The following is a 57,394-nucleotide window of genomic DNA, read 5'->3' as shown; positions in this document are numbered from 1 at the left end:
GCTACCCCAGCTAGCGCAGTTTCCGATATAACTTCACTCCCCATTTACTCCTCCACCTAGCTTCGCGCGAGCGTCAAGAGCCAAAGTTCTGATACCTTCCACTTGTTGTGCGCGAAAAACGTGGTCTTCACGGCTAATTTAATCTTGTTTGTATGCTTCGCAAGAAGCCAAGACCAAGCACTCATTAACACATCCTTATCACCAAACGTCGTAAGAGAAAAAGATCACATCAATTTCTGTCTATAAATAAACAGAGCAACCAAAACAACACCAAAAAAATAAAATACAATCCTATCGAACTAACACCGCCGCCCACGAATTTTGAGTCCTGGCGTTCGTTTTCAAGTTGTCCTCTACTGTCCCACAGTACAAAAGGATTCGGATAGAGTTTTCAACAGCAATAGAAAAGAAGTAGGGGATCACGAGCACCCAGCTGAGATTAACAAATCAGCTGGCTATCAACTCACAGATTAAGTGTCAGCCGACAACGCTGCTTAATCTCTCCAAACAAAACTATAACCAATACTGCTAGAAATACGCTCTTTTCTTGTGAATGCCAAATATCCCCTATACTGGCTCATCCCCCAGAAATCTAAAATCGTGTTAGAGCACAAACCAATTCAGAATACGGAAACTTTAAATTTGGGTCTGACCTTGATACCGCACGGTCAGCCTTGATAAATGACAGGAGCGCCAAAAAAAGACTGCAAGCTTCGGGCGGTACGACCCGCACCACTCCAGACTCTGCGGGTTTGGATTACCAGGGTCGCGCGGATTGACCGCTCCAAGACCTGAATCAAATCGCAGAGTCCGTGCACTGAATAGGCCGGTCGACCGGCTTGCAGCGCGCGGTCGATCGGCAACACTCGCCAGAAAAACCATTCCTGCTTCCAAAAGCGGCTATTCTAACCAATTCTTCGCCAAATCTTACCAGGATAAACGTGCTGAAATTGTGTGTAAACTGCCACATGAGAATGGCTATATGGGAACGTTCTCTAACACGTTGGCTAGGCAACAAAATGTACTAAAGTGACATTTAAAACAAACTGAGAGCTATATAAGTACTATATACGGGAATATAATATCAATGGTATTCAGGGCTGATTACCGCGCCCCCCCTCCCCCAGCGCCCCCCTTCTTGTTTGTGCCTCGAGACACCAAACAATGCGCCAAGAAAGATAAAACAACCACCAAAATCAAGCAAGCACAAAACAACCACACCGCAGTTTTACGGTGGTTCGGACAAAGCAAGATGCCCTCTACATCCAGCGGGGCGCAAGGAGGGGGGAGTTTTCACTGATTAGAAATCAAGAGGAACAACTAGGGTTACATAATCTCTCATAAACCCTCAACAATCAACTCTCGAATCCTCTCGCAATTGCTGCCTAGATATAGAAGCGCCAAAGAAAACTCCTACTCCAATGCTGCTCAACATTCGTCGCTGCTCTTAACCCGTAAACCCTAAAAAACCCAAAGGGTATTTATAACAAATCCAAAACGAATGCGGTCGAAAACGCTGAAAGCCCAGCGGCCCCAAAACAGCGTGCGGTCCGACCAGCGCACGTCGACCGACCCCCTGTCGACAGAACCAGGCTCTCAGTAGAAAAGCCGCAAATCCAAAAGAGAGACCGTCGGTCGATCCGTACCGGGTCGACGACTCTCCTTCCAGACGCACCAGGAAGCCTTTGTGCACCGGAATGCGGTCGACGCGGCCGCCGGTCGACGCGCAGCCCCTGATAATCCTGAATCCATGAGTTTATCTCTTCAAATCTCCACCTCGCGAAGATTCTTCAAAACTGAGGAGCCGACACCCGATGTGACGATGCAAACCAATACGCTCAACTGTTTGCACACCGAGTATGCCATGGCATACGGACCTCATGACAACGGACAGTCCCGAATCACAACACTCGAGATCCAAACGGGAGTGCCCGAACACGTCAACACACCCAAACCAACTGTGTCTACTCACCAAAACCAACTGAGCCTACACCGAGACTACACCAAATGCCTACTTGCTGAGAACCCAAATGGGAGTGCGAACACGTCTCCCCAAATATCGAATGTCGCTCACGCAAATGAATCGCTGCATCATAAAGACTGCCTACGTATCCTCTTGCCGGCAAGGAATGCAAGCCTTCAACGTAGTTAATCACGACATATGGCCTCCCAAAGGCCCTCAATCCATTTTGGCGGCTGATAGCATCATCAAACGAGCGGGCGCAAACTGAAACGATCCGCAACACCTGGCCACCGTGAGAATGTTAACAATGACCGTATCGCAAAACATATCGCATCAGGCTGCATCGCAAATTAAACGTACGTCATCATCTGGCACGCATAACATAAATGAGCTCCCAGACGCTGTGCCACCTCAGCCTGGAACTCCGCAACCAATAGCGAATGACCTGGAAGTATGTGAGGAAATGCCTCACGGGCCAATGGTGGAGTAGCATTCAACCTCCACCGGCTGGGGATAAGTCCCATCTGACCTGATCAAATACTCTTCACCTGCTGAAAGTCCAAAAGTGACAAACTGCTCAGAGCCAAAGCTCAGAAGCTCCAACTGATAGCCAAAAGAACCTCCTGGTAATCTCAACTGCGCAATCGGATCGAACCTAGCAATCAACCGATGTGACCAAAGTGGCTGGGTAGCCCAAATATACGACGCCGAAGCAAAATCTAAAACAGGCTTCCACCATATCTAGCTAACCAACTCTATACGCAGGCAGTCGGCAACCTCATAAGATGAGCCCAAACCTGTGCGAAGCCTGAATACAAGAATGCCACTGCTCTAGCTACCAACAATACCGATCCCTCCTCCAGAAAAGAACGGCGCGCACTTAAATCCGCCATCTCATCAACGTCGCCCCACTGTCTTCCGCTTCCCTTCTGAAGTGTCTCCGCAACGCGCGTGAGCTCGGCACCCAATGGGCAAGAAAGGACTTGCACTAGAATAAGTACGACTGTCCTTTCTGCCCATGACTACCTCCTCCATTAAACGTTGCCGCGACTACTAGGTCTTATATCGCGAACGGGACTTGGTTACAAGCCGGCAAATTATGCCTAGTACAATCCCCAACATAGGAAGACAAAATAAGCTATTACCCCGTCCCGATGATGCCTCCTCGGAAAGCCCCCCAAATGCTGACTGAACAGCCATCCAAAGACCTCTCGATCGATGGATAGAAGTGCTGAACTCCCGCCACCTCGGTCTCTGCTGCATACCAATGTGCCTACAGGACTTCAATCTGCAGGTCCATCTAGCACTATCCCTCAACAATCTGTGGCACGGTAATAACCAACAATATATGCCCAGCACCAAACAATGCCAATAAACACGTCTAGCCATAAGAAGTAGTCAGGCGCCTATCACTACCGTGGCCTCCCAAGTAGATAATACAAGTTACTCGGCCTGAAACTCTCTTCATCACAACTTATGGAACCCCGATGTGACCTTCAACAGCGAAGAATCCGCCAAAATTTCACCCTATAGCCCCCCTGAAAATGCCTCCAAATATCCCCGCAAGTGAAATGATTGTCTTCGTTGCCTCAAGTTAGGAAGCGAACCTCACATACCAGCGCAACTCTCCGGATCATCCCGTCACTATGGCCGAATCCGAACGGTACAATACCGAGCCAATAGGGCATATGTGATATTACCCATGAACAGCTCCCCTCTTTCGCCAACTCACTGACAGCTGGAAGAACCAATCCCTTCTAGGGCGATATGTGGTAAGTAGAGCACCAGAATCCAACAATCCACTCGGTGGAGTCGCCGGCAACATCACTGACGGAAGAGCTTGGGCCCGAATAGCCCGAGACAGTCTGAATTTCTGAATATCGCCACCTAGTCTTGGGCATATTCACCTCTGAAGGCTTGAATAGCTTTCCCTTTATTCCTTCACGCTTTGGCAATTTTGGTCATTCCAGCTTTCGCCAAATGTCCACTCTCTCTCTACAAAAGAGCACACTGTTCCTACGACTGCAAGATGCCGTCCACTCTAGACTTGAGATGCGACCTATATTCTCCACGGTATTGGACTTCTAGCTCTTGCCAACCCAATGCCCAGCAACCGCTCGATGGAAGTCTCCTTGTCCTTGCTTTCGAAGTTGATAATCACGTCAGGGGACTGGCGGTGAACGCTCCACAATAGGAAAACGTGATGCCTTTCCATTAAATAAGAGTGAGGACGAATGTCTCATATTCCTCGTCGGGGCCTGAAGACATGGGGAGGAACTCCAATAACAACAATGACTTTGTCCTCGTCTTCAAACGCTTGACATTAGCATTCGCAGCAAATCTGCAAGTAGTTCGTGTTAGTTGGTTCATGTGATCACTAAAATGGATGTCCGCCTTCTTCAAATTGGAACGATAAAGGCCGCTCCTCTTCAAATGCAAAAAACGATTTTCGACGCTGCTTTGTCAAATATATTCCTCTAGGACCTCCTCAAATCTTCTTTGGCGAAGTTTTCATCTCATCCACATCATATTTAAGGTCTGGTAGGCAAGACCTAATCACACCACACCGGCCGTTCTATTCATTTTATTCGCAAACCTTTTCATCAATGGTCGGCCGGTTTCCGCGTCCAAGCTCCATGTATCTTCCAAATTTTGCGCATTTTAGCCGGGCATCCATGACTTCGCATCGCACAAAGTGCCACAAATTGATTTTGTGCTGTTGAAGCTTTCCACATCTATTTTCAATAGAATGTAATATTCAAACTTTTTGGACCGGCCTTCCAAGCCAGAAGAAACATACCCCACTTTTATCTTTTCAAGCGGCATATATCTCAAAGGCACACACCAACCAATGCGGAAAACAAAACGAGAAATAGATCGGCAAATTGAAAAAAGAGCGAGATTTTACTGAATAAGATCCCAACCTTTATCACCAAACGAAGCCATAGATGAAGGCTTCAAAATGGCGATCTAAGCTTCCTCCAAAATAGCCGCAAGCGAGCCCGGAGCTCTGATACGCAATTGTTGTGGCGGCTCGAGAAACCATAGACAATCGCCAAGAAAGATAAACACCGCAACGCAAATCAACAAAAGCAAAATAAAAAAACAAACACCAAAACACATCAGTTTTACGTGGTTCGGCAAGATGCCTACGTCCACAGGGAGCAAGGAGGGGGGAGTTTTCACTATTAGAAATCAAGAGGAAGCAAAACTAGGGTTACAAATCTCTGCATAAACGGCCTGCAACAGATCAACTCTAACATCTCTGCTCTAATTGCTCCAAGAATAGAAGCCGGCAAAGAAACTCTCTGCAATCTGCTCAAATTCGTCCTTTAGCTCTTACCCTAAAAAAACCCCAAAGGGTATTTATACAAATCAAAACGAATCGGGTCGAAAACGCTGAAAGCGGCAGCCCAAAACAACGCTATACAGCGCTCGGTCGACGGCGGACCGGTCGACCCGCGATGCAATTCGGTCACCGGCCCGGTGCGCACCGAGCCAGCTGCTCAGTAGAAAACCCAACTCCAAGAACGCGTCGGTCGACAGCAGCTCGGTTCAGACCGACTCTCCTCCAGACCGCATCAGAGAAGCATTGTGCACTGAATCGTGTCGACCGGCGCGGTCGAGCTCGCGCACCACCTGAACAATGCGCTGAATTCCTGAGTTTATCTCTTGCACGACCCGGCCTCCCCCCCCCCCCCCCACCCATCTATTAGCAATTCATAATTATGTTTCATGTGAGCACGGTAACGTAATTCTTGACGGTGAGAGCCGTGTTACGAATGAGCTGCTCTTGAGTTGGAACAAAGTTGTGTGGTTTTAATTGCTTCTCGTGCCTTAGCCAATGGAGTTGGAATCTGGCTGGCCGAACAAAGTCTCATTTTAAACATCAAAGAGGGAATAAATGAGGCAAGCAACCACAAGCGCATTGGAACAAAGAAATTATTTCAATATAATTCATCGCAACAACCATGCCACAACGACAACTATTATTATAGCGGTCGAACGTAAAAGTTAGCATTATGTACGTAGGAGTTGGTTAATGGTTAGTTATAACCTGCTTTGCCTAAGGTCGCTCATTTTCTCTCAATTTCATATTTACTATTACTTTAAATTGATTAAAGTAAATGGGGTTTGGAACTTTTAGAATAGGAAATGAATACCACTTTAAGAAAAGGTCAACATGTTTTGCTTATTTTTATGCTAGGTAAATAATATGTACTCTAAGAAGGGGCTGCTTTATGCATCTTAAGGTGCCAAAACCAAATTCCACGTATCGATTGTAGCATTGAATTTTTTTTTTCTTCTAACGTATCCATAAGGTTACGACCTTGGGATATGTCAAAACATTAGGAAAGCTTCATACTTTAAGTGCTGGCTCATTGTTATAGGAGAACGCGGATCTAGTTATCAGAATTTGCTTTCATATTATACTAGTGAAAGAAGCTCGCCTCCAATTTATATTCAATAAGGCCCGCGTTTGGTAAAGGGTTGATGAAGAGGGGTTAAAAAGAGAGAAGGATTAATGTACTAGCCCAATTTGATATCCGAAGGACTAAATTATTAACTCGTTAAATAAGCTTTATTTTAGCCGCTTATGATCAGTTTTAGTGTTGGGAATAACAATGATTTTGACTCTTTTCTTTATAATTAGAAAGGGTTAACGTCTATTCCATTAAATAGGAGTATTAGTAAACCCTCCCATTTTGAGGGGTTAACGTCATTTTAACGCCCTCTAGAGGGGTTAAGCTTAACTCTTCTATATTTTTATATGGTTTGGCAAATGTATGGAGGGTTAACTAGCTCACTTTAACGCCTTATATAGATTTGTTGTGTTTTGGCAGGTTAAGAAAGGGGTTAAGTCTCCTTAACCACTGCACTTAACCGCTTTGCCCAAACGGATAGCTAAAAAGGAAATATTTTGTTGGGTTGAGATGAAGAACCTAGGCTAATTTAGCTATGGCGGCCCAATTAACTGAAATGGTTAGTCCTAAATTCGAGTAACGAAGTCGCAAAACAAAAAAAATTTTAGCTTGGCTCTAGTTTTTCCATGTAAGACTAAATTTTGCATGCCCTGTTCTGCTCTTTATGAACTCACGGGCTTAACGAATGAATGCAAGACACGTCGGTTGGCCGAACATACTTGACCAGTTGCACGCTATTTAAAGGCAAACATACCGGAATAATTCTTTTTCTAATTGGGAATATGTTCATTTGTTTCCCTGTATTTATAGGCATTAAGATTTAGTTAATTATGCATTGGGAATGATTTAATGCCAATGAGAGAAAGCCAATTTAGTGCTGGGGCGAAGTCAGTACATAAAAAAATAAAAAAAATAAATTTAAATAGATTTTTCTCTGGTTGTTGAGTTAGCGTCAAGCCTATGGTCCCTAGCTACTTCCTACCGCGCTATAAGTCATAAAAAACTCCCACACTTGCACCGGAACCGGCCCCACCGTGCAATAATTTGGTATAACGGCAACAGCTCAACTTCCGCACCCATGCCCTACTCCTTTATTTCTTATTATCCCCGCTAGTTCAATTCCCAACTAATAAATTAAAAGCTAAGGTATTAAGATCACTAATTATTGAAGGGGGGGCAAAATCAAATAGAAGGATCTCAGTGGGTAATTATAATGGGAAAAAATAGAATATTGACATCTGTCTGACTATCATTTTTAAGTGATCATTATTCACAATTAGTATTTTATATCGTTTAGCCTCTACTTTTTATTGATTATCGTGTTTATTTTATGAATATTGATTGCACTAATTTAAAAAAACGGCGATATTAGCCTCAACATTTGTTTAATGATTTTTCCCGCCGATGTTTGTTGTGTGGCACATCTTCGAACTATTTCTTCCTTAAATTGTCCAACCCGGAAAGTTTTCGGCGAGGCCTAACGGTCGCACAACGTGGACTAGAGTTCACCATTAGGCTAACAGTTTCAAAACCCCAAATGTTGCACCTAACTAACAAACATAGATATCATAGTCATCTCTCTGCTATGCGTTTGCTGGCAGAGGCTACTACGTTGTTCCCAAAGCCAAAGCTGCCATTATACTTCGTTTCCACGTGGGTAGAAAGCTAGTTTTTGGCCGGCAACATTTTTCCTAAGTTTAAAAGAAGAGAGAGAGAGAGAGAGATAAACAAAAAAGAGAGAAGAAGAGAGAGAGAGTAGAGAGAGAGAGAGGAGGAGGAGAAAAATGGATGGAAACGTTAAGGGGGAACAATTTGAGAGCTAGGAATGAGTATCGATCTTTTTAAGGAAGGCATTCCTTTGATGAAGATAAAGCATACCTTTAATTTTAAAATTGATTGTGTAGCACGTAAGGTTGACAAGCTCTATTGTTTTTTGAAAGATACTAAAGATACATACTAAAGATACGCAGCATCACCGCCCAAGTAATCTAAAGTCATTCTAATTGGGATATTTGGTTGTTAATCTAACTTCGCAAATAGTTGCAAATAGGTCTTGAAAATCTTATGGGGGTAAGTTTCTACGTTTCATGCCGTACGATTAGAATTTGCACTTCAAATTTGGCAAAGCTTTCAGCTTTACGACTCTTTCTAATGCATGTATTGCATTTTCGACATTTTTAATACATTCGTATAAATCAATGTCTTATATTTCTCTCTAGTTTTTTTTCGAAGCTTAAGATTCTCAAGTTGTTAATATAGCTAGGAAAACAAGCTTCTCGGGGAAACGCTTTCCTCGTTGCACTTCTCTGTAATACTAACTTATGCCAGCCCAATCTTCATTATGCGTACGCTACAATAATTTGAATGTGTTGTCATATTTAGCAGTAACATAAGTCAGAGAACTTGAAGCAGACATGTCAACGCATGTCAGCTGTCGTTTATTAACCACAGCAATATTTAATATGTCTAATTAGGATTATCCATTTACGGGGTGTTTCGCTTAACGCTAGGCCTTCATCTGTAAATCCAAAATTAACCGCAAAAAAAAAAAAAAAAGCCCGACTTAATCGACCCGTACCACCCATTCACGCCCGCCGAAGGACCGCAGCCTTTGAGTGCCATCCCGCACCAAATTCAGGCACGACGAATGCATGTGGCCTAATCTACCCACTAGAGAAGCCAGGCACCGGACGCGGCCAATCGTTCGGTGCTCTTTGGCTGACGCCAACGCGGCCAGCCAAAGCAATGCTCTCTGCTCTCTCTCTCTGCTCTCTCTTGAAAAAATCTTGTCCACACCCCTATCTACGCGCAACACGTGGCGAACCCCTCTCGCCAAAGCTGGGCTGGGACGCGACCGCTCTTTTTGGCCATTTCTTTCTTTATTTGCTCACAGCCTCCTCATCTTCAAAAGTTCCCACACACAATAAAAATTCAAAGCACGCCAAAAGAAAAATAATAAATAATAATAATAAATAAAGAATAAAATGAAAATAACAACCAAAATCCCCCCCCCTCCCCCCCCTTCGACCTCTATATATATCACCAAAAGCTCGAGCGGCCAACTACTTTCCAAATACAACACAAACACACTTCGATGCTGCCTGATTCAGAGTTCAATGACGGCTACAAAGCTGACGCAGTGGGCCGAGTCCTCGCCGCGGCTCCAGCCGCCCAGCCGTCCTCGCCTGCGCGCACCGATCTGCTCCTCCGGCGAATCGCTTCGCTCGTGAAGTCCTCCGAGGCTCTCCAGCTCCGGCCTCGGCTGCGGCGGCGAGCGAGAGGGTCCACTCCCTGTCATCCCGTATCCCCCTTCGTGATGCTCGTAGCCTCGGCTCCGGCGTCTGGCCGACGATGCTACAGTGACCTCTATCCTGAGTGCGCCTCGCCCGGGGCTCCGTCCACACGACGAAGGTCAAAGGAGGGCGGGGCCGGCTCCTAGCCCCGAATCGGCGGCGCCGGCCCTCGTTCAGGGACCGTGAACCGATCGTCTCCGCCTCGCCGAACCTCGATGACACTCGCTGCGTCGCCCACTTGCGACGTCCAGCGCATGGAACATCCTCATCGGGGGCCCCGGCCCGCGAGACGGGCCGGGCGAAGGTCCGCCGATTTGGGGTGCGGCGAGGTTTCGTCGTTCTTGGGGGGCGGGGGGGGGGAGGAGAGCGGAGGGGAAGTTCATGGGGACGCCCGATGTTCATGGCGCCGGAGGTGGGCGAGAGGGGAGGAGGAGGGGACCGCGGCGGACATCTGGCGTCGGCTGCACGCGTCGTCAAGATGGCGACGGGGAGGCCGAGCCGTGGCACGGAGCGCGACCGACGCGGGTCGCCGCTGCTCCAACCAGGTTGGGTTTAACGGGTGGTTTGCCTGAGGTGCCGAGCGTGCGCTGGCTCGGACGCAAGGGATAAGACTTCCTGGGGAGGTGCCTGGCGAGGGACGCCAGGGGAGCAGGTTGGTACCGCTGACCGAACTGCTGAGGCCATCCTTCGTATCGGAAGCTGCGTGTCCAACCATGGGATCCCGGGTGTAACAACAATAATAAGCGGACTTCACGAAAAGCACGCCTGGATGCGGCAGTTTTTGGGATTCGTTCCCAGAGGAGGAGGGAGTTGAGGAGGAGGAATGACGAGACCGATTTCAGCGCGCGCGGCATCGAATGCGAATCAACGATCTGTCAGGCGGCGGCAGCGGCGGCGCTTCCTAACTGGACTTGGGGACGAAGATTGGCTGACGTTCTGGGTCGAATGAGAACGACGACAGAGTTAACACTCCAGTAACTCCCGCTGGCAGCCGGGGCGGCGAGCCACCGTGGCAGCCAGCAGTCCAATTAGCGCCAGCATTGGCGAAGAGGAGTTTCGTGATAGTGGCTAATCACAGCGGTTTACGGGCGAAATTATAAGGCGTGTTAACCGTGATCATTGTGATGTAATTTCTGCTAATAGTTGGCCGAATAATGTAACTCGAGCTTCGGGGGTTCCTTAGAAATTGGATTGCTTTACTGTTACCTCCTGTTGTGCGCTTTGGCTTTTTGTCCTTTTGCTCTCGGTCTGCGCTGTCTCCCAAGCGCTTTAAATGGTTGGATAAGGCTGGTGAATTGCTTTTGTGAGTTTTTAATTTTTGGAGTGCCGTCCATCGCGCAGAATTCACCTGGCCAGTGGAATAAAGTCAGCCAAGGCTAGGGGATCTAATGGTCACAGTGAACATTTTTTTTTTTTTTTTGCGGGGGGGGGGGGGGGGGGGGGGGTGAGGGGGTGTCCTTAATTCTAGAGGAGAATGTTGGTTGCTTGAAGGTCTGTCATAATTTTTTCCTTTTAGATTGGTTTTACCTACCTTTCTCAACTAGGGTAAGGATTTTGACGAGGCTTGGTGTCGCTCGAAGAGGCACCAAGCTTTACTTCTGGTGGCATCAAGAACAGAACAAATATCTACATTTGATGCTGCTCTAGGATAAACGCGGCAACTTCGACGCTAGTCGAGTATACAAGTGAATATGGTTCAATGGACAGTCCATCTGCTTTCGGCGTGCGCGTTGAGAATAAAATGAATTAGTTAGGTTGAGTGCGGGTTGAGGGGAAAGAAATTCTTCATAGTTTAAGTTCATGAAATGTTGGTTCACAAACAGACCATTTTGTTAGGCGCTCAAATTGCTAGGGGGGTCAACGCATTTGAAAGCGTCCGTTCGCACAGCGTTTAGTTAGCATTCCGGGATTGCTAGCGTTCCAGTTGTTTGGTAGGAGCTGAGAGCAGAGGTACAAACTGATACAAATTAATCGTTTAGTTTGTATCCGATTTCATACTGTTCTCCGAAAACTATGGAATTTGATGTTTGATGCCTAGGGTGCTAAAAATCTTTTCATGTTTAATCCATGAATTGGTTGTGTTACGGCGCCATTAATTATTCTTTAACCTGGCACTTGAAAGATATCTGGTATCCTTTTAATTTAAATATGGATACAGACGTACTAATCATAAATTATGCTAGATATCCAAAAATAAATGGCCATATCTCAGGATTTAACACACAGATTTTGACTAAACTAGCTACATTGCTAATAGTTAGGTGGTGCTTGATCAAACTTGCTACTTGCTGATACTTAGACTTTGAATTCTTGATGTTTTCCCCACCAGAAATAGGAAACGGTTGTTCAGACATCATTTAGGCATCCTTCAAGGTTTGCTGGCAAAGCATTGTGTGCAGCTTAAAAATGCTCCATATCTACTCCAATTATAGGTATATATGTACTCTCTAGTCAGCTTCTACCTGATTCTATCACAGATTTGATTCTATATGCAATAAATCTAATATGATAGAGTTAGAAAATGATATTTCAGAACATATCACATTAAGTATCAATAGGTCACGTGTCTGAATCTATGTATCTGATACATTTAGCTCTGTCACCAGGACCCCTCAAAAACCCTCAATCTGATCCGATCACACCATCGATAAGTTTTCATCGTCTAGGGAGTGGCTAATTGAAACTCCTCTCAGGAAATCTCGGAGCAAGTTGGTAAATAGTCGGGTTTTTTCGGAGTAAATCTGTAAATATGATAAATTTGAGATGTATATAGGCGTGTGGGTCTATGTATCTGATCCAAACATCCTCAATGATAATAGGCATTATATTCAAAGTATCGTTTGAGAGTATTGACAGGTTTCAATCTTGCATAATGAAGAATTGGTAATTTGAGGCATTAAAAGATATTGGCCTTTTATCAGTGAATCTCGGGGTAAATCTTTGAATCTGTTTCTGATTCAGAAATCTTTGAAAATAATATAGTTAAATATTCCAAACGTTCTTTGAAGGTACGTATCGAATCCTCACTCATGTGAGGCATCAAGGTATTCACAGGTTCCTATCTTGCACAAATACGAATTGGTAGCTTGAGGGCAATGAAAATATTTGCCTCGTATCGGCGATATTTAGCGTCCGGTACAAGATACATGGCTAACGGCTAAAAAATTTTGTCAGGTTGAATATCTTTTAGCATTTGGATTCTATAGCTGGCACTGAAATAAGCATCTTAACTAGCTAACAATCAACATGTCATGTGTCTCAGTTCATTATCATAGATTTCCCTGTCATCGTCCCTGGAATTATACCACTCCTTTCTTGCATTCTTTCGCTTTCCTTTGGACAACCTACTGCGATTCCCCCCTTGATATTCTAGAAAGAATCTGAGTTTGTTTGGAATCTAAGTTTGTTTGTGGTTTTATCTCTTGATATATTGGAGATGTTGCTATATATGTGAAGTACAGATGGTTTCTTCTTATAGAAAATAGCACATTGGCTTTCTCAAAATATCTTAGGGATGGTCTTTAATTATTTATACGCTATTATTGTGAAACTAGCCTAAGTTATGGAGAGAAATCGTGTCACAGAGTCTTGTACTGAAAAATATCGTTTATAAAATTTCAGATATTGCAATAGATGTTGCTACACGGAATGCTAACTTCCATCAGAAAATTTTTGCCCTCCGTAGTCAGGCATCATTAATCAATAAAATGAGGTCCAGCTAGTTCGCGTTTCATTCCCTACTTAAATCAAGGATTTGTTCGCTCGCTGCTGCGTTCTGTTCTATTTGATCTCATATAATGTTAATTTTAGAGGAAAGCTTACAGATCTGCACTTCCTACAATTTTGCTATATTTACCATATATATTTATCTAAAGATAGTACTGATATGCGCTTCTTGCTCTAGTCATTTGCTAAACTAAGCCCAGGACTTAAAACAGGTTTTGTTCCGCCAAACAAGTTTAAGTTGAGTTGTCAAACGTACGTGTTGTAAAATTTTTATTTATTTATTTTGAATTTGATCACTTAAAGGTTTTTGATCCTTTAGAAGCTTAGGCGTCGGTTTTGACAAGTCTGATGTAATTTTTACTCAAGTCTTATTTGATTTTCTTTTTTTTTTCTTTTTAATTTGAACTTTTAGGTAGAACTATGCATAATGTTCGAAAGTACTTATTAACTACTTATTAGTCAGCTGGCAATTGAAATGACACACTGAAGCTACAAAAACAACACAAATTAATTGGCCAAAATAACTCAATTTCCCATGGCTAGAAATTATTTGCACATTAAATTGCATACTGCTGTCGGTGTCTCTTAACAAACATCACATCACCTACCAACATCTCTGCTCATCACAGGCAGTATATGGTACTTGGGCATGTTTTCCACAGAGACGCGCTACGGGCACACTCTAACCACAGAGAGGCGCTACGGGCACACTCTAAGGCACACCACCAACCACACTCCCTCTCTCTCTGCAGTGCAGGGGGCTCCACATGTGCACTGTAGAGAGAGAGGGAGTGTGGTTAGTGGTGTGCCTTAGAGTGTGCCTCTATCATTTCTTTTTTCGATATTGTTGTCATCGGTTCAAAACTTCAAATTGTGTCATTCCTTCTCTCAAATCCCCGCCTTCCTTCCTTCCCAAGGGAAATTCTTGTAGCGAGCAACACTGTTTGTAAAATTTCAGATATTGCAAACATTTGCTACTAGTTAGCCAGGCATTACTCAGTGTTATGAGATTAAGTTTGTATGTCATTCCCTAAATCTAGGTTAGCTTGTTCCATGACTCACGGGGCAGTATCTTTATTTCTATAAAATCCACTAGAATTGAACCTGGGTTTTGCTCTGGTACCATTTTGCCTCTATCACCATATCAAAACTCTAGGAGAGCAATTGGATACCATAGTGTTTTTAGAGTTTCTATGGTGTTTTTGGTAAAAACAAAATCCTATCCGTTTGGAAAACATGATATTTTTTATTAGGTGAAAATATAAAAAATAAAAAGCACAATATAATAATCATATAATTAAAGAATAAAGTTATACAATTAAAAAATAAAGAGAAGATGAGGTTTTTTAATATATTTACTTCCCGTGTCACATCATCTAGAAATATTTCAATTTTTAATTGGGAGAGATGACTTAGTGGACTAAAGCGGCAAATTGTTACATAATATAGTGTATTAATAATATAAAGTCTAATATAGTGTATTAATAATATATGTAATATAATATATTTGTTACATAATATAACATATAATTTCATTTATTACATTATAACATTAGTTTCCAAATAAATATCAACACTATGTTTAAAACCATTAATTAATAATACATATAATACTATGATTCATATTAAATAATTATATTTTAAATATTATTATATAAATTATATTAATAGTAAATAATAAATAATAATTATTATTATTATATATTCCATTACATTATATTAAAAATATAATATATAATATAATTTAATATAATATAAATATAATATAGTAATATGTCATATCATGTTACTTAATAATTACATTAAAATATTTGTTTCCTAATATATCAATACTATGTTTAATACCATTAATAAATAATACATATAATATTATAATTATTATATTACAATATTTATAGTTTAAATTCTATTATACATATTATACAAATATATTAAATTGATATTAAATAATAATAAAAGAAAATATATCTATAAAATAATGGATAATAATTTATTATTATTAAATAAACATGCAGTAATAATATAATATTTAATTACATAATAAAAATTATTCTATTATATTATTTAATTAATAGGTCATATCATTAGTGTTTAAAAATATATTATATAATATATTAAAAATTGTAACACGTTATGCAATAATATTTAATAATAAAACAACAACTCCTCTAGAAAAAGATTAAATACTAATATATTCATAATATACTATACAATAAATAATGATATATTACATTATAAAATAATAACAAAATAAGTATATATATTATAAAGTATATAAATTATAACAAATACTGATATGATAATAATATGATAATATAATAATGTGATATTATGGTATAAAAATAAAATGTTATTTGCATATATACCCCTTAAATTATGGGTATTTATAAAAATACCCTCGAAATCTCAATATTTACAAAACTACCTCTTAAATCATCAATTTTGGAAAAATTACCCTCAAAGCAATTAATCATCAACTTTGATAAGCTTATTTATAATCAAAATGTAAAATTTCTTAACAAAATTGTTAAATTTTTAGCACCAAATTGATGATTTGTTGATTTCAGGGATTTTTTTTCATAAAATTGATGATTTGAGGAGTAGTTTTGCAAATACTAAATTTTAGGGGTATTTTTGTAAATACCCATGATTTAAGGGGCTTATATGGAAATAGCTTAAAAATTATATTATTACTAATAAGGTTTAATATAATAATAATAATAAGACGTTTATATAAACAATAATTAAATATTAACATTTGAAAATAATATTTCAGTATATAGTATAATATACATATTACAAATATGTACAATATCTAATATTATAATCTATTAATTCTATATAATATTATAATATGTTAATTATATATATAATATTATAATATATCAATTAAAATAGATTATATTATGTTTAATGCTAGTGTTTCAAAAGATCAAACTATTGTTGACAAAAAACGTTGACAAAAAACACCCATGATGTTTTGAAAACGCTTTCGTAGAGAAGCGTTGTACATAAAGTTATAGTTAGGCTTGATGGTTGTACTTTTTGTACTGTAATAAAATTTTAAAAAAAATTCAACGTCTGTTCTAGCAAGTGTTATGTAATTTTCAGTGTAAGTATTATATGTTTTTGAATATAGTTTCCCGCGAGACTTGATATTTCAACTATGCTTTCCAGATTTTCACATGATAGAAGCAAGAAACTGGAGTATGAGTAACTTGTTAAGTACTAATTAGTTAGTTTAGCTATCAAGTTGAAGCTACAGGATCAACATAAATTGGGCAAAAATTCATCAAATTTATTGTGACTGCAACCCCTTTACACTTTACAACGCACGGGTACTGCTGTCAGTACCTCTCAACATCCCTCGCTAGCCAATATCCCTGCTCATCATCAAGTTTGTGAGGTACTTCAGAGTGCTGTCAGCGGTCGTTATCAGTTTAAGGTGTACCATTCCTTTTCTTTATTCTTTACGTCTTTCACAAGAGAAGAGAGTAAAATACTCAAAACATAGGACAAATTTTGAAAATCGACTTATTTACAAAAATAATTATAAAAATCGATTTCTTTTCAACATATTTATCAAAATCGATTTGTTTCAGTCAGGCTGAAATTGGGTTGATTTTGACCAAAAAACTTACGAAACTTCAAATCTCTGTAAGTGAAAGACTCTCTAATGAAATTTGATTAACAGTGCCAACTCTTTCACGAGACTTCAAGTCCCGTGAAATTTGTTTAAAACTTCATGAAAAAATAGGTCGCTTTTGTTTAAAATTTGTTTAAAACTAGAAATTCAGCGGGGACTTTAAGTCCCGTGAAGCTAAAACACTCCTTACAAGTTCACGGGACTTTCAAGTCCCGTGAACTTACACAGATTAATTACTTGGCTGCTAAACTTCACGGGACATGAAGTCCCGTGAATTTTATGACATTTTTTGGTCAAAATCGACTCAGTTTCATCCATTTGGCTGAAACTGAGTCGATTTTGACAAATATGTTGAAAATGGGTCGATTTTTACAATTATTTTTGTAAATGGGTCGATATTCAAAATTTGTCCTTACTAAGTCTTGATATTCAAGTTTTGCATAAATTTCACAAAACCTCTCTTTTAAGTATAGCCCTTAAATTTGGGGTGTTTCAGAAAAAAAAACCCATATATAGGTTTTCAATATATTGGGCGAACTTGTAAAACTACCAAAATACCCTTCTCAGGTTTACACTCTAATTATAAAATCAAAATTAATTAATTAATTAGAGGCATTTTTAAGATGGTATTGTGAAAATTAAACTTTAAAAATTTTGTTAAAAAGGCTATGAAAGGGGCTCTTTCTATATGTGGGTCGTTTTGGTTTTATAGTCACATCTGGTTTTGATTTGCCTAATTACATCTACTGGTTTTAATTAATTAGTTAACAGGGTTATTTGACAAAACTAATTAAGAGGGGTTAAGGAACATTTCTAATGATCATTTAGAGAAAACACACACTGTACGTGGTGGACAAGCACAAGCGAAGAAAATGTTGAGAAGGAGAAAGAAAATGAAACAAAGAAATTGACAATGGTTTGATGTTTGACCTGTACCATATACAAGGGGCATTACTTCACCAAAGCAAAACCCTTACGCCTCGTTTGGTACGCGGGAATGGACAGACTTGGGAATGGAATGGAAGAAGGAATGGAATGGATTGCATGTGGAATTGTAACATAAATTACTTGTCTTTTCTTTTACTAATAATTTATTTCCGTTTCTCTCTGAATTGAAGCCAGGTTATGATCATAATGTGATAATTGTTTCATTTACTTAGTACTTGAATTGGTTAGATATGTTCCCAGGTTTGTATAAGAAAGACTTCACAGTTGTGCTTTAGGAGGTGTTTGGTTCAATTTCTAGAAATTATAGTAAATGTTTTCCACTTAAAATATGATTTCCTTGTATTTCTTAAAAAAATTATAGGAAAAGTTTTGAGAAATCAAAAAGTACCAATTTTCTTGTTTTTTGTACTTTGCTTGTTTGGTTCAAAACAAAAAAATTGCTCATAACTTTATAGAAAATAACAAGATTTGGTAGGTTTTTAATTAAATATGGTATGCGTCAGATTTCTGGTGATTTCCTCTCATTTTGAGAGAAAATTGTTTTTTGTAAAATTTGGTAGGTTTTGATATTTTATAGAAAATATTTCTGTAAATTTTTTGTTGAACCAAACACAATTTACAGAAATCTCTGAAAAACTTTTAATTACAAATTTGTCATTGTCAGATGTTTTGAGAAAAGTTTTCTCAAAAAGTGTGCAACCAAACAACCCCTTACGCCTCGTTTGGTACGCGGGAATGAGGAGGAATGGAATGCAATTCCCACTTCCCATTCCCTCATACCAAACACACCAATATTTTAGATGTTGGAATGACCATTCCCTAGGAATGATCATTCCCACTATTTGTGGGAATGAGCATTCCAAGTGAGAAGATAAGGAATGGTCATTCCCATTCAAGTGAGAATCAAAAACTAGTTAGGTATTTTTCAATTATATCCATATTAATAATAAAGAATGTTTGGGTGAGGCCTATGCAAGTGGGCAATTTTAGATTGACAATTTAGGCTAGTATATCATTTTGCTATTTCGAAACTTATTATTTTAGTTGGTATTGTTTTATGGATTTTTGCTATTATGAATTGAGTGATTTTGATACTTTATCAAATAAGTTAATTTATATATCTAGAACTGTGGATTGTGGATATCATTCTTTTTTTTTTGGACCTATGAAAGATACGATAATCTTTTTTTTTCTTTAATTTTTAAGACTAAGAAATAGCGAGTATTGTTTAAAAAATATAAACGAAACATACACCTGATGGATAACACGAGCATTAGTATATAACACATATCTAGATTAATATAACATATGCGTATATAAAATTATTTAGTTATTATCATTAATGTTTATTTTTTATCTTATTAAAAATCTATGTTATTGTAAGGGCATTATTAGAAAATGAGATTTCATTCTCACTTGTGTACTAATGATACCAAACATGGGAATGGGAATGAGATTTTCATTCTAGCTTCATTCTACGAATGCACCCAAACAAGAGAATGAGAATGACCATTCCATTCCCACATGCAATCCATTCCATTCCTTCTTCCATTCCATTCCCAAGTCTGTCCATTCCCGCGTACCAAACGAGGCGTTAGAGTATCACGTAGAAATTAGCAAATTCCATCCGCAGCTCTTGTTTAAAAATTAAAATAAAGCTGGCAGTGATATTTAATATATTTTCTTTTAGCCGAAATTAATGCACTTAGCCTGCAAACATTGTAGAAGGCAATAGCTCCATTTTATTTCCTAAAAAAAATGAAGAATTGTTTTTGGAGTGTTTGGTTGGCTAAAAAAGAAGGAAATCAAAGAAATGAAATTGAAATGATGTTAGTTGTCACCTTATTATTGGATGATGTTTGTGATTTTTTAAGAAAACTAGTTTTGGAGTGTTCGGTTGGCGGAAAAAAATAAGGAAATGGATTATAAGAAACCTATTTCCTGTAGTTTCTTGTTTTCTTTTGTTCGGTTCATTCTTAAAAATAAGAAATGAAATGAGATGAGATGAGTTGTCATTGTATTATTGGGTGATGTGAAGAAAGATTAAGAAAAGTGTTTTCATAACTTTTTGGGATGAAAATGAAGAAATAAAATGTTAATAAGATGGGGTGAATTGTTATAATATTTTATTGGATGATGTGAGTGATTTGAAATGATGAGAAGAGATGAGTTGAGTGATGTTTGGATGAAAATAATATTTTATTAGATGTGATGGATGAGTTGTTAGATGAAAATAATATTTTATTAGATGTGATGGATGAGTGGTTAGATGAAAATCATATTTTATTAGATGATGTGGATGAGTTGTTGGATGGAAATAATATTTTATTGGATGTTGTGGGTGAGTTTTAGGGATGGAAATGGAGGAAATTGTGAGTTTTGAGATTTTCACCATTTTCATTTCCATTTCTTGGTTTTTAGAAAACAAACGAACAGACTCTTACTGTATACTTTGGTTTTGCCACCAGCTACAGCTTGCACCGTGAAGAGATCACTTCCAAGTTCGAGCTACCATTGTATCTTCACTCTTTAAAAAAACCAATCATTGTACTTTATGGATAAACTTCCGATGACATCTACTTTGTTTCTTGTCACCCCAGAGCTATATCTGTTCTTCATGCCACAGTAAAAATTAAGGTAAATTACTATACCATGCACAACAAATCTTTGAGTTCACTTTAAGTAAGTAGGAGTAAATTTACTGTCCGCAATACAATATTTACTGTATTATGAACATTACCCTTTTAAGTGTAGAGCAGTAAATATGATTTCTGATTTTAAGTATATAATAATCAAATTAAATGTATTAAACTTTAGAGTGAGTCACATTCAAACTGTAATACTTAAAAAAATAGGGGGTCGTGCTTTACACAGAGTACACACTAGTTCCATGTGATTTTAAAAAAGTCTTCTATTTGTCACTTTTTGGAAGAGTTGGAGTCAGCTGTGCTGAAATGTAATCCATTGTTAAGGCAAAATTTATAAACCACTCTTCCGTTTGGAAATTTCTCAAATAGGCCTCTTAACTTTCAAAATGCCAGATAAACTACCAAACTAACGGTGTTTACGTCTGAGCTTTTATTTTAACTTAACTGGGTTTGTAACACCCCCTCAAGTGCGGATGTTTTTGAGATAACCTCTTAACTTCTAAAATGTAACAAAATTTCCTTTAAGATTTGTTAGAAAACTCCCAAATTAACACTCTTATTTTTTTTTTCCTTTTGAAAAATGTTTAAAGTTGAACGGGGCTTTCTAAAAACCCAAAAGTTAAAACAGGGGGTTCTGTGATATTTTGAAAGTTAAGGAGGTTTGTCTGAGAAATGATCAAACTTATGAGGGTTTTGTGACATTCACCATAAATGTTTTTGCATCATCAGTTCAGCATAATAGAAACAAACTAATAGATTTAAACAATTTTATATATATGTAGTAAAAGCCCCTTCTCAAGCTTTGATCTTCCGTATTCCTTTTAAATTATCATCATAAATCAGAGTGACCAGAAATACCTCTCATGCATTGGGCTTTCTTACTTATTGAGAAATCTTCCTCATAAATACGAATGAATCATTAGAAAACTTTTGCATGCATCATCAGTTCAGCATAATCTATCAAAATTTTCGCACATGGGCAAGATCTATCAAAATTTTCGCCAAGGGTGAAAATCCCAAATAAATTTAACCCAGGGGTTCTATTCGCAATAGAAAAAAAAACCACGGGGGTAGTAATTACTAAACAGCGCTACTATAGGGGGGACTATATAAAAAGCAATGCAAAGCGTTTTCAAGAAAAACAAGAAATTTGGTCCCCCGACTTCTCCACCGAAACCCTAACCCCCGCCATGGCCAAACCCCGAGCCATCCCCGACGAAACCCTAACCAAAGCGGTCAACGCCCTCCTCAAATGGCTCCGGTCCTCCAAGAAAACCAACAAAGACCCCTCCATTACTTCCTCATCCTAACCTGCAGAGTCCCCCGCACCGACTGCGGACCGCTCCCTCCCTTCAACCTCCGCCCTCCCACCCCTCACGGCCACCCTCGGTCGTTCGCGCACGGCCCCACTTCCCCCTCTCTCCCTCGAGCCACCGTTCCGAGCCCTGGACCTCCCATCTCAAGCCTTTGGTCCGGATATCCTCCGGCCCCGGCTCAAGAACTGCTCCCGCCACGAGGCGGTATCTTGTTCGTTCGACCGGAGGCTCGCGAAGAGATCCAGAAGACGGTGGATGAGATCGCGGAGGTCGATTTGACGGCGGAGACGTGCGCGGAGGGAGGCCGGGAGGAAGAGGTTAGGACGAACGGAGGTGAGGTTCGGGAGGACGTACGCGTTGGCGACAGCAGGTGAGGTGGGACGGGGGATGGGAGGGAGGAGATCGCGGCAGAATGGTGAGGCAGGCCGGTGGCAGGCCGGCGGCGGTGGAGGAACTAGAGTGCCGAAGAAGTGCGAGCCCGAACGTTAGGGCACGCGTTGCATTTTGGAAGGCGGGACGTCTGGGGCCTTGCCGACTATACGAGAAGGAGGGGAACATGAGACGAAAGGCGCGGAGGAATGGACGGATGACGGGAGGGAGACGGATTAGGCCAGCGAGGAGAGATCGGGGCTTGAGATTTTCTTCGGGCGGGGAGCGGCTCGTGACCAGGTTTTGATCCCTAAGCTCGAGATTGTTGCTTCAGTGATGTGTCTATGAGATAGTTGGTACATGTTGATGGTTGTGTGAACTATATCCATTGTGAGTGATGAATTGGTTTAAATGATGTTAATCCATTAATTTAAAGTTATCGATTTAGCGTGAACATTTGCTTGTCATTCTGATGAATTACTGTCCATGATTAGAAAGTATCTTATGATGGATAAATGGGAGAGGAGCGGGCGTCAGCAAATTCTGATTTCTATTTAGCTTTGAGTATTTCAGTATGAGATTATCTGTTTTGATGCAACCTACATTTGTTAGTTGAGTCTTATATTTAAGAAATAATGATGAACATTCGATTGTTGCGTGAGATCATCCCTGTGAATGATGAATTGGTCTACTATGTGATGATACAATAGTTGAAAGTTATTGAACTAGCATGATCATTTATGTGTCATTCATATGGATTGCTTTACAAGATAGGACAATTTGTGTGTGAAGCCTTATAAACCGTAGCGGAATACTTATGTTGTTTCTCTGCTTTAGGGGTTTTTGGTTAAGCGTTCTCCTATTTACCTTAATATTCCCTCCTCCTCTAAGTACATTGCATAAGTTTTTTTTAAAATTTAATTTGGAAGAGAAATTATGACAAGATAAGTTGATGAAGATGGGAAGTGATCCTTTGCAGGCAGAGTGAAACGTGAGAATTAATGGCATGATACTTAGACATTTTAAACAAATGTTTTCTTTGTGAGAAGTCTTATTCTGTTATTTGAAGAACTTTTTGAGTGATGCTTGTGCTGTAAGGCCTTGAGAAATTCTTTCAAGGGAACATGGATTCCTTAGGTGGAGAACATTTTTTCATTGCAAAATATTAGGGTCCATTTAGTTGCACACCGACTAAGTTGGGAGTCAATTTTGGGTTTATAAGAGATTTGGTTCCCTCCCTAGGATAGGTACGTGAGTTCCTAACAACCCCACCTTCTCAGTTTCAAGCAAGTGGTGGTGACGCTGACATTGCATTGTTGTTCAGGGTTAGTTTTGTGCAAAGTCAAAGGGGGTGAAATAAGGAATTTAGTGTTCAACCGAGATTAGACTATTGGAAAGTGCTAATGTGCGTGATTGGACTGGGAAATCAACGTGGTTTATAATATATTTGAGTTTTCTGTAACTAGCTTTTAGAGATGAGTTCTCCTCTCTTATGCAATTTCTATGTTGTCCGTAATTTGCAGAATGTAAGCATCAATATATTATGTCAGACGAGAAGCTACTGAGACTAGCTAGAACTTTGATTCCTTGCTTTGGTTTGGAATCCTGAATGGAGCTTCATCCCTCGTTTTTGATCCTGCAAGAGAAGAAGGAAACTGTTTTTTAAAATTATCTTTATGTTTGTTGTTTGAAGAGGATTTTCTGTGTTCAGATTTCCATATTGTGGTCAAGAGGGAGAGATGTGGGATTTGTTTGTAAAGAACAGAGACTATGCGGGGCAGTGCTCAGGATAATTCACTTCATGATTTCTTTTCCCTTTTGCCACAGCTAAATATCATGATCATTTTCTCATTGATGGTTATTCTTCTTCAGATGATCAAGTACTGGTTTTATTTTTGTTTTTGTTTTTGTTTCATCTGTTGTATCTCTGCTGTACATTGAGAGAGTGTGCAGGGTGTCTGGTCTCCAGCATTCTGAAGGAAATTTATGGATCTACCATTAAATTTCTGATGTAACCTTCATACATGCACGTAGATAAATTCTTCCATTGCCTAGCAATTTTGTGTGCAGATCTTTTGTGTACTTGTGTTTATTTACAATTTTCCTTCACGTCTCACTGTCTTGTTTACAGTTGCGTAACACAGTAAAGATCAGCTCATGCTGAGAAGAGGAAAGGAGCTGAAGAGCGTAAGCCTATTATTACACATTAAAAGCGTTTTTGCACGTTGGCAGCTTTCAGTATGTGAAAAATGTTAATTCAGAAGCCTTAATTCAAATCTAAGAATCTCACACAAGAGTCCTATAGAACTGAGATTTTTGACAATCCTAGAACTAAGAGTTCTTGGCAATTACTCTGCTGGTCTCATATTGGCAAAGGGGATTGTAGTGGGGATGTTTTTAATATGAAATTAGGATTCAGAACCTACTACGAGCAAAATGAGGAGAGCATCATCCTCTCCTAATCTTTATCTCTCATGAGTCATATTAAAAAGAAGAAAAAAACTACTTCATCTCTCATGCATTATCTGTTAAGAGTATATATATCTTATTTTTATCTCATACAGGTTAACTAAACTTTATCTCTCGAGCTCCAATTTTCAACCGAACTTGTCTTTTTGAATTTATTCCAAATGGAGCAGGAAATAGCTTCCTTTCTCTTTCCCCGACAATGCTTTTAGATAAAATTAGCCTATAAAAGGAAGTACCTAGGAGCAAAAGCAAACGCCAAAACATACGATCCCTTGCCTACTGAATCTGGCCTTTGGGCTTTAGAGCAAGTCCTATTATAAGTTGCGGAAATCTTATTGTAAGCCTGAAAGGTCTAGGCTTAAAATTAAAGGTTAGAAAACCTGCGAATGCCCAACTGTTGATATAATAACTAAGAAATGTGTAAAAACAGTCAATGACTTCTCATATGTTGGACGTTACAAATTTTTTAATCAAGAAACCGAACTTATTGGATCTCTGGATGAACCCTGTAATGATCCTGAAAAGGATTAACCGTCGAACTAAGTTAGAGACATTCTGCACTGAGATGAAGAAACTAGTAGAGAATGTAAACCTTTTAAATTTTATTACATGATCATAACATTACACATCCTAAATATTTGAATACAGGCGATAACTGATGCCCAATATAAATGCAACACACATCGCACCTTGAGATATACAACTCGGCCTGAACCTTTCATATAACACATACTTGACAGACTTCGCCAATATGTTTTGTTTTACACGAATTCTTCAGATAGAAGATAACCTTCTTGGAGACGCCAACCCTCAGGCTCTTTTAAATAAGCTTTATCATCAAGGTATCCCTCTAACCTATTCACAATCTCTCCCAACTTCTGATCATCTCGTTTCTTTAATGCAGGCAAATAGCTACGTGAAATTACATCAAGTATCTTAATGAACTGAGACTTGTATCGTCTGTATAGTGCAAATCCTGTCATCTGATAGTTACAGAAAAGGAATCAGTTCGTAGCAGATTGCAGCAGAAAATGGGTAAATTTCACAAAATCCCTGAACATGATAAATCAGAGAAAACCCCCATGCACTTTCAAGATTATACTAAACTGCCTGAGCTATTGGAAATTCTTATAAATAGCGTTTAACTGCTAGAGTAAAAATTCTAAACTACAATGGTTTTCCTTTTTCATTTTCTTAAAACTTTTTAACCACCCTTACGGGGAAGGGTAATATAGAAATTATATTTAGTAGTAAGGGGTAAACTTGTCCAATAGTTATCACGTGAGCATGTGACAACTTTTAGTTGATGCTGTCAATCATAGTGATAAGTAAGATAAGTTCCGCCCGCTTTCTCTGAGAGCATGTTTGGGAACTTTGGATTGTAATCTACTTTTGATTATAATCCAAAAATCAATTATAATCCAAGTAAATCATAATCTAGAATGTTTGGTAAATTTAAGGGATTATAATTATTTTCAATAGTAGAGTGTTTCGTAAATGGGTGAATTATAATCCACCATTGTTGTCAAAATGACCAAAAAGGACATGGGATTGGTCGTGAGTAATTAAATAAGGCCTCAAATTTTGTAAAATCATAAGGGATATTATAGTCTTTTGCTTGGTTCAGCCTCTTGTCTAAGTTGTATTGTAATCCACCACGAAATAAGCTTATTTTTGGGTGGATTATAAGACAAAAATAGGCCACTAGCCACATCTCAAAGTGGCTTATAAGCCACAAATGGACCATTTGCCCAGCATGCTCTAATTTTAGTTCAAAGGAGTATTGTAAAATTTACCCAAACATCTATACTACTTAGAAAAGTGAATATCCATGTCAAAACTTTTGATTTCCCTTTTTACCCTCTCAATTTTTTATCTCTCACAATTATACCATTATTGATAAAACTAATGATCCATAACCTCTCATTAACTATGCACCTCTTCATTTTCTCAAAATATTTGGTCATTCACTAGAATATATTAATAATTCATAATGATAACAAAATTCGTAAATATATAATAATTTATTATAAATAATTATTAATTATATAAAATAGTAAAAATCATTCATTTAATAAATTAGGTCACATAATTATAATTATTAATAATAGTATAAATAGGAGTTACTTCTTTATGTTGCAAAAAATATTACCTTGTTCAATAATTAATATCATCTTAGTAATAAAAAATTGGACAATATAAATTAAAAATATTGTTATTTTGGAAAATTAATTTATATAAAAATATTAAGATCCATGAAATTTATGAGACGTATACTTTTCTCTTCTTTTTCCTAAAATATTTGGTCACTTGCTAGAACATATTAATAATTTATGATGATAATAATAATAAAGTTAATAAATATATTATAATTCATTCTAAAGGAATTATTAATTGTAATGAAATAGTAAAATTATTTATTTAATAAAATATTGTACATATTATAGTTATTAATAATAGCATAAATAGGGGTTGATTCTTTATTTATAAGGAATATCACCCTTTTCGATATTATAATATCATCTTAGTAATAAAAATTGGACATTATGAATTAAAAATACTTTTATTTAGAAAAGTTACTTTATATAAAAATATTGGATTTTTGAAATCTATGAGTCATTCACTTTTTTGTTACTAAGATGATATTAATTATCGAGCAATGTAATATTCTTTACAATATAAAGTCATATAATATTAAAAACTACTGCCATTATTTAATAAGTATATTGTAATAAAATATGTCCATAACATAAATATTTAATAATATAAATGGTTTAATTATATCAATAGTGTTACTTAAACTAATGATTACATTATTATTTAATAATTATACTCCTAAATAAATTGTTTAATAATATAATAATAGGCTAATTTAAATAACCATTAAATGTATTTTAATAATAGTATAAGTATTAATTATAGTATAACTTAAAATTTTTTAATCATAGTGCAATTAAATAACTTTGTAAAATGTTTATATATAATTTATTAAATAATATAATATTAAATACAACAACATGTCCACGTGCAAAGCACGTGCATTATACTAGTTGATTTAAAAAGGAGAGAAAACACTAACCCTCAGGAAGGCATCCAAAGCGAAGGCAGTAGATCTATTAGCAGGAAGTGTGTTCAGGAACATTGCAAGCCACGCCCATCCATGTTCTAGGCCATGAGGATTTCTAATACCTTGCATATCAGTCTGCCAATCGAAAAAATGCAAAATTTAAATAAGTAAACAAGAAGTATATCATTATTAGTACTTAGGTAAAATCATCGTGAAGAAATTTCACACTATTTGAGATTTTCTTATCGATACAGTTTGCATTGAAAAAAAATCGTAAAGGTAAGAAGAAAAATTAATGTTTAATACGACGGCTATTAGTAACTATCAAGTGCCAAATTGCTCATTATTTCTTCAATTGAAAGTACCTACAAATAGAGAGGTTGTTCTTAAGAATGGGGTGTATGCAACTTAACAAAAATAGGACAACCATACAGAATTAGATAGTCCAAAGATGAAGTTGATAGTGAAGAGAAATAGAAAAAGATATCCAATAACACAGTCAACAGTTAGATACTCCAAAGATGTGATATAACCTCTATGAAGCAGTGAAGACAGACCTGAACAAGAGCAGCGTATAGTTTCATATAAGGCTGTAAACGTTTCAAGTAACTCTGTGAGCTTTCCAACTTGCTGTCTTCTTCACGATAACCAATCATTTTCCAGTAATCTTTACTTTGTGCATCAGGCTAAAACATGAGAGAAAAAATGTCTCGACATGAGAATGAAACAAAATAAGGTAAAGAATGAAAGGAAAAGCATCTCCAAGAAGAAAAGCATGCAATCAAATTTTGCCAAGATTGATCGTTAACATAAACTGATTAGCAAGCTCTGGTTGCTAAATATTTGAAGGATTTTGTTGAATACGTTGCAAAACCCATTTGAGGAATCATGGTCTAAGAATTTTTTTTTTAAAATAGGGAAAACAGAATGTTGATTGTTTGTCAAATTATTAGAATAATTTTACATTTGAAAGCACACAGAATGACCAATACCAAACAAGGGAAGATGATGCCTAGAACACAAAGGATGCACTTATCCGCCTACATGCCTGTGCACCACAAAAACAATCCAAAGACAACACGAGAAGTGCTTGCTTAGAATAAACTTTTTGAACCAATGAAGGAAACCAGCAAAACCACCTGCATAAGCACATTATTTACACGCATGCCCACACACACTCAAGTAACACTGACCTAGACACACAATCAGTCAAAAGAGTTATTGAACTGTATCCATTAAATGAAATATATATGGCTTAAAATATTGTCATTATTAGCCTGAATCACTATATTAAGATAATAAAATAACATGAGTAAAAGGCTATAAGCACCACAAAAGAAATGAGTACAATCAAGCAATACAGTTATGTACTCACCTTTGAAGGATGGAGATGCTTAGGAACTGTGTAGATACAGGCTTTATGCAATTCAGCCAGTACAAAATCCATCGCAACAGGCACCTAACAATATTTCAAAAGAAATAATTCTTAGTGTGTTAAATGAGATGATAAAATGTTCTTTTTGACTTGCACAATATCACTGGGCACTGATATAGAATATGATGAAATATTTTCTATTTGTGCTCCTATTTTCTTTCACTTTATCACTAGGTAAAGAAATTAAATCATGATATAAACTGACAATCACATGTAACATCTATCATTCACTAGCACTAACAAGAACATGTGATGATCTTAAATAGAAAGCAAATTCAGGTGCAAAAGACTATGTAATAGGTTAATCCTTGATTTTGGTAGAAATAAGATGTAACATTCAAAGATAAATTGAGTTATCACTAAAAACACACATATTTGCTCATCATTGAGAAGCACCAAATCACTTTGCGTGTTCATTATTTATTTATGAAATTATTTGATGCTAAAAATAAATGTAAGTTAAATTGCTCCTATGAATATTTAAAAAAAATAATTCACTCCGATTGCAGTATCTTTTTTGCTCCACTATTATCTAAAGAAATATACTTTGCAATAGACTATGAGGTAGTTATCTACCAGTCATACATTGTAAGTAGGGTATGTCATTAACTAGTGAGAATACCTCGGAAGAAACAAGGAGAATAACACAGGCGCAAGCGAAAGCAAATCGATCATCATTTCCCCTTGGGGTTTCACAGAAGGAAACAATCTGCAAAAGAAGAAAATAGTAATAAACCAGTAATAAGAATACAGGCTTTGCAATCAGGGGGGAAAAGTCATATTGGCAAAAATAAAGTGGGAGACATGCAGAAGAAGAATAACATATACAGAAAACAAATATTAAGTATAGGTTTCCATATTTTTAGTAGAATAATAACATAGTTAGGAAGTTATGATGTCATAATAAACTTAGAAAACAAATAATTACTTACATTGTGAGAGTTGGATGTTATATAGTTAGAAGTCTGTATCTTAATGTTGGTTAGTTGCATTGTTGTTGTTTCCTACGTTGTGTTTATTGCTATCTAGTTGCTTTCTAGATTTTATGAGCACTTTTTCCTAAAGTTTTTAATTTGACCGGTTAAGATAATAATCACTTTCTCTTCAATCTATGTTGTAGGCAAGTTCCCTAACTTTAGTACTTCTCATTTAATCTTTTTCGACGAGTGAAAAAGATCTCTTTCTTTTTCATTAATTTACTTTGTTTATGGTTAATTTAAAATTTAAAAAATGGTTTGGATTATGGGAGTCATTGGAGTTATTCTGTTAATATATAGTTAATAGTTGCAGATATTATCCAATATTCAATTTCTCTAAACACAATATAGTGATCTTCTACCTAGAAGTTTTTTTTGACGTCTCATATTTTTCTGTTTTTCCTGATGTGTTGGATATTTAAACATTTATCTAAATATCTCATACACACACACACAAAAAAAAATTATTCTTATGTGGTTCTGCATGGTATAATCCATTTAGTCAGCCCATAGTCTGCTTTGGAAAAAAAATGTAATCAAGAAACTATAACGACATTATACAGCATGTAGAAGCTCTACTTTGAAAGAATAAGAACAAATACATTGTAAATCAGCAAGCAATGCAAATAAACACAAGCTGATTACCTTTTGCGCAAAGACCAAGATGGAGATAGGATGAGGTAATACTGAGCCATTAATCGTGCTTATGAAATCTTGTGCTTTAGATCTGTATTAGAGAGAACAAAGAAAGAAGAAAACATGACACATGGTTAGAAAATTTAAAATAAAAAATTGCAATGCATACTAGAGAGGCAGGTGCTCACAGGCATAAAGAGTTTAGACAACAGTAAAGTGGTTTACAGCATAATAGGAGAAATTATTTGACGTAACTTCCAATGGACATTCAAATGTAATAAGTAATAAAACAAAATAAACACAAGATAAAAATAATGAAATATTCCATTCTTGAGGTATAAAAATGACTACATTCACCTGACAGCCTCAACAAGATAAAAATAATGAAATATTCCATTCTTGAGGTATAAAAATGACTACATTCACCTGACAGCCTCAACGGTCCCGGTTATTTGGCTTACTATCCTAAACATCTTTCGTCCATATTTTTCAAATTCCTGCCAGTAATCACAAACAGTTTCAGTAGAGTTTACATAGTAGTTGCAAGAAAATTTGAAGGAAATGAAATAAGGCTGTCAAAATTAAACAAATGCAAAAACATATGTTACATATTAAACGCATTGCCAGTGTTGATGGTCACATTAAGGAGATAAGTAAAAAAAAATTCTTTTAAGGCCACATTCTTTATAAAGTTATCTATTAACAGATTGCACTTGGCCCAAAATTACCTAAGATCAAGAAAGTCCAACTTCACTAAAGTTAGTTCTGGCAAAAGATAATGTTGTTTCAGGAGAAATATGCATCGAAAGTGAGAGATAACCTTCTGAGGTATACTAGGAATCTCTTTGGCAACATCATTGTATATTCTTAGTCTGTTTGCCTCTGACTTAAGTGCAGCGTCAGCAGCCATAACTTTAATCCCTGCCATAAAGAAGTAGAAGAATATTTAGCTTACTTACGAAAGACTGTCAACAAAGAGGTGAAATAACAAGATTTGTAAAAGGGCCTACAGTGGAGAGATAAAGAGAACAAAGAGCCAAATAACTCCAGCTCCAAATCTATTGACTGACAAATTTTTCATGACAAACCTAATCATATGACCCAACAGTGGAGAGATATTAATACAAATATCAAAAGCTAATAATACCTGATTCATCAGAAGATGAACTTCCTTCCTTTCTTTCTCTTGCATTTTGTGCACTACTACCGACCTTATTCTGAGCTGCCTTTTCTGCAGCTTCTGCAGCACTTTCTCTTGCATTTTGTGCACTACTACCGACCTTATTCTGAGCTGCCTTTTCTGCAGCTTCTGCAGCAGCTCTCTCAGCTTCCTTTCTTGCAGCTTCTTGAGCCTCCTTTTTTGCAGTTTCGAGAGCTAATCTTCGTTCTTCTGCTAATTTTGCAGCTTTTTCTCTCGCCTGTATCAAAATTTGGCATTCAATAAAAGATTCTCAGAGCTACTTTAATCTAGAAAAACATCAGTGATAGTTTGTTTGGACAATGACCTACGATAAAAAAACAACAACCTCATGTTATTTGCATTGGTGAATGTCACCATGATGCATTAGGTAGCAAACATTGCAGTAACTATTTTCTTGTTATGCACTAGTTAAGAATTAAATATGCTGGCACCATAAAACCAATGCAAAAAAAAACAGTATAAGCACAATGAATATATATTGCTAAGGATATGGTGTTTAAAAAAACCGAATGGAGAAAATGATACATACAGCAAAGCGCAAAGGTGTGAGGTAAAGGCTATGTATTAGTTAATTAAATGTTCAACCTCATGTTATTTGCATTAGTGAATGTCACAATGTAGCATTAGGTGGCAAACGTTGCAGTAATTATTTTCTTGTTATTCATTAGTTAGGAGTTAAATGTGCTGGCACCATAAAACCAATGTGAAAAATTAAACAAATACAGTAGAAGCACAATGAATATATAGAGCTGAGGGAAATTTGTTTGAAAAACCGAATGGAGAAAATGATACATATAGCAGAGCACAAAAGTGTGAGATAAAGGTTATGTTGTTGTAGATAAAATATCACCTTGTAAGCAACAAAAAAAAAAGAAAAAAGAATTAAAAAGTAATTTTAAAAAAAGATGGATAACATACAGTTACCATATTACCTTCAAAATTCGGTGCATTACTTAATCAGAAACTTCCTAGGATAATTATCCAAATGCTACTCATTTTATTTATGCATGAAATAAGGCCCTAGTTTCTTTATTGTTTCAATCCGTCGTCAATAGCTAGCATATAATAAAGAAGTGCTTGCTTCTATTTATACTTTTCCATGCATAAAGTATATGAAACTGACCTCTGCTTCGGCCTTAGCCTTTTCTCGCCTCACTTCTTCCTCATATATAGCTTTTTCTTTCCGTTTGGCTTCTTCAATAGCCGCATCGTCTTTTATTCTTTGCTCCTCAATCAGGGATCTCTTTTGATGATCCCTTTGGATAGCAGAGAGGTGGCTATCAAGTACTTCAGCACTAATAAAACAAGACAAAAGCAGGAAGTCAATAAGACTTCCAACTTTGGAGAATTCTTATTTAAACTTTAAACCATAGAAAACAGACTGCTAGAGGATAGAACAATCAAACTTTATAGGCACAATTCAGAACACAAAAAGAACAGAGAATGGAAGTTATAATGTTAAAAGCACAAAAATAAGGACCTATCCAATTTTACCATCAAGGAAAAGGTCAACACAATCAGAGGTGGCAAACCCCATAAACATGCAGCTGCAAACATTTGTCATGGACAAGAGGAAACAACAATATCTGGATAAATTAACTAAACCTAAAGTGTAGGGCATGGAATGAGTTACAGCTGATATCACACAAAAAGTCAATAAGTTTGTAAGGAAACCTGATAAACAGAAAGTCCTTTAAGTATGTGGGGGAACAAAACAAACTGCAATAGTGAACCAACCAAACTGGCTAGAAAATAAGCTATATTCGCTGCAATATCTTATGCAATCCAATGAAATTCAATTTGGAAAACACACAGAATATTGATTGTCATACCAAATAACATAATCATGAACTCCTCACCTTTATTACAATCATTTTTATATCACTTTAGACAGAAAAAAATGAAGAAAACACGACGAGAAACAATTTTATCCACAATATGCTATATTCTCCACAATCTCGCTTCGTGTATTTAAAGTTAGCTCCTATCTTTCCGCTAGTTTTTCAAGGCAGAAAATATTGCAGAACCTTACATTCTCAAAGCTATGTTGTTATAAATATTCGTGTCCCCGTACCCTATGTTTTACAGATTTACAGTGTCCCATGTCCTATGCAACATAGTGTCAAAAGCTTCCGTTGCAGAGGAATACTATGCCAAAAAATACAGCTAAATAATTAAGTTCTAAAAGTTCAGTCAGCAGTTACATGTGTCAACTGGAACCTAGTCATGTTAAACAAACACCCTTTTTTAGCATGACAGTACACCCTAAAAATTCTGTTTCTTGCATAGCTTAAAATGCTATAAGCCTATAATAGCAACTACTATAAGAAATGAAGAAAACAACATACACGTGATAAAAAAATAAACAAAAATGTTTCATGTCAAACATGTATCCATGAGAAACATCACGAAATAAGGTGCAAAAAAATAATTCTCGTAGTTAACCTATAAAAAAAATATTTAGCTGACTCAAATATTAGTAATACTACAAGAGCCGAAAGAAGAAGGAATACATCTTGCACCGATATTGCTTATCCAGACTTCTGTCAGTCTCACGTCTTTCTTCTATATATTTCTCTATCTGAAGAACAGCATGCTGCGATCTGTAGCAGTTCTTTTCATAATCTAATTCCAGTGCAGATAATGTACTCCTTACTTGCTCCTGCTAACAGGACAAAAATTATGAAAAAGAAAACACATCGTAGATATACCTTTGATTACAGTCAATAACATAATTGAAACTCTTCTGTTCATAATGATTATGTTTTATTATTCATATAGTTAAAACATATTGTGCCTAAAGAAGTTCCAGATATAATGCTTACGAATTGAATGTTAGTAATTAGTTCCAAAAACATGAAGATGCTAATTTTATATCTGACATTAACAAACTTTATCCATTAAATCCAAGCACCAATATGATGTAATGAATAACCCATATTGGCTGATATGTAGTTATGTACAGTGGAGATATTTCATAAATATATCAACCAAAATCCAGTTCAAAATGATATGACCAACTTATTCACCATAGAATTAAAATTATTTAAAACATAAAAAAATTAGAAAAATAAATCAGGAGAGAAGAAGAGAGAAAAAAGCAAAAAGAGGAAGAAAGTAAGATGAAAGAAAGAGAGGAAGAAGATTATGAAGGTCAACGTGAGTTACTAAATATTATTGTAAGCTGGCAAACAAAAGTATGATAAGAATAAATTAAAAAACAAACAAATTATCTTTTTGAATGTCTTGATAATGGTCGGAGGAGGCTCTGCCAATCATTGTTTTAAATATCCCCGACATGGCCCGATATATCCTTTTACAGGGTTTGCCGCAACCGATATGATCTCTAAATATCCTTCACCGTTATTTGGCTATTTTGGGCGATATACCCCCGATATGGCCGATATATTGGCCGATATGTGGACCAATATATCTTTTTATATGGCTTGTCACAAAATAACATACCGTGATTAGCAATTTTTGGGCGAGATATTATGATTTTTTCCTATTATATCAAATGATATTTTTCCCTAATAAACCAGATTAAATGTTGCACCATTGACTTGTACTTATGTTTGTTTTACAAGGTTGAATAGTGATCCTAAACATATATTATTTACATTTGATATGCTTAGATTTCATTAAGTATGTTCGGATTACATTTTAGTGCATTATACTATATATGCAAATATCCGTTATGGCATTCCGATATTTACCACATATCCCCAATATTTCTTCGATATCCGCAATCCGATATAAATTTTGGTCATCCGATATTTTCCCGATATCCGATATTTAAAACCTTGCTGCCAATGGTCGAGACAAGAGGGTAGTAGCTCTACTGGTAGTTCAACAAAGGAGAGTGATGGGACGTAGAGGACGTGGCGAGAAGAGAAGGGATTCTTTTAGCAAATAAGCCCTAGGATGTCTTTTAACTGAATGGATTTAGAATTGGGGATGCAACTCGATATCTTCACCTAGTGCTGTACTTTAGTAAGCTACATAACAGCTTTTTATGTGCATTGCGCACTAAAGTGGCATATTGCTTTGTTCAGCACCCCAGAGCAGACTGGGCATTGCTTCTGCCTGATGCCCAAAACGTTAAAACAATGTATATACGTAAGTCAAACTCAAATCTGAAACCAGTTAACCATTATATATAAACCCATATACACTTTAACGCGCTTATTTTGATGTTGATGATTTCCCATTTTAAGCTTTATGGTTGTTTTTTATCAAGCCTAAGGGTCTCATATAATTAAATGTAGTTAAAAACTTTGATGAACTTAAATAATTTAATATTAAGCCTCTGCTTTAACTTTAAATGCGAAAAAGAATGTTTTCAAAACTGTAAGTTCAATTGATTTTTTTAATAATTGAAAAATAACAAATCTATGCTAAGTCTAGTTTTGAGGTTCTTGGATATGAATTAAATTTAACTAGAGAACGTGAATGTTTTTCTTGATGAGCTGGTTCATCTAATTTCAGTTTTCAATAAATTGCTCTGTTTTAGTTTCCGATTTCTAAGTTCTAAAAGAAGTATGATTCTAATCTGGAATCCTTCAATACCTTAAATTAAATGGAATACTTAGTTCCCTGATTGACGATACAGAAACTTGTCTTTGGTTCCAAATTCAAATGCGAAGAAATTGTGCTATTCTCTTGTTTAATGAATAACTTGAGAAATTGACTCCAGTCTCCACTGTAATCTACGATACGTGGACATGGATAAGAAAGTCTTAGCTGGACACAAACATGGGATGTAGGGTATATTAACCCTCTTGACTCAAATATGAGCTTAGCTGGACACAAACATGGGATGTAGGGTATATTAACCCTCTTGACTCACCAGATCTCCTCGACGCCGTTGTCTAGCCGAGCTCTGACAACCACCCGGAGAAGCACCCGCAGCAACAAACCTTCCGCCTCACCGTCGAGTTCACTACCAACCGCAACCACCAACGCCTTTCCTTCGTCGCACGCCATATGTTCGATGTTATGCCAACAGCCCCCTCGAACCCGTTGAGCCCTCGTGATGACAACCGTCGTTGTCGCCGTTCCCAAACATCGCCATCACCCCCTCGACGGCAAGCATTTTTGTCTTGCTCTTTATTGATTTCGTTCTCATTATTATCATGCAAGCATTTTTTTTTCCTCAATTAAATTTATAAATTTCTTTTTCTTACATTCATGCAAGCATATTTTCATTCCTTCCTTTTTAATAGTTAGTTGCTGTTAGTATGGTTCATATATGAGTGTATGCTATTATTGCTATGTTTTGGGTTCGACTTTCTTTGATTGGAATTTTAATATTTACTTGAGTTATTAGTTTCCATATGAACGTTTCTAGGAACCACTTAGCCGCTCTGGTTAAATTTTATTGCTTGGATACTTGGAGTACTACACATGCTAGAGATGGCACCTCTTGGTAATTGTCACGTTGCCCGCATTTTTATATACAGAAAATTGAAACTTTAGATGCAACTTTGTAAACAAGCGGAACCTTTCATGATTTTCATTACAAGGAATATTGATTGAAACTGAGACCAAATTTCTTTAACCTTGTAGCATGATCTAGTGACATTGACCATATGACACATATATTTCTAATTTATACTTGTTATGAAATCACGTTTGGAGAGTTCATAGTTTTACGGAATATTGTACCATCAAGGGCCTAGATAGGCGGGACTTATCGGGGAGTGATAATGGAAATCACTTGACATGTCATGATTAGATTAACACCCGGTTCCTACTTATAGTATTTAACTTGTTTGATACCGTATTTGACATGAATGGCTATGTGGAAAGTAATTTGTTTGATCACCTAGTTATCATCCAATAGGTGAGACTGTGCATGAAGACGACTCCTGTTAAAAATATGATTTGTAAGCGTGCTTTCATAGCATGGCTATGTTCTCGATATCGACATCCCGATATGAGATTTTTCCTTGGCTATTTACTATTATAGCATCGACTAGACGATGCACCCATCTTGATTAGACATGTTCTGGGTCACGGTTATTTTCATAGTTTTACAGAAGTCGTTCCACGGTAACTCTGTGGTTAGTGCACAACATTTCATGCACAGTCATAAAAAAAAATTAAATTTGACAAACATGGGGTTTATAAAGGGGAATTAGACGAAGAATGTAACATGTATATAAACGGGCATATGCGCATTCCTGATATCCTGAGTTATATATACATGGGCCAAAGAGCCAATTCCTGACTTGAAGCCGTGTTCCCGGGACGGTTTACGGGGAACCGATTTATATACATGAAAATATTCTTCTCTAATTCAAATAACATGTAAAATAAGAATAATGTGTTTATATGCTTTGTGATAGATTTTGGCATGCATAGCATGGCCTGGAGGAAGTATTGGTGATGTATATTTATATTGTTTGTTTATAGAATTTTGGAAATTGATATTTAGAGATTTACAATTTGAGATATATGGTATATACGAGGGTTTCCTTGTTTGGATTATTCCCTCGACGTACTCATCTCGTGTTGTGAGTTTCTAAATCTGAACTCCTTTTAGTATAGGGTATAAGATATGTGCTTGAGAAAGACCATGATTGATATATACAATTAGCAGTATGGGTGTTGTATATTGATATTGTTGTGTATAGAATTTTGGGAGTTAATATTTAGAGATTTACAATTTGAGATATATGGTATATACGAGGGTTTCCTTGTTTGGATTATTCCCTCGACGTACTCATCTCGTGTTGTGAGTTTCTAAATCTGAACTCCTTTTAGTATAGGGTATAAGATATGTGCTTGAGAAAGACCATGATTGATATATACAATTAGCAATTTTCCCCAGTCATCTTTAATGGAGCTTTCATCATATTTTGGTTTATAAGATAGGCATTTTCTTTTATCACTAAAAATTTAGAATTTATCTTTTCTTTATATCTATCATTTATACTTACACGCGCACAATTTTCCTCATTTTACATGCTTGTTGGGAGTTTTCTGACTCCCCTGGGGTTTGCATGCCCCAGACTAGGGGATTGTTTTCTTAGCAGGACCGAGAGTACTTTGAGGATCAGGTCCAACGGCAGTGATAATTTTCAGTCCGATCATTTCTCCCAGCTTTAGTTTATTTAGTCTTTTCCTGCAATCACTTGTGGTTCTCCAGACTATAATGTATTTTTCTCTTTCTCACTTGGATAGTTGTGGACATGTAAGAGAACTCTGTCTTTGTTAGAGATTTCCTTTATCTATTTATTTTCTCTGCTATCTTAGTTACATGCTCTATGTAGTAGTTCTTTTGGCAATATACTTGTATACAGGATGATCTAGAGGCGTGAATGTGACTGTATGGTTGCATTGCCGGCCGAGTCACGCTCCAAATTATGGCATTTTGGAACCGGGGCGTGACAAGGTTTTTAGTGGTATCAGAGCCAGGTTTAGAAATTGTTGTCTCATCCTGTATACAGATACAAACTAAGATTAGGCCAAAAATATAGAGCGTGTATAGAATAGGTTCTTTCCTTTGCAAGTGATACGTCCTTTGACTCCCAATACCCTGACTCTCAAGTCATAATCTTGACCAATCTCATTTTAGGGAATCCCTCTACTCCAGTTGTCTCTCCTTTGCTTGGAATTTAATTTTGAGGACATGATATTGGATTGAGGAAATATGAATAAGATGTTATTTGAAACTAAGTTAGAGGATCAAGAGTGAAAAAAAATTGTATAGAATTTGGATTGGATGTTGAATGAGTTGAGAAGATATATTCATATTATGTCAAGATTAAGGTGATAAACAAGGTGTGAAAAAAAAACTATTCGAGATATTAAAATATTAGTTTGGAATTTTAATGATTGAGATATGCTAAGACCTGAAAAGAGATTTATTAGGACACGAGATGAAATAAAGATTTACCAAAGCTAAGAAGAGAGTTATAATGTGATGAGATTTTTTTTTTATATACGATATTTGATTCTTGATCAGACTTATTTGATGATTGAAGATGCATGAACATACATATAGATAAACTTAGAAGAATTTGGTAAATTTCTGATCTCGACAATTGAGAAATTGTGAGAAGTGGTGGAGGAGGATTTATATCAAAATTTGTACTCGATCTGAATTTATATGATTAGCATAAAATCTTTGGAGTTGAGCTTAACAATGATATTAGTGGAGCAGCACAACAAAAGGATGACATCTAGAATTATATAAATTTTTAAGAGAGGTATACACTATATCTGGACTAGTTCGAAGTTAAGATGAGTGATATATAATTGATTTGAGGCATCTTGAATTTGAATATGACTTTTTAGCATTAAGATGTGCATGGATCAACTAAGAGGTTGTACTAGACAATGAAGGAATAACGATTCTACAGAATTTGAGATTGGGCGTTGAGAAGGTGATATTAGCCCAGGTTAGATATCTGGACTCTCATCCTGTACATAACTATGAGAGCTTTTAAAATAGGAATAGGAGTCTGAGCAGGTATAACATTAGGCTTGTTCCCCCATGCAGTATCTTTTTGCACTTACTCCTTTGATTCCGCATCCAAATTCATTTCTATCTTAACAGTTAATTCTTTTTCTTTCTCAAGCCAAGTGTATGTGGACGTAGTCAATGAGCACGGATAGGTTTTTGTAGACTAGCCCCAAGCTTCTTAAGTTAAGCTGCCAGGAATGTTGTCCAGCCACTAGCCCTCACCTTAGCAACTACTACAAGTTTATGGCTTCTTGTTTTTGGGTGAAGTTATTTCGGCCAATTGGATCATCTAAATCAAACCATTTAGCTCCAGCTAGTTCATGCGACTGAAGTTGGATGTTCTTTATGTGCTAACCAATCAGGATATTGGTAGATTTAAAAACTTTTCAGTTACCTCCAGCTAGGCTAGTATCTTAGCACCATTAGATCATGTGAGAGGAATGTTTTTAAGCTTAACTCGATGTAGATATGCATGTAAAGAAAATCCATCTGGTGATGTAGATGTAGGTGCAATTAATTATCTAGATTTTTAAACCCTGAGAGTGGCTTTCCTGCTTGTTAATATACATGGTATCCATGAGTCAGAAATCATATGGATGATATTGTATAAAATTGAGGGTATATATGAGAAACTTGATTTTGTGAGATAACAGCATTATAAAGTTAATGATTTACTTTGAGGATATTAAATGGTTATGTTGAGTTAATTAGAAACATATTCCTACAATTTATGGATACGGATTTGGATCTTTTTCATGGTGAGGGTTGACTATGACCTTGGATTTAATTGTTGTAATATCTAAATTTAGTTAAATTGGATCTTCTTTGGTTATCAATCAAATGTATGGTGTGAATTGGGTACAACATTGATGAATTTTGTAAGTTAAAATTTTATGGTAGGAAATAGTTCATAGCTAGTTCATGATCTCTTATAGGGAACTTATGAGGAAATCACATAATGAAAGCATAAGCAAATCTGATTAGTTAACAGACACAAGATTGGATCAAGACCATGAGAACTTTTTGAGGATCCATAATATTGGAATTGAGAATTTGATTGGAACTTACAAGGTGATTTTTTTTTGGGAACTATAATGGATAAACCCTTATAAGTAGGTTTAGTGGGATAAATAATAAGTGTTGTAGATAGATTAGTTTAGAACTTTGATGGGTTAGAATGGTTTAGTAACGAGTAACTACATGATATAATTTGCCTATATATTAGGTTACAAATATGATGAGGAAGATGAACTAGACCAGAATATCATTGTATTTAATCATCCTATCTTCACTTTATATCTTTTTAAAAAAAAAAATTCTAAGTGATTGCATGTATGAGTATATGTAGCTTGACATGTGAGCTTGACATGAACCCGTGTTTGCTTGATATTTATGTTCCTGAAGCATCCCTAGACTATTCAATACGGGTTATTCACAATGTATGATATTAATATGACTATGTACCCAATATATGACCGAGATATTACATGAATGCTTGATATCTAGAAATATATATTAATTCTTGAGAATTGCCACTGAAACATGATTCCAACCACATGTCTATAAGTTTAAGAAATACAAGGACAATAGCTTCATGAAAAGTCTCAGGCTAGGATCTACCAGTTTTATATTAGTATCAAATTATCTTATGTTATACATGTTTTATGACGCCATAGTGTGAATGTCAAGCGAGTCCTTCAAGACACCATTGTAACATTGATATTGGGATACATGTTTTAGTGAGAGGGGGCTCGTGATCTTCCTCCACTGGATTGTGATTGGTGGTGGTCCTAAGGGTGACGATCCTTAGGATCAAACTTGGGAAAGAATTGGTTTACATGTATCACGTCTTGACTGATCTCGCAGGGGATTCATACTATGGAGAGTCATTTCTAATCGGCTTATAGCATATGATATGATATGAGATATATACCACAACAATATAGATTTGGGTACCACATCTCTTTATTACTAGTAACGTCAAGTTTCTCGTGTGCTTGGGTTTAATTTCAAGGACGAAATTTCTTTTCTTAGGTGGGTAGGATGTAATAATCTATTTTTTTTTTAGTTGCAAATCAATTAATTAAATTGGTTGGATAGGCAAGGTTTCTTATAGGAGGCTCACCGGATGTTGGGTTTGGAAAAAAAAAACAATCAAGGCCCATTAGTGTTGTTATCATAACAAGCCCAATGTATAATCCCATTTATACAAATCTGTTGAGTTGTTGACAACATGAGATTCCGTTTTTTTTTTTTTTTTCCAACCAACTCCATGATTTGATCTCTCAAATCCTAACTAACTCCTCCATTACCTCCACAAATCTCCACTACCGCAACATCCAACTAATTCCCCCAAATCTCCCCACTAAACCCTCCACTATCCTTTAATCTCTGGAGAATACTCTCTTCCACAACTTTGCTCAACGGAACAAAATAAGAGAGAGAGAGAGAGAGAGAAAGAAAAAGAAAAGAAAAGGAAAGAGGAAGGAGGAATTCTTTCGATCCGTCTTTAGAATTTGTTATCTTTTGGATCTAATACTCAGGCAAGCATCTTTTCCCTTGATTATTATGGTTGTTATTATTATTATTATTTGGATTTTCCCCTTCATGCAAGCATTCTTTCAACTCTTATTTTAGTGATCGTCTAATATTATTTTTCATAACCAGCAAGTATTATTATCCCTTCTAGTATTCTGCACTTTTCATGTAATTACATTTAGTTCTCTATCTAGTTATTTTCATCAATAACTAGTCACTGGTTGTAGAATAAGTTAGTCCGGTAAGGCTGTAAACATGTTCTTCCGTTTTTTTTTCAAATATGCATAGTTCTTAGTATTCAGTGTTAGTACCTCCATTTCACATAGTATTGATAGTCCGGTTATCCATAAAAAAAAATGAGTCCAATTATATGCACAGGTCATGCCCATGTCTAACCTATTTTATAGATCAAGTGTTATTGAGTCGTTCACCAACACGTGATTGAAAGCTTCTGCTTATAAAAGCCTTGATGTACTTGACTAATTTCACATAGGCTTCTTTATCTTTGGCCATGTTACTACTGCATTAGTCCCTTCGATGTTCTTGGTGCATATAAGAAAGTAACTTTTCAGAGAATCCATATAAAGGTCTTTAGTGGAAATATTACTTTATGTGAACTTATATGTACTTGAATCAAAATCGAGCATTCGAATCTGTTTTCAGATAGATATTTAAAGTGTGACTATTATCATATCATGTTAAATATGATGTTATGATTGCATATGTACAAACTTCAAGATTTTTGTTTGATTACGTAGTCACATCTATTAGGCGGGTTGCGCATGAATAGATATCCTATTTAGATATGGATCGGAAGCATGACCTGGTGACATAGACCATATGATACATGTATGATTGATTTGTACTTGTTATGAACTTAATTATGCTTGATATGCATGGCTTTATGGAAATTGTTGTTTGATCACCTAGTTGTCCTCCAATAGGAGAGGCTGTGCATGAAGACGACTCCTGTTAAAAATATGATTTATAAGCGTGCTTTCATAGCATGGCTATGCTCTCGATATCGACATCCCGATATGAGATTTTTCCTTGGCTATTACTATTATAGCATCGACTAGACGATGCACCCATCTTGATTGGACATGTTCTGGGTCACGGTTATTTTCATAGTTTTACAGAAGTCGTTCCACGGTAATAGTGTGGTTAGTGCACAACATTTCATGCACAGTCATTTAAAAGTTAATCGACAAACATGGGGTTTATAAAGGGGAATTAGACGAAGAATATAACATGTATATAAACGGGCATATGCGCATTCCTGATATCCTGAGTTATATATACATGGGCCAAAGGGCCAATTCCTGACTTGAAGCCGTGTTCCCGGGACGGTTTACGGGGAACCGATTTATATACATGAAAATATTCTTCTCTAATTCAAATAACATGTAAAATAAGAATAATGTGTTTATATGCTTTGTGATAGATTTTGGCATGCATAGCATGGCCTGGAGGAAGTATTGGTGATGTATATTTATATTGTTTGTTTATAGAATTTTGGAAATTGATATTTAGAGATTTACAATTTGAGATATATGGTATATACGAGGGTTTCCTTGTTTGGATTATTCCCTCGACGTACTCATCTCGTGTTGTGAGTTTCTAAATCTGAACTCCTTTTAGTATAGGGTATAAGATATGTGCTTGAGGTAGACCACGATTGATATATACAATTAGCAATTTTCCCCAGTCATCTTTAATTGAGCTTTCAATCATATTTTGGTTATAAGATATGGCATTTTCTTTTATCACTAAAATTTAGAATTTATCTTTTCTTTATATGGCTAATGCATTTATGAGCTTACGACGCACAATTTTCCTCATTTTTACATGCCTTGTTGGGAGTTTTTCTGACTCCGCCATGGGGTTTGCATGCCCCAGACTAGGGATTGTTTTCTTAGGCAGGACGAGAGTAACTTTGAGGTGCAGGTCCAACGCAGTGGATAAATTTTCAGTCCGATCATTTCTCCCAGCTTTAGTTTATTTAGTCTTTTCGCTGCAATCACTTGTGGTTCTCCAGACTATAATGGTAATTTTCTCTTTCTCCTTGGATAGTTGTGGACATGTAAAGAATCTGTCCTATTGTAAGATTTTCCCTTTATCTATTTATTTTCGCTCTGCTATCTTAGTTACATGCTCTATGTAGTAGTTTTTTTTGGGCAATATACTTGTATACAGGATGATCTAGAGAGCTGAATGTGACTTGTATGGTTGGCATTGCAGGCCGAGTCACGGCTCCAGAATTATGGCATTTTGGAAACGGGGCGTGACAATATATAGTATATATATATATGTATCTATATATATATACATATATATATATATATATATATACACACACACACACATATATATATATATTTATTTTTTTATTTCCTGTATCCCACATCAGAAGGATGAGTACATGTTCGTATTATTAATATATATATATATATATATTTTTTTTATTTCCTGTATCCCACATCAGAAGGATGAGTACATGTTCGTATTATTAATATGTGTGTGTGTGTAGCAAACTCCTTTAAATATATGTGTTCATTGTTGGGTCGGGTTGCTATCTCATGTGTAAGCATATAGAGTAGAGTGGGCTGTTATTCACATACAGATAAACCTAAATTATTAGAGCCGAGTTATATACCAATTAGCTATTGTCAAACGAAGAGCAGAACATACTTCACTTCTACAGTTCTACATACCTTCTGCATATAAATTAATAAAAAGAAAGCTGCAGATGGTTTCAAAAACATGGTATTCAGAAAAACAAAATATAACCATCACCACGATTCAAAATGCTAAAAACATTACATACCTTGACTTTTTGTTGGTGCTCCCTTTCAAGTTCAAAAAGAGTACCTTCTTCCAAGCTATTTTTGTGCATCAAAAAACTTTGAGTTGAATTAATATCTAACTCCTCCTCAGATGCTTCCGAATCACTGCAATGGAGGAAATGATAAATGAGTGCATAACAAAGTAAATGTCAACACTTGAAACATGAAACCAACAATCTTCCCTCCAATAGCACTTTGAAGCAAAAAATTGACTGAATGGGATGATAAGCAATAGAAATATTCATATTTCAAACATCCAGTTGCAAATTCTTATGACCAATTTGTAAGATATGTATCGATGAGCAGAGAGATGCATGAAGCACAAGTTTAAAGTAGGAGACAAGGTTCAAAGAAGCAGAAAATTTAACTATGGTCAGTTATTGCATCTATTGTATATAAGCATGTCAATTTTCCATCTGTGGTTTTGATATCATTCAAAGCTTTGTATTCCTAAAAGGCACTAGACGAGAATACAGATTAAAAGCAATACATTGCAGCTTGACTAAATCATTATAAAGAATGTTTCTCAGAGCCTGCGTGACCCAGATCACGAAAACTTCAAAGAACCCTGAGCATGGCACCTTCCAATGAATGGACTTGCAGAGTGATGACTGTGATATTATGCCAAGAAATAGTTGCAAGGAAAATAATCTCCAGAAGATGGATACTGTAGAAACAACATCAAGTGATATTTGGTATGGCATAGAAAGTGAAATTCCACCCAAACACAAGTTTCAAATTAAGTGGATCGGAATAGATGTTGACATAGCACGTAGTTAAAGTATGTCCCAATGCTAATACCAGAATCATTCAATTAAGAAAATATAGGTTTCTTAATGGGGTGGAATCACTGTTATAAATAGCGGTAAATAGCCTCGCAATAGCGGCGCTAATAGCGTTAGCGGTCCCTTCCCGCGACGCTATCGCCCGCTACGCTATTGCGCAATAGCGGTGACATATTGCGGAATATATATGTTTGCAAAAACGGCCAATAGTGTATCATAACGGTAAATAGTGAGCGATTGCATTCGAAATTTACTTTTTGACTGCTATTTAAAAGCGGTTTGAGGCTTTTTAAAAAAAATTAAACTCAACCATTGACCATTGCATTCCACCGTCTCCTGTGATTTTCAGCATACTCTCATCACCTCTCATAGCCTCTGGAACCTACCTTGATACTTCCTCTCACCTCCTTCACCGTGAGCTCATCTTAGAACAATCATGTCACCGCTAAGCTCTTTTCTCAAAGACGATGACTTTTTGACTCCTACAGTCATCTTCGGTATTACGTGATGGTTACATGTTTATTTCATGTTTAAGATCTTTTTAAATCATCTAATATGTACTTTTAGATTTCTTAGATTTTTTTTAATTTTTTTTAGTATTTATACATATCTAAATTAGACCGCTATTTGACTTTACGTTTTTTACCGCTATTTTGCCGTAATAACCCGAAATAGCCTTAGCGGTGCCTCACCGCTACGCGACGCTATCCGCTATCGATAACCTTGGGTGGAATGTGTGAACTAGTTCCCGTGTTTAGGTAACATTATCTACAAGGACTATGACAATAGAGATGAAATGATAAAACAATAAAGGTACTGAAATCTACAATATTTTGAAGCAAATTGACATTTTAGACTTTAGAGGAATATATAACAATGAAGATATTGTGGAGCCCACGACAAATTAAACTTCTCAATCGCCAATCATGGGCAGGACTGGTGTACATTGAGCAATGAGCACTATTAACCAAGTGATATGGATACTGCTTATCAAATTATGAAACAATTAAATGTGCACAAGTTAGCAGAGGAACATGAGAGCAGTGTTCTTGCTCAGTATCATAACAATCCCTTCTGCAGAAAATAAAGATCACAAATTGTTTCGTTTAAACTCAAGGAATCCGAACTTCTTAAATTTGCTTCCTCTAGTCCTCTTTGAACAATCTCCGGTAGTTCCATACTCAATACCACCGAATATATTTTATTGCATCAAAGTTCTCAAAGTTCATAAATATACCCTTGAGCTGCTTACTACATGCTTTCAACAACAGACTTTACAAAAATAAACCTGACTAGATGCATACCTAAAATCAAGATCGTTGCAAGAAAACCGAGCCCCGGCCACCAAACTCTTAGCTTCACTTACTTCATCCTCACTTTCACCATAACTTTCTGCATCATCGTCACCACTCGTATCATCATCAGAGATGCTCATGACAAATGGCTTATGACCTCGTGAAACCAGCTCCTCCACTTTTAAAATCTCCCTGTAAAATATCAGCCATTTCAACAGTAGCATAAGAAATTACTAAAAATATCAGCAGAAAAAACACAAAACACAGTATCAAAATCCTTACTGGTACCCAGGGGGTGGTTGCTTAAGAGGCGAGGGCGAGTGATACCCGAGCTTTTCCTCCAACGTATTAAGCTCAGTCAAAAGATCATTCATAGTCCAATTAGGCTCTGGATCTACGGAAGCCACTATCGCCGATCTCTGAGGGCATCGAGGCTCCAATTTTATGAAGCCCCTGCAATAAAATTTCCAAATTCAAATGAGGAATTACGTTCTAAATCCAAAATAACGAAAATAGGTCAAAATGACGAACAAACTTACATCCCCGACGATTTAAGCTTTTGCAGAAACCCTAAGAGGATTCAACCGTTGAAGTGAGATAATAGAAACCCTATATTTGCGAAGGAGATTACAAATGCTGAAGAAATTGAGGAGCTGATGCAACGAGAAGGGCGATTACGGTTTCTTCTCGTCGGCAATGAGATCGAGATTCTTGGGAGCGATCAGCGAAGCGAAGAAATTGGGAGGGAAAAGATTTCTTGTTTATGGGCTTTTGCGTTCGAGGCTCCGGTGGCGTTGTAGGCGTTACGTTTGGACCCGGTTCAAGTAGTTCAGGATCCGAACCCGATAAAGAAATCAAATGAGACTCGGATTCAGTCTTCAGGTAGGACTCCCTCTTCACTTATCGGAGCCGGGTTGCATCCGAAGTTCTATTCGCAGAGATCCAGAGAACTTGTATCTTCAAATCCAAACCCAGATTCGATCGGGTCGGGCTTAATTGCAATTCTTCCTTCTCCCCATTTTCACTCCCGGTACAAAAACCCTAAAGCCCTCCTTCCCAATTTCCCCTTTTTGTTTTCCCCAAAAATTCAGGATAATTATAGCTACTTCACCATGGCGATTGCTTCTTGTTCTCTCAATCTTCGAATTCTTCATCGTTCAGTCAGAGCCTCATCGCTTCAGCCTCTCGCTCAGAAGAATCTTTCATCGGTTTCTCTCCGCAGTCATAGAATCAAAGGTGACACAAATTTCTTCACTCTTCTCTCTTCTCAAATGGTTTGGTAGTTAGGTCTTGGTTTAATTTATGAAAGATCAAATCTTGGCGTTCTTTTTGCTCCCAATTTGTCTGTAGTACGCTTTATTACAGTGTATTAGAAATTTAAATCTGTGTTAAAAGAGAATGTGCTTCTTTTGACTCTTTTATTCATCGAATTATGCTAGTTGGAGGCAATTTCAGTTAAATGCTACTGTTGTGGCATGCAGTTGTAGTTACACTTGCTTGATTCAGTTTTAAAATGTTGCAATTTGCTGCTAGAACTGTAGTTGTTTGCTGACGTATCAGTTTCTATTGGACTTTTGTTAGGGGTTAGCTGCAATTTAAAGTTTTAAATCTCATTCACAACTCAAAAAGATTACGACGCTGACTTGCCTCTAAATCTGCGTGAGTCTTGTTTGGAAATTTAGTTTCAACTATATTTATTAGTTGCAGTGAAACAAGCAACTACTGCTGATCCAAAATTAAATATCTCAGTTGCATGTAACTACATATACAATTAACTAAACAGCCATTTAATGTTGTTCCGTGGGGATTAGTGTGGTATCCTACTGTGCATCTGTACCAAATGTGAAGGAAATGGCTTACGTTTGGCATGTTCAGCCTTGAAGTTAAATAATTCTGATGGCCTCATCTAAAAGAATGTAATATGCTACTGAGAGGTTTTCTTGTTCATCATACCCAATTTGAATGTTGATCTTTTAGTGTGATCATTGAGACCTCTTGTTGTCAATGAGAGGGATGAAGCAGCTAGCAGCATTCTATTTACAGTGAAGTTATATTCTGTTACTGTTTGTTTATAGGATTAGTGTCTTAGAAGATATTTTGTGAAAATTTGTGATCTTTATAGCATAATCAAGCATTTGGTTATTGCAAGAATTATTCCTTTTCCAGAAAATTTCTGCCAGTTCATATTGCAGCTATTTTCTATCAGAGATATTGGTTAAGTCTATGTTGTTTCTTGCTACTTGATCGTAAATATTGATTTTGCTTGAACACATGGAATGCATGGTAGGAGAGATTTTAATAAGCTGGGCCAATTTTCTGTTCCTTATATCTATTGAACTTATTTTGGTCAAATGTTGATGGATAAAATAACATTTTCATCTAGCTAAATTTTTTGAAACATCAGTTAGATGTAGATGAAATGTGAAATGGTAATTTTCAGGTCATTTTACCCTTGCATCATGTCAGCCCCGAAATTTGTCCATTGCAGCGGCAGAAGAATCTACAGTTATACCATTTGAATCAACTAGTGATTTGTCATCAGACCATGAAGAATGGTCTGCACATGAAAACCCTGAAAATGATGAAAGCCTAGATGATGGTAAAGATGAACCTGAATACTTAAGTGGTAATAAAATGGTCAAAGTCTGTGATAAATTAATCGAAGTATTTATGGTTGATAAGCCTACAACGACTGATTGGCGAAGATTGCTCGCTTTCAGCACGGAATGGAACAACATTAGGCCTCATTTTTACAACCGATGTCAGGAAAGAGCAGATGCAGAGAGTGATCCAGGAATGAAGCACAAACTTCTTCGACTCAACAGAAAACTCAAGGAGGTGTGTCAAATATTCCAAATCCAAAATCTGTGTTAAGTATTTTGCTCTCCCTTAGTTTCAACTTATGCCTTGGTTGCATATATCTATACACCGGTATAAAAAATAGAGCTTTTTGGTGCATATGCTAAGTCGTTCATTTATAATGAAAATAAAAGTTTTTTAATTATTAATTATTTGATTATTTTTATAATTACTCCATTTTTGCCAATATGCCAGATAGACGAGGATGTACAAAGGCATGAGGAACTTCTTGAAATGATTAAGGAAGCGCCTACTGAAATCAGTGCTATTGTTGCTAAGCGCCGGAAAGATTTCACAAAAGAATTCTTTGTGCATCTTCATACTGTTGCAGAATCATATTATGAGAATCCTGTACAGCAAAATGGTAAGAGTGGATGTATCCATTTGCATTTTGCACCATGTTTCCTTCAAATTTAGTTATATGGTAGATCCCATAATGTGAGGGAAATTTTCTTGTGTTTTTGATATATACACCTCAGTCTTTCATTTTTAAAACAAAATTCAGAAAATCATAGAGATCCTTATAAATTTGTCCCTGTTCATTTGAAATAAAAGAGAATGTCCTTTTATATTCTGTTAATTGATTATTGCATTTGTATTTTAAGCATCTTTTAGATATGTACCTCTCAAATATTTCATATTTTAGAAGAATGTCACTTCTACTGCTCAAAATCAGATGGAAGATGACGGGAGGGCCAATGTTGTAAACCCTATAATCTGGGGTTTATTTCTATATTTGTGGGGCATTTCAAGGGGTATATACCGAAAAAAAACCCAAAGTTCTTCAAGCATTGAATCACAAAGATTTTCCTTATTTTTTCCCTTTGTTTTATGTCCAATTTCCTTTTTATTTTCAGTATCATATGAAGGTTCTTCTCCTCCTCTGTTTAGTTTATATTTTTTTTATTTTTGATACTTTTTCCTTTTTTTCTGCCTGTTTTCTGTTGTTTTATTCTCTTTTCTTCTTTCTTAATTCACAATTAAACTTCCTCTGATAGCTGGATAGCAAATTGGCTTATCTGCGAAGTAAAACAGATGTAGAGTCATGTAGGAAACATAGAAAACCTAGGTGAAATGTGCATTTCTTTTATTTAAAAAAAAACATAAGAGCATGTATGCAGAATAAACCTGTAAAACTGTCTTGTGCAAGTTCATAAGACTGGCCTTTGCCTAAGTTTATAACTACTTATGTCTAATAGGCATTTCGATGGATAATTAGTTAATGATTCTTCTGTAAAGTTTCATTAGCCTGTGAATTGATCTTGTGTGAAAATTCTTTGTACATGGTATATAACATTGGAGCTGGACATAGAAGCACAACCAATTTGGTATTTGAGCATACGTGTAGATTTCTATCTTTTTTTTAAATCTCATAGATTGACATATCCAGTAATTGTGTTCAATTTTATTATCCTAGAATTGTTAAATGTATATTACTTTTCTCTCTTTAGATTGGATTTATAGTTTTTAACAGTTGCAAGTTTCCCATCAGAATTGGCAAAGCTTGGGAATGCTTGCCTAGCTGCCGTGCAAGCATATGATACTGCCACAGAAAGCATCGAGGCTCTGAATGCTGCAGAGTTAAAGTTCCAGGACATCATTAATTCTCCTAGTATAAGTGATGCATGCAAAAAGATTGACAACCTGGCAGAGAAGAACCAGCTCGATTCTGCTCTGATGTTGATGATCAGCAAAGCTTGGTCAACGGCCAAGGAATCAAATATGATGAAAGATGAGGTATGAAATGGTTGAAAAAGTTGAAATTTAAAATTATGCCACATAAAATTGTAGCCATTTAATTGTACAGATGCATTTGACCCCAAATGTAAATGGTTTAAGCAATTACTTTTCTTGTCTTTTAATTAGGAGCAATATCTGGTAATATATTCTCAAATGCAACTTTTTTTCAATATGTATGGAAAACTTAAAAAATGCATTTTAGTCTCTTCTTTTCCCCTTCTTTCTCTCTCACATTTTGTACGTAAATTTGGGAAAATCCTTATTTATTGTATTCTTTTTAGGATAACTTACATATGGGACAAATTTTCAAAATAGACCCGTTTAGAAACTTATTTGCAAAATACGACCTATGTCGAAACTATTTGCCAAATTCGACCAAGTTTCAGCCAACTGGCTAAATTGGGTCGAATTTGGCGAAAAAACATCAAAAACTTCACGGTATTTCAAATCCCGTGAAGTTTAAGCCCCCATTAGTAACTTTATTAGGGAAGCCAAAGCTTCACGGGACTTGAAATCCCATGAAGCTTAACATAAAATCCCGTGGAGTTGCAGGTTTCAAAATACATGCACAGAATGTGTGCATGTTTTTTATATACATGAAAAAATTTCACAGCAATATACATAAATATTTCCGCCTCATTCACAACAATATACATGAAATTTCCGCCTCATTCACAACAATATACATGAATCAAACAATACACACGAAAATCACATATATACTGAATTACAACAATATTCATAAAATTTAACCATGAATCAAACAATATACATGAAAATCACATATATAAACAATAATCGATCCACAAAAGTAACAAATTTGAACAATCTAACAATATCGTTCTTGAAATTCATAATCATACTGTTAAATTTCACATACATCCCAAAAATACTCTCCTTCCTCTCCCTCTCTTACCATTTCCCCTCAGGCCCTCACTCTCCCCCCATCCCTGCCCCCTCTGTCCATGCTGATAAGCCTCGATGATCTAAGTATCTGGTTGTGTATGAGGCTGAGAAGTGCCAGCTCCATCAACATGCGTCGTGCTATGAGTAGTGTCGGCTCCATTGTCATGCGCCGCCCTTTGACCTATCCTACATCTTCGTGTGTACACTTGACCAAATTGGCGTGACCTGTCCTCACGGCTTTCAAACTCGTCGACATGATTTTTATGGAACACGTTTGCTATTCTCTGTCTAATCCTATTAAAGATTCATAACACCGTCGAATCCTGAATGTCATTGATATGCTCATTTATATCAACCTTAATCTCATCAAAAACATTGATCTGTGAGTTAATCAATATTTACAAAACTTAGCAAATAATATCTTAATAAAGTCGTTTTAATTTAGTTTAAAAACTTACATAATCTCTCTCGATCATGGCACTAGGGATATAACTATCTATCGGTGAGTGTTACGTATCCAGCAGTACTATTGTATTAGAAGTTAGAAATAAATTAAAATTAAGATGGAATTATATTTTGAAGCTAGATCAGAAATAAGGATTGGAGTGGGTGGGCTTTAATATGGACCAAGGAAGACGGAAGTCAGTTAATAATAAAATTTCTGATCATGTGACTTGCATATGATCGATTTTAAATGATATGATATCAAAATGCTAGCAAATTAACTTTTGGAGGGAAAGGTATTGAAAAAATAAACTATAGGAGGAATATGTGATATCATGAAAAAAGTTTGGCTAGTGTGATTACCATTTTCTTTGATGAATATGATAAGAATCGTGGAAAAGTTTGGTAACTAATCCAATTATGGTTTGTTTCTTTTAGAACTTACACATAAAGTGCTACTTATGCAGGTTAAAGACATACTATATCATTTATACAAGACAGCTGTAGGTAATCTTCAGAGATTAATGCCAAAAGAAATCAGGATTCTTAAATATCTACTCACAATCGAGGACCCAGAGGAACAATTATGTGCTCTGAAGGATGCATTTACTCCTGGACAAGAGCTGGAAGGGAAAGATGTTGACTGCTTGTACACGTACCTAAACTTAACTCTGCAAAATTTAACAGTTTTTTTTTTGTATATTTATTGGGGATTTTAGAAGCAAAATAAAATATTTTCTGATTATCTATTTTGTATTTGTAGAACACCTGAAGAGCTGTACACATGGATGAGAACAGTCGTGGATGCTTACCATTTTAGTAGAGAAGGAACTCTTATAAAGGAAGCAAGAAACTTGATGAACCCGAAAGTTATTGAGAAAATGGAGAACCTGAAGAAGCTGGTAGAGAAAAAATTTCTTTAGCTTTCACAATTTAAATTGGCACCTCTGGTTCAAGAGTACGCAGTCTCAAGATTTGAGGAATGGTGCATGTGTGCAGATATTGCTTTCAGTGAGGATGCTACTGAAGAATTGCATACTTGGATGCAGTAACCTTATCGCCTTATGCCCACTAGATATGTATTATGTTTATGTAACAGAGAGATCATCATGGCCTCATGCATGTTTGTATTTATACAGCATTGTTGCACGAAGATCGCATTGTATCATGTTATAAAGATGAGATTGTAGCATATATTTCTTTTCTTTTATTTTCTTTCGTTCTTTTTAAGTAATCTCTTTATGCTTGGCTGTTTATACATTCTTTTACATTATCAGGCAGAACAGAAGCAAAGTTGTTATTTAATTTTACTTAATTTGAATTTTGAAGGAAAAATGAAAACAACCAACAAGAGGAACAATCTTAAGTCCCTCTACAGAAAAATTATACAGGGGTAAAGTAGAATGTGTCACACGTTTTAGCACATACGTAGAGTTGGTGATTGAGTTAGAACACTATCCTTATCGCATCTATATTTAACTGATTGCACTGATATATCTCAATATTGTGTAGTGACAATTTAAAATTGATATTTGAACAAATGTTATTTTATGACTTTTTATAGGGCTAAATATCCATATTGGTATTTTAATTCCACACCATTTACCAAAAAGGTATTTTAATTAGGCAAACCTGTTTTAAGGCATTTTAATTGATTCAACTTACCAACTGGGCTATTTTTCTCGTTGGCGACCAGCTTTTCGGCGAGAGCTCGTCACGTGCGTGGCACGTGATGACTTAAACTGATTTTTAGCTGCTGATGTGACACTGATTTTCTGGCGTTGTAGTGTTTAAAGGCGGGAATTAACCCTCTAAAAATCCCAATTCACCAAAAATAGGACAGATTCGTCCTTTTTATTTTCAGAATTTGAACACGAAAGAGAGGGAGAAATAGAGAGTGGGAAATCTTGGAGGAGGCAGTTGAAGGAGATAGATTGCAGGGATTTCATATGATGGTGGTTCCTCAGTTGATGTAGAAGGTGATTTTCGGAGAACGAGACCTTGAACTTACATGAGATCTCAATTTTCCACTGACCCTGCTTGCTTTAGAACGAGAGCTTGAACTTGATGACGACGACATAATACCTTCTCTTCCACGCTCAATCTCAGCTTGAATGCCCCAATTTGATAAACCCTAGTTTCCAATCTCAACCAATCCCAGCTTGAATCCCCTCTTTTATTCTCTCAACTGTTTTATCCACGTTAGAAAATTCGTGCCACACCAGCAGCTAAAAAATAGTTTAAGTCATCACATGCCACACACGTGACGAACTTTTGCCAAAAAATTGGTCGCCGACGAGAAAAATAACCTTGTTGGTAAGTTAAATCAATTAAAATACCTTAAAGTAGGTTTACCTCATTAAAATACATTCTTGCTAAATGGTGTGGAATTAAAATACCAATATGGGTATTTAGCCCTTTTTATAGTGTCATCTATAGGATTTTTGTTTTTCCCCATCAAGGCTCTGAGGCCATGAATGCATTCTTGGTTAATATAATTCTCACTATTTTCACCTTGAACTAGAAATAGCCAAACATACGTTTGGAGAACTTGCACGCATCAACCCCATAGGAAACATTGCCCTGTATCATCCTGTATCATATATCAGCAAATCAATTTCTTAGCCAGATACACAAGTCATGTAATATGAGGATTCTGATACATTTAAGTTCCCAGAGTCTTCATTTTACATTAAGTTTCAGTATTATTGTTTCGCCTAATAAACTTCCTCCGCATCCCACAGTGCTCCTATATACACACACATCTTAACCACTTAATGTTCACATCTTTATATTTTGCTAAATTAAAAAATGTACAATATATTAGGCATAATACCCATTATTTCAGAACTTTTGTTTTAGTCGTGAAGGTATCAAATCTCAAGCAGAGCGTCGAGATTACTTGATCTTAAAGCAGTAGATAGGCTCAGTTTAACCACAATGAAATTGAAACGAGGAAAAGCTGAAGCAAAGCACAAGTGAAGCTAATCTCTCTACTACAGGTTTGCAATTTGTCCATTTAGGGCTAATCAAGCATTACACATCCGATTTCTCTGTATTCTTGCAGAGAACTTGTGTTACAACCACAGTGATTAGAAGCTATAAATCCTACAGTAACTTGGGATACATCTGGAAAAAAAAACAAAATTAAAAAAGCGCCCAATAATGAAGGAAATCAAAGTAATTCGATCGCCTTGACCAATTATACTCGACTGAGGCGGAAGGGTTTCTAAATGGACATTGTGATAATCTCTCTAATTACATCAGCATTCAGATGATAATTATAATCCAGTGCAACGCAATGTAGACGCTATGTTAACAACACTTGTGTAATCATTTAGTTTTTCCCGCCTTTTTTTTGTGTGTGTGTGTGTGGTGGGGTGGGGGGGG

The 57,394-nt window shown here is 36.5% G+C and overlaps 2 protein-coding genes and 1 long non-coding RNA gene across 5 annotated transcripts; 2 read left to right on the top strand and 1 right to left on the bottom strand.

The window, feature by feature from the left end:
• Positions 22,586-24,152, top strand: LOC109844144. Its single transcript, XR_002247877.1, has 2 exons — positions 22,586-22,723; positions 23,857-24,152. It is a non-coding gene; the product is annotated as an uncharacterized LOC109844144 (long non-coding RNA).
• On the bottom strand, positions 25,369-48,864 carry LOC109829176 (protein GLE1). 3 transcript variants are annotated; one of them, XM_020396321.1, is made up of 16 exons: positions 48,595-48,864; positions 48,344-48,508; positions 48,065-48,247; positions 45,957-46,080; positions 34,632-34,780; positions 33,242-33,413; positions 32,198-32,335; positions 32,065-32,128; positions 31,738-31,838; positions 31,344-31,414; positions 30,927-31,008; positions 29,927-30,013; positions 29,245-29,328; positions 28,427-28,555; positions 27,882-28,004; positions 25,369-25,785 (listed from the first exon to the last, which is right to left on the bottom strand). In XM_020396321.1, coding segments are annotated over exons 1-16 (1,896 nt in total). In that variant the 5' UTR covers positions 48,597-48,864; the 3' UTR covers positions 25,369-25,563. The 3 variants fall into 3 exon arrangements, with proteins under 3 accessions (XP_020251910.1, XP_020251909.1, XP_020251908.1); XM_020396320.1 differs by having other exon boundaries at positions 32,065-32,109; positions 32,179-32,335; positions 48,338-48,508; positions 48,595-48,855; XM_020396319.1 differs by having other exon boundaries at positions 48,338-48,508; positions 48,595-48,855.
• On the top strand, positions 49,060-55,234 carry LOC109829177 (uncharacterized protein At4g37920, chloroplastic). The gene is made up of 6 exons (XM_020396322.1): positions 49,060-49,291; positions 50,496-50,893; positions 51,110-51,278; positions 52,407-52,651; positions 54,472-54,659; positions 54,768-55,234. The coding sequence occupies exons 1-6, from the start codon at positions 49,168-49,170 to the stop codon at positions 54,925-54,927; spliced, it is 1,284 nt and encodes a 427-aa protein (XP_020251911.1). The 5' UTR covers positions 49,060-49,167; the 3' UTR covers positions 54,928-55,234.

The sequence above is a fragment of the Asparagus officinalis genome, chromosome 1, assembly GCF_001876935.1.
Source record: "Asparagus officinalis chromosome 1, Aspof.V1, whole genome shotgun sequence".
Lineage (NCBI taxonomy): Eukaryota > Viridiplantae > Streptophyta > Magnoliopsida > Asparagales > Asparagaceae > Asparagus > Asparagus officinalis.
The sequence above is the reverse complement of the archived record's forward strand: the minus strand, read 5'-3'. Positions and strand labels throughout refer to the sequence as shown.

Coding starts and splice junctions, on each gene's coding strand:
- LOC109829177 (XM_020396322.1), top strand. CDS start 49,168: ATGGCGATTGCTTCTTGTTCTCTCAATCTTCGAATTCTTCATCGTTCA. Junction 49,292..50,495: donor CCGCAGTCATAGAATCAAAG/GTGACACAAATT, acceptor GGTAATTTTCAG/GTCATTTTACCCTTGCATCA. Junction 54,660..54,767: donor GATGTTGACTGCTTGTACAC/GTACCTAAACTT, acceptor TTGTATTTGTAG/AACACCTGAAGAGCTGTACA.
- LOC109829176 (XM_020396320.1), bottom strand. Junction 32,110..32,178: donor GGTCGGTAGTAGTGCACAAA/ATGCAAGAGAAA, acceptor GTAGTGCACAAA/ATGCAAGAGAAAGAAAGGAA. Junction 29,329..29,926: donor TTCTCCTTGTTTCTTCCGAG/GTATTCTCACTA, acceptor AAATATTGTTAG/GTGCCTGTTGCGATGGATTT.